The sequence below is a fragment of the Protomyctophum parallelum genome (assembly GCF_964188405.1).
Source record: "Protomyctophum parallelum genome assembly, chromosome: 23".
Taxonomy (NCBI): Eukaryota; Metazoa; Chordata; class Actinopteri; order Myctophiformes; family Myctophidae; genus Protomyctophum; species Protomyctophum parallelum.
This window is the reverse complement of record NC_139715.1, coordinates 27,843,441-27,915,529: the sequence shown is the minus strand read 5'-3', so window position 1 is coordinate 27,915,529 and position 72,089 is coordinate 27,843,441. Positions and strand designations below refer to the sequence as shown.

At 45.2% G+C, this 72,089-nt stretch overlaps 2 protein-coding genes across 2 annotated transcripts in view; one reads left to right on the top strand and one right to left on the bottom strand.

Moving 5' to 3' along the window:
* LOC310853982 (receptor tyrosine-protein kinase erbB-4-like) overlaps positions 1-11,425 on the bottom strand; it is a gene marked incomplete at its 3' end in the record, with an annotated part of 499,617 nt that extends 488,192 nt beyond the window's left edge. Inside the window, exon 1 of the mRNA XM_083758457.1 lies at positions 11,291-11,425. Coding sequence (XP_083614583.1) covers positions 11,291-11,372 — 82 coding nt within the window. The 5' untranslated portion in view covers positions 11,373-11,425. The remainder of the gene's footprint in view (positions 1-11,290) is intronic.
* A 20,880-nt stretch (positions 11,426-32,305) lies between these two features.
* On the top strand, positions 32,306-42,981 carry LOC310854403 (receptor activity-modifying protein 1-like). Its single transcript, XM_083759031.1, has 3 exons — positions 32,306-32,557; positions 36,082-36,220; positions 41,320-42,981. Exons 1-3 carry the CDS (start codon positions 32,503-32,505, stop codon positions 41,573-41,575), a joined length of 450 nt encoding a protein of 149 aa, XP_083615157.1. The 5' UTR covers positions 32,306-32,502; the 3' UTR covers positions 41,576-42,981.
* Positions 42,982-72,089: the final 29,108 nt, after the last annotated feature.

The window sequence follows — 72,089 nt, the reverse complement described above, 5'->3', positions numbered from 1 at the left end:
GGAGAAGTGCACCTGTGAATGTGCACTTATATACTATATATTGTACCGTCCTCCAGTGCTGGAGGAGCATTTCCCCACGCTTACAATATCAACCCATTCTAGGCGGGAACCCCTTTTGGCGTTTTAAGCATTATGTTATGCTTTAGCTGTTGAAAAATAGCAGATCTACAAGCTCATAGCTTGAACCTTTTTTTTTTTGTCATGTCCACAAGTGAACGAACATGGAAGACAGAAGTGGACAAGTGGACAAAACAAGTACATGCAGGGACAGAGAGAGGGTGTCTGGGTGAGACAGAGGGTGCCTGGGTGAGACAGAGGGTGCCTGGGTGAGACAGAGGGTGCCTGGGTGAGACAGAGGGTGTCTGGGTGAGACAGAGGGTGTCTGGGTGAGACAGAGGGTGTCTGGGTGAGACAGAGGGTGTCTGGGTGAGACAGAGGGTGTCTGGGTGAGACAGAGGGTGTCTGGGTGAGACAGAGGGTGCCTGGGTGAGACAGAGGGTGCCTGGGTGAGACAGAGGGTGTCTGGGTGAGACAGAGGGTGTCTGGGTGAGACAGAGGGTGTCTGGGTGAGACAGAGGGTGCCTGGGTGAGACAGAGGGTGTCTGGGTGAGACAGAGGGTGCCTGGGTGAGACAGAGGGTGTCTGGGTGAGACAGAGGGTGCCTGGGTGAGACAGAGGGTGTCTGGGTGAGACAGAGGGTGTCTGGGTGAGACAGGGGTAAAGTTCCTGCATGTCCACCCCACCACCAGCCAAAGAGGCAGACCGTTTCTTTTCCCCGATTCGTCCAGGGTGCATTCATGCTTGGCCGGGTGATCCAACTCAACACACATTTTCATACAACAAATCGGCAAGATATAGCCGATCTACAAGCTCACAATGTGTCATGAATACAACGCATGGTGACCATGTAGATTCCCTTTTTTGGGAATCTACGAGGTCGGAGAGAGTGGATTTGACAAGTAGGACGGATTAACCCATTCTGACCTGAGATCAGATTCATACAAGGTTTCCACTGGACACACACACTGGTCTGATTAACCCATTCTGACCTGAGATCAGATTCATACGAGGTTTCCACTGGACACACACACTGGTCTGATTAACCCATTCTGACCTGAGATCAGAATCTAAAAATGTCAGTCGTTCTTTCGATTTTTCAAAAATAGCAGACCTACAAGCTCATAGCGCGCCACTCGGTGGCGCGCTATGAGCTTCTAGATCTGCTATTTCTCAATAGCTAAAGCATAACATGATGCTAAACACCCTCCCCTACTGCTGGCAGTGACGGGGACTATACACATGCGGCGCAAAATGTGGCTAATTAATTAATAAACAGGACAGAGAAATATAGGCCTCCTCCTGCTAAATTACCATGACCCCCCCCCCCCCCGCCCCCCAAAAAAGAACAAACACATAATGACATGCACACAGTCACACTGCAAGTACTTCATAGTCCTTGAGACCCCCAGGAAGACTAGTTGCTGTCATGTACAGCAAGCTAATGGGGAGCTAATAAATACATCAAATCCTAACGGATATACAGTACAGTACACACACACACACGCACCTTTAGCTACACAAGTACCCCACACGCATGCACGTACTAATTTGTGGCGTAATTAAAACATAGTGGCTATGGTGAATATCTGAAAAGGGATTAGCAGCACAGACAATGGCGCATGTGCGCGTGCACACACGCACACACACACACACACACACACACACACACACACACACACACACACACACACACACACAGCTAATGAAGACCACTTCATCCAGAGTGTAGTTCTGAATATGTAACAATGCTGCAATTCAAACACTGAATGGTTTTTGTGTATCTGTGTGAGTGTGTGTGTGTCTTTGTGCACAGCGCACGTGGGTTGCCCCGAGAGACTAGAGGAGGAGGTTGAGAGAGAGAGATGCGCACGTGCGTGCGTAGCGTATAAGTAACAGGGTTGACAATGGTGAAGATAGCAATCAGTGACTGATGACTATAGGCCTGCCACGATTAATACATGGTAACTGCCCGATTGCAATTTATGTGAGATAATCACAATTATTTTTGCATTTCAATGTTCATTCATATACATTTCATACAAAACTAGAAAAAGTGCCCTTCTGGGCACAGGTCTCCACCAGGTTATCCACAGATCCGTGCAGTTAGAGGTAAAAACACTTTTCGGCCAGTTATAGCGCCACCTTGAGGCTGAGTTGAAATTGTTCATGTGGCATTTTGTCCTCGGCCTAGTGGGAATGTGGGTGCACAATTTCACGGAAATCACGCGATGTGTTCATGATTTGCAGCATTTTGTTTGAAACTGAGCACTCCTGTGAACTTTGGAAGCCAATCTTAACCAATCAGGATGGAGTGTGAGAAATCTGAAAGACCGGTTTGGTTGAATGGCTCTAGAGAGACTGTACCAATTTGCGTGATGTTTGGACAAAATCTGTAGGTGTGCTGTGCAAAAACCTGTTTTGCACAAAGCGGCCTCCTGGTGGCGCTATAACAGGCCGTTGTGGAAAGTTTGGGGCAGAGGTTCATCGTTGGCATCCAGGGAGTGTGTGTGCAAAATTTGGCATCGACCGGGTTAACGGTGGCCGAGATTAGCTGCTCACGGACGGACGGACGGACACACACACACACACGGACGGACGGACGGAGTGCAAAACATACTCTCCCCCCATGCCTTCGGCCTGGTGGAGACAACAAATAAACAATTGCAGAAATAGCGGAACTACAAGCTCACAATGCGACGCGTCAATGTGGTGATGTGTTGCGTGTGAGCTTGTAGAGCTGCTATTATTTCCACCGTTTCTATCTCAAAAGTAGTGATGGGTTACTGGCAAGAAGAACCTCACGATACAATTTGCAGTGGTGGAAAAAGTACTCGCATTACTTAGGTAAAAGTATCAATACTGCAATATAGAAATACTCCGTTACAAGTAAAATTCCGGAATTCAAAATGTACTTGAGTAAAAGCACAAAAGGATTGGTATCAAAATATACTTAAAGTACCAAAAATAGAAAGTACTCATTGCGCAGAATGTCTCATTTAAAGTTTTCAAATATTTAAAATGAAATTTAAAAAAAAAACACACCCATGTGAACTGAGTGGTGCAACTACCCTCTCCCCCCCCCCTCACAGTAATGTGGGTGGGTTAACGTCACGGACATTTGGTGTTCCTTGGAGTGGTTGCACCACTCAAAAATAGCTCTGCTAATGAAAACAGCAGATCTAACTGGAAATACTCAAGGAAAGTAAAAACACCTCAAAACTGTGCTTAAGCTCAGTACTTAGTGTACTTAGTTACTTTCCCCCTCTGACAATTTGACAAAAGGTGAAGATGGCAATCAGTGACTGGTGACTGGAGCAGGAACAGACACATATTATGATGATGCGCTCTCATTTGAAAAAACCAAAATCAAAAGACCAAATCAAAAACCCTATTTGGATTCTAATGACCTCCACTCTACCGGCTGAGACTAGGCAGATGACTACAGCAACTTAGAATCAGATTGAGGGGTTAGCGCGTGCACACGTACGTACACGCGCACACACACACACACACACACACACACACACACACACACACACACACACACACACACACACACACACACACACACACACACACACACACACACACACACACACACACACACACACACACACACACACACACACACACACACACACACACACACACACACACACACACACACACACACACACACACAGTCGTGTATGCTCATCATGTGTGAACAGTACTAGTGGAGCATATTGTCCATGAGGCAAATTGAGTGTCATCGTTAAAACGAGAAAAATGAGCTCCATCCATCCCGTTTCCTAACTGCGCGCGTGCGTGCATGTGAGTGTGAGTGAGAGAGAGAGAGAGAGATCGAGAGACAAGAGTCTGCTAATTGAGGACATACACACAACATATCTGATGCATTCACTCATTCACTGTACTGTATATGTGAGCACAATGTGCGCTTACATAAAATTATGATTTTCCATAATGCATTATTGACAGAACCCCTACTTGCGTTCAAAGAATGACCAGGACTCTTCCAAGAACCAACTGGCAAACAATCACCTTATCTCTGGAATGCTTGGAATTTTATCCCAGTGAAGAAAAGAGAGACACATTATATGACTTTAACAAAAGAACGATAATGCATTATGCAATACATTGTGGGCATCTGGCAGTGTGTGCACTACTGTATTCATGTGTTCATGCACAGTGAACTACTGTATTCATGTGTTCATGCACATTGAACTATACTGTGTTCTTCCACCGCAGTGCCTATCAAACCCTTTTCATTTCAAGGCAACATGATTTTATTCTGCATTTGAGCCATTCGATGACATTTAGCCTCTCGAGAGCCAAAACTAAGGAACAGTGTGTTGTCCTTGATCAAAATAACAATTCTTCCAGATTCTATAATTCAATTGTGTAGACTTCTTGTAAATTAAGTAATGCAGATGGTTTAGCAATAATTTAACTCTTGAGAGCGTATAAATGAAACCAAATGGACCCGTACGTACGGTCCATTTGGTTTCATTTATACACTCAAGGCGTGCCGCGGGTTCGACTCCCGATCCCGACAGCCTTTGCCACGTGTCTTCCCCCCCCATATCTCTCCCCATTTCCTGTCAGTCTACTTTCAACCTATCAATAAAGGCAGATAAAGTTAAAAAAAAAGAATTAGCTGGGGACCACCTGGTCAACCACCCCCTCAAGGACCACTGGTGGTCCCCGGACCACTGGTTGAAAACCACTGGTCCTACAGTACTGCATGTATCACTGTAAATCCCTGGAACATGTGACGCGTTTAAAACCTAAACACCAGTGTGTAATAATAAAATGCCAAATGTTTATTAATGGTCACAAAATACAGTAGAACACGAGTTCACTCAAACACCTCACGAGAACACCTAGTGTTCGAATTCTGAACACCTATAATATGACTGACTTTGATTGCAACAACTAAACACGTTTATGAATTTAAAAAGTGTCACTGGCGATTAAATCTAAACACTGCGACACGTTTAAAAAGTGTTACAAATAAGTGTTTATAACCTAAACGCTTGGGTTTAGTGTATAGCCATGCATGCACTGTCTAAAAAAAAAACGACTCAGATTTTCCTCCCGCGCTACTAGAGCTAGTATGTATGCGTTTCATGGCGCTGCCTGTGGCCCGCGAGTGAGATATGGCAGTTCATGGAGGAAAGGGTGACATCTGTACGACCGGAGGGGTCCCACTGGGGTGGGGCGGGACACTTCGACCCCAAAGAACCACGGCCAAGTGTACTTGTCATTTACCACCAAAGGCATGAGGGGAGTTCATAAGTCTCTCCCTCCGCCAAAGGAGAGGCAGAGAGAGAGAGAGAGAGAGAGAGAGAGATATTCCTCGAGCTGATGGGAGATACTTAACACATTTTGGGCTGGAACCCCTTTTGGTGTTAGCATTATGTTACGCTTTAGCTATTAAAAAAATAGCAGATCTACAAGCTCATAGCGCGCCACCGAGTGGCGCGCTACGAGCTTGTAGGTCTGCTATTTTTGGAAAATCATGAACATGTGGTGCAAAGTTTTGAATATATATACTCTTTCAGAGCGAACGTTTTTAACTCAAATCTTTGCTTCTGGGAGGTGGTCCCTGAAACAACACATTTTCAGATGGGGGTCAGCGGCCAATTTCATATATCTTTGGGGGTCCTTGACATGAAATATTGAGAACCACTGATATAGAAACATGAGGTTTTTCAGAAAATAAATACATTTTTAAAAAGACATCAAGCCGACGTCAAGCCTAAATGGGTTAAGGTGGGCTATTGGAGTTGCCTCCTCCCCCCCCCCCCCCCCTTTCTCTCTCGCTTGCGTGATCTTGGATGGTTTCTCCTCCCATGCTGTGCATTTGTGATTCCGCATGTAAATATTTGGCCAATTTGCGAACCCCCCCCCCCCCCCCCCCCCCCCGGAACAGACAGAGGCTCCTCTGTATGGCCGGCGGGCGGCAGGGCAAACAAAATGTCAAGCCAACAAGGCTCGTGACGCCAACCGGTCAGGTTTGGCCCTGTTGCCTTTTTCAAACTGCCTGGGAAGGAGGAAAGTCTCATGTGGGCCGAAGAGGGCGGCCAGACAAAAAGACAGAAAAGCCTGCCAGAGGACTTGCTCCCCCCCCCCCCCCCCCCCCCACCCCCACCCCCCTGCAAGAACAAAATTTGTTCTTTGTTCGACTGGAAGTCAGCAGGACAAAGATACTCTCGGCGCGAGCGAGCGGAGACTGACTTGCCTTGCCTTGGGGGAACGTTGCCAAAACCACACAGTGAAATCCCTTGGGGGCCCTATAGTACGTACGGGGGTCGGGGGTCCATTTGGGATTTTGAGTCCATTACTTTCCAATCGACGCTGAAGATTTGAAACCTTGCACGCACAAGGAGGCAGAGGCACACTGCTATGTCTGTCTTGGGCCTCTGCGAATCACTCCATCATCCCATGCATCGCGTCGCCATTTTGTTAACCCATTTTGACCCGAGATCAGATTCTAAAAACCGTCTTCTACATCCTGACAGTTTTCTGAAAAAGCTATGTTTCTATGTCAGTCGTTCTTCGGTTTAAAAAGAATTGCAGACCTACAAGCTCATAGCGCGCCACTCGGTGGCGCGCTACGAGCTTGTAGATCTGCTATTTTTCAATAGCTAAAGCATAGCATAATGCTAACACCAAAAGGGGTTAACGCACAAAATGGGTTAGAGCCTTCTGCTCCGCGCGCCGCAAACGATTGTTCCGCTGTCGATGATAGACGAGGCGAGAGGCGCAACCTCACAACACAACAGCTCAATGTCAACCCATGACACCCCCCCCCCCCCCCAACTCAAATTATTATTCTCCCAGGCACTCCCAGTGCCCGCCCCTCCATTTCTTTACGCTTTTGTCTAACTTTTCCTTTGCTATACTTTTCCTTTCCGTCTCTGTCCGTCCGTCCGTCCGTCTAACTGCCACCGCTGTTAGACATGTGGTATACAACGCCCGCAGATGAACAGAATGGGTGTAAAGATGTGTATCAGTTAATCGAGAGCCGATAGTGGCTTATCTCGGGGCGGTGGTGATGTCAGAGAGCGCTATGGTAGGTATAGGCTATGGCAAAGGTGACACTGCGCTTAACTGTGGAATGACACTGAGCTGCAATGCTGACTGGTCGACGCTCCGGACTGATTGAGCCGGAGGGAAGATTGTCATCTGGCGATAGCAACGCTGCCTAATTTAGAAACAAGATTGGATTCTCTGGTGTTCCTGTACAGTGAAATAAAGGGCTCGTAGTCTAGACTGATGTTATCAAAAAGGAGCTTAATTAGTCTCTGTGTAATAAATTCTCATTTTGCGCACAGTTCTACAAAGCTCGAGCCAGATTGCGCACGTGTGTGTGTGTGTGTGTGTGTGTGTGTGTGTGTGTGTGTGTGTGTGCGCCCCTCCCTGCGTGTGAGCCAAGCGGTCTGACGACCGGCGTGTAACTCGATGTTGGCATTAGCCGAGGCCCTCCCAGCCATTCCACAGGAGAGTGCATCATTAAATGTCACCCCCAAACAGTGCGAGTGTGTGACTGTGTGCGTGTGTGTGTGTGTGTGCGACTGTGCGTGCGTGCTGCACACCTGCACACACAAATGTACAGACACGTATACCTACACGCCTGTGCACGCTCGCTCGCTCGCACGCACGCACGCATATTTACAACGCAGCTGGACAGATTAGAATGTTAGAGCTATTTGTCACAGAGAGAGACGGCCAAACAAACAGACAGACAGACAGACGGGCAAACTTGGCTGACAGGCAAGGCAGATGACAGACAGACTGTATAGCAGAGAGACAGCTTAAAGACAGACAGGCAGACCAGACGGACTGTACCAGAGCGTAGGGATGTTCATTGTGACATTTTACTTTGACGATTAATTGTCATACAAATGATTGTGATTAACGATTTAATTGTGTTTTGGGCCAATTAACGTTTGTTTATTTGTGTGGATGGATATAGACAATGTGAAAGTCACAACGTGTTGCAAGCTTGTATAGTTTTAATGATGAGAGATATTGTTTGTTCTGTGATCTACGTAGATGAAATTGAAAACGAAGTTCACTCTTTGTTTTACTGCCCCAAATACGATGACTTAAGGGATATTTTGCTTAATAAGATGTCTTCTATATGTGGGGATTTCCTAGATTTAAATGACAAGTAAGACGCGCAAACGCGGGAAGCGAACGCAGCTCGTGTGTGTGTGGTTGTGTGTGTGTGTGTGTGCTACAGCTGCGCCCTGTGTGTGTGTGTGTGTGTGTGCTACAGCTGCGCCCTCTGGTGGCGGGCGGGTGGTGTAACAGCGTGACACACACACACACACACACACACAGACATTCAGCCCTTGCTGTCATAGTAAGTGGCTCACTGCGTTCGCAACTATGTAAAAATGGAGATATGTTTTGCCAAAGGGACTTTCGTCGTAGCAGATTATATCTGTCAAGCTTGTGGGAAAGAAGACAGAGTACTCTGTATACATCTGAGGTGTAATATAATGAATTATGTAATGTATAAACATGCTGTAAAATGCATACATTATGTAATGTAAAACATGCTGTAATTGCAAATGTGAAACGGCGTGTTATAAACCCATGAGGGTTGGGCACAAGGTGTGCATGACACGAAAATAAATAAACAATCATCAATCATCATCATGTAGACCGGCTATCTCATACATGTTCAAACTGGAAAAGGTTACAAACGATTCTGCAAGGTAATTTGCGATCAGACGTAATAATTGTAGCAGGCCTGAGAGAGAGACAGACAGACAGAGCAGATAGACCGACTGCGACAGACAGACAGACAGACAGACAGAACCACCAGAGACAGAAGCAGTGAGTGGAAGAGCTGCTCTGCAGGGCAGCATTAAATCATTACTGTGTTAAACACTATTCACTAGATCTAGTCGATGTCGGCCTGCTGTCAACATGTCTTTAATGACATCACACAGCTAACCGGAGAGATGGAGAGACAATGACTGATCTCACGCGCGCACACACACACACACACACACACAGTGACACACACAGTGAAACAGACACACACACACACAGTGACACACACACACACAAATACACAGTGACACACACACACACACACACACACAGTGACACACACACACACACACACAGTGACACACACACACACAGTGACACACACAGTGACACAGTGACACACACACACACGCTGCAGCATTCTTTGGATTCCAGAATGGGCAACATAAATTTGCATCACAAATGCAAAGTACAAGGAGTCATTGCCCTGCAAAAACACTGACTGCAGTGTTTACTGTTAGTTAGTTCAATTAGCACTCACATTAGCACTCTCATTTTGCCACGTGAATAAATAAATAAATAACCACACATAAGGAAGACCCACCCCCCCCCCCCCCCCTCACTCTGATCTCTCTCCCCACTCATCCCTGTGGGATTGCATGCAGAGTATTTTTAATCCATGGGGAAACACGGGCTGTCATTCAAGCTACACACCCACTAACTACTATCCTGTCTACTGTTATCCACACGGGCTCGCCACCGCACATCAAGCTACACTCGCATGGCACTGGAAATATCTGTGTGTGTGTGTGTGTGTGTGTGTGTGTGTGTGTGTGAGTGTGTGTGTGTGTGTCTCTCAATGCAATGTCAGTTACAAGTCTGAAAGACTATGACATAACATTCACTAGTAGTGCACACACACACACACACACACACACACACACACACACACACACACCAAATAGAATGCTTAGTGCATGTTGCCAGTGTCTCCATGCATGTTCAAAAGCAAAAGGACGTTCAAAGGATATGTTCAATGCAAACAAAAGTACCAAAGCAAACAGACATATCTATCTCCCCTTCTCAAACTGACACATTGGGGTTCATTGCACCTTGAGCTGCACTATTGATCAGCACAGGTCGGTCCCGACTGTGAACAAAGCTTTGTGGAGGACGCAAAATCTCTCAACTTCAAAGGGAACCAAATTAGTATTATTAACTTGAATAATAGACTAGTGTTGTTGCACGCAACTCCAGGCTGGAGGGAGAAAGTCACAATGTTCAACCAAACACGGTTCATTGAGGCTGCAGCAAATCAAAAGAGAGAGAGAGAGAGAGAGAGAGAGAGAGAGAGAGAGAGAGAGAGAGAGAGAGAGAGAGAGAGAGAGAGAGAGAGAGAGATAGATATTCTGGAAGATGTTGATAATGTTCTGAACAGGAGCAAGCGGTGACATTCCAATCCGATCCAATCTAACGTGTTGCTTTATTTTATGTGATGCGGTCATGAGAACGCACACCAGGGGGGCATTTTGTTAAGCGAGATGCAAACCCTTTTCAACAAGAAAGATGCTCCGTGTGTGTGTGTGTGTGTGGTTACACTGACGGAATGATAACTGTTATTATGGGATCAATGGATCATGCATCCGAACCAAATTCAGTCCAGACAGACAGACAGACTATACTAGCCAATAGCCAATAGGAAATGTTATATGCCCCGATAAAAAGGACATAATCGATCAATCATGCTTTCTTTTAAATGAAACGACAAAACCAACGTATCGCAAGATTGAGTCAGGACAGCGCAGATTTTCAACCAAGACTTCAAACACACACACACACACACACACACACACAGCAACTGTTTTGCAGAAAACATCGAACGGGTCCATTAATATATACATTAATAATCATGGCTACATTAAGAGTGAAGTCGACCATTTGATAAACCTTGCAGTCGTAATATCATTCATGGGTAATGATTATTTTCTGAGTTGAAGACTGAGAGGGGGGGGGGGGGTGCAGTGCACGGACTCACTGCATAGTAACGGGGGACAAACAACCAACAACACTTATTGCCAGTTTATGTTCGGTTCGGTGCAACGGGAGTTTGGCTCTCCTTTTACGCACATTGCAGCCGTGCAGCGCCTGAATCAATGCCACATCCAACTAGTCAGAGAGTGTGCGGAGCCTGTCTACAGTATAGTCTAAACGGAGAGCCTCAAAGCCCCCCTCCTCACCCTCATACGCACACCGTAGATCGGATCATAATCAGAATAAAACCGGCATCAGCCGCGCACCACCACCACCACCCGGGGAGGCTATAGGCTACTTAGCCACCCCGGAACAATTATGATGAACCTTGAGAGCTGCGTTGCGCGTATACTGTACTGTAGTTTATGCATGTGTGTGCGTACTGTGCGCGTGCCACTTCACTCACCTGACTGCGTGGCGGTGGAACGGATCACGGCGACGGTGACGAGAAGCCACCGGAGGAGACCCGCGGAGAGGAGGAACTTCATCTTAATGGGGACCGAAGGACGAAACGCCTCGACAGTTGGTTTTAACTCCAGTTGGAACTCACATGTCCGATTATTAAAAAAATAAAATAAATAGGTATATCCCCCGTTAAAAAATTAACGAAGCGTCCGGTCCGAGGGGGGTGGGGGGGTGGTGGGGGGTCTTGATGAGAAGCCACACACACACATAGACAAACCCCGTGCCACCATGCACCTCTCCGTCCGTCCGTCCGTGCGTGCGCGCGCGCGTCCTCCTCCCTCCACGGATCCTGTCCTAAACAATCCCACGTCGGTCGCGGTGGCTCCGCTTAATTATTTCTTTCTTGCTTGCTTGCTTGGCTCGCTTCCTTTGATGCTACGGCAGAAGTTTAACCAACTCGCCTTGGTTGTTGGTTTGTTGTTCAGCCGCTTAACACGCAGACCAAATGTTTGGAATGGGTTTTTCTTTTCACTCAGCAGCTGATTCCACCAGTCTCATTACCCGAGTCTCTCTCTCTCTCTCTCACACACACACAAACACTACTGCCTGCCATAGCGCCCGGTGGCTGAGAGAGAGAGAGGGGGGGGGGGGGCTGGGGGGGGCTGTGGGGGGGGGGGTCTGGAGGGGGGTAGTGTGGGGGGGGGGGTCTAGACACACCCCCTCGTTACGGCTAACACCTCCCTCTGTGCGTTCGGATTGGTCTCCCAAAAACGCCGAGAGTTTTTTTTTTCCTTCCAAATACGCCCACAATGACTTATCAGTCTCACGTCCCTCTGATTGGCTCCATTATAAGGGCTCTGTGGACCCGCTGTCAATACACCTGTCACCGCCAACTGTTCCAGGCGGGCAGCCCCTGTCTGTCTGTGTGTGTGTGTGTGTGTGTGTGTGTGTGTGTGTGTGTGTGTGTGTGTGTGTGTGTGTGTGTGTGTGTGTGTGTGTGTGTGTGTGTGTGTGTGTGTGTGTGTGTGTGTGTGTGTGTGTGTGTGTGTGTGTGTGTGTGTGTGTGCGCGCGTGCGCGCATGCACGCGCACGCCCAAGCTGAGAGGCAGGCAGGCAGAGTGGTATGGTATGGTTTGGTTTGATGATCACTCACAGCATATTTCCCAGACAAAAGAGAAGCCAGGGAAGTGTCATCTGGGTTCTGGGCTGGGTGGTGGGTAGAAGTAGGACCCCCCATGGCTGGGTGGTGGGTAGAAGTAGGACCCCCCCATGGCTGGGTGGTGGGTAAAGTAGGACCCCCCCATGGCTGGGTGGTGGGTAGAAGTAGGACCCCCCATGGCTGGGTGGTGGGTAGAAGTAGGACCCCCCATGGCTGGGTGGTGGGTAGAAGTAGGACCCCCCCATGGCTGGGTGGTGGGTAGAAGTAGGACCCCCCATGGCTGGGTGGTGGGTAGAAGTAGGACCCCCCATGGCTGGGTGGTGGGTAGAAGTAGGACCCCCCATGGCTGGGTGGTGGGTAGAAGTAGGACCCCCCATGGCTGGGTGGTGGGTAGAAGTAGGACCCCCCATGGCTGGGTGGTGGGTAGAAGTAGGACCTCCCATGGCTGGGTGGTGGGTAGAAGTAGGACCCCCCATGGCTGGGTGGTGGGTAGAAGTAGGACCCCCCATGGCCAGTGGGCTGGGTGGTGGGTAGAAGTAGGACCCCCCATGGCCAGTGGCTATCAGAATCACCTATGGAAGACGAAAAGTCAGCATTATTCTACACTATACTCAAACATGTTCAAGATTGTTTTTCACAAATATTTGCTATAATACTTGAGAATAGATTAAGTTCTATATAAAACAGTGGTTCCCAAACTTTTTCATTGTCAAGGACCCCCAAATTGACACTAATTAACCCCACAGACCGCCCATTTGAAAAGATATGCCAGGGACCCCCCCATAAGAGAAGATTTTCACGGCTCTAGCCGTGATTCTCAATCCGTTTAACTTCAAGGACCCCCAGTTTGACATGCATTAGTCTACGGACCCCCCATATTGTAAAATCAATGTTAATTTAACAATAATAAAAAATAATACAAATAATAAATTAAGGGTTAAATGGACCCTTATGGGTCTAACTCTGAGAGTGCACACTCTCAGTTAGACCCATAAGGGTCCATTTGGTTCCTAACTATATCATTTAGCTGCATGGGTTGCATGCAGGGACCCCCTGGAACTCCCTCGAGGACCCCTGGGAGGGCCCCCGGACCCCACTTTGAGGACCACTGACCCGGGAGGAGCACATCCAACCTGCCGTGTGTTTGTTGTTTGGATCCATTAGTAATCAGGTCCAGGGTTGGGTCAAAACTAAAGGAATATGCTCTGCTATTTATGTTGGCGGCGCAGCAATGCTGCTTGGTTGTTAAGTGGGCGACCTAGGAATCTGGAATATGGGTTATACACGGCTTTGTTCTGCCTGTGTTCTGGAGAAAAGGAGTGCCAGTGGAATGGCTACGATGCAAATGTACAGAATAACAGGGAGAGAAGGCATATAGGCTACAGCATTACCTCCTATTAGGCGTCAGTGGTGGAGCAGTGTTAACTTTGTCGACTAAAACTAAGACGAAAAATGTTCGTCGACTACCTTTTTCCACTGACGAAAACTAAATGGAAACGAAATGAAAACTACGCTATATGATGACTAAAACTAAGACTAAATATACTGACAATTTCGTCAACAAATAAAAACTAGACTAAAATGTTAGGAAGGGACTAGTGGACAAGAGATCCAGTATAAGTCATTTTACTTGGTTGCATGCTGAAAATAGCCGATCTACAAGCTCACAACGCGTCGCGCTGCGACGCATTGTGTAAAAAGTGTAAAAACACTCATTAAGACGGCATCAAGGCCTGACAAAATACATTTTTGTCGACTAAATATCTCAAGATTTTAGTCGACTCACTAAATCTACAGTTGATTTAGTTGACAAAACACGAACACTAAGACATTCCAGGTGACTAAAACTAAAGGAAAACTATTCAAAAGACTATGGATAAAACTAAAATACCATCCTGTTATCTTTGTCGACTAAAACTAAGACGAAAAATTTTCTTTTTCCACTCACGAAAAACGAAATGAAAACTAAGCTATGATGACTAAAATTATAAGACTAAATATACTAGACTAAAATGTTAGGAAGGGACTAGTGGAGAGATCCAGTATAAGTCATTTTACACTTGGTTGCATGCATGCTGAAAATAGCAGATCTACAAGCTCACAACGCGTCGCAGTGTGACACGTTGTGTGCTTGTAGATCGATTTTCAGCAAGTGTAAAAACATGCATGTTTTAAGCCTATCTGTAAAAGTATATCAATACCACAATGTAGAAATATTCCCCTTTCACAAGCTTGTCATGTATAAAATATCTTTAGAAAATAGCAGATCTACAAGCTCACAAACAATAATGCATCACTTGTAGTTTTAGTTGCAGATCGGTTATTTTCAAATAAAGCCACAGCATTGGGTTGAAGACTTGAAGTGGTTTAATAGATGTTTTTTTTATTAGATTTTAATAATTATAGTGGGGTAAAAAAAAAGTAGGCCTAATATAATTTGCCTTTCCTAAAATTGGAAATAATAATACCTCAAAATTGTATACTTCAACTTGAGTGAAAAAGAAAATACCTCAAAACTGTACTTCACCTTGAGTTACTTTACACCTGCTAGTTTGTGGCAAAGAAAGAAAGAAAGAAAACTCTGATCTTTGCAACTGTTCCGCAGCGGCAGCAGCAGTGCTAGCATCATTCAGCCCACACGGGGTCACGCTTTGCGGATCGCATCACATACTGTAGCCAGGAGGCTGTAAAATGTATATGATGCTGTTCATGGACCGGCGCAGACAGTGAAATGTATGGAGCCCGACACGGGCCACACGGCAGTACATTTTCAGGGCCAGTCATTTTTACAAGCAACTACTTGTACTACCAAGGGGCTAATATGGTATTCGCTTCGCATTCGGGTTCTTGGAAACGCCCCCCAGCCACTGCGTTAGTTTTACTGAGGTAGGTTTAGGTATAGTTTACTGAGGTTAGGTTTAGGTATAGTTTTACTGAGGTTAGGTTTAGGTATAGTTTTACTGAGGTTAAGGTTATAGGGTTAGGTTTAGGTATAGTTTACTGAGGTTAGGTTTAGGTAGTTTTACTGAGGTTAGGTTTAGGTAGTTTTACTGAGGTTAGGTTTAGGTATAGTTTTACTGAGGTTAAGGTTATAGGGTTAGGTTTAGGTATAGTTTACTGAGGTTAGGTTTAGGTAGTTTTACTGAGGTTAGGTTTAGGTAGTTTTACTGAGGTTAGGTTTAGGTATAGTTTTACTGAGGTTAAGGTTATAGGGTTAGGTTTAGGTATAGTTTACTGAGGTTAGGTTTAGGTAGTTTTACTGAGGTTAGGTTTAGGTATAGTTTTACTGAGGTTAGGTTTAGGTATAGTTTTACTGAGGTTAAGGTTATAGGGTTAGGTTTAGGTATAGTTTTACTGAGGTTAGGGTTAGGGTTAGGTTTAGGTATAGTTTTACTGAGGTTAAGGTTAGGGTTAGGTTTAGGTGTAGGCTGTCAATCACAGCGACTGGCCAGTCACAGCGCACCATTTACTCAAACCCGAGGCAGAAACCATATTAGCGTGCAGAAAGTGTCCAAAACTGGCCCCCATAAAATCTGAATCCCCCCCCACCCCCCTTTTTTCCCCTCACTGTATATGTATCTTTTCCCTTTTTGCTTCCTTTATGATGAATTCCTGTTCCGTTCATTAACTATATAGAAGTGTCTATTTGTACGTCTCTAAATGTTTTGATTAATTGAACATGGTGGACCCTGTTGTAAACAAGTGTGTAATGCTTAATTGGGTCGTCCACTCACAGTTAACACAGTCTTTGTATTGAGTTTGTGCTTGAAATGTACTGTAATTCTGTAAAACTGTTAATAAATATTTCAATCAATATCAATCAATCAATCAGTCAGTCAGAGAGGCATGGGGGCTGAGATCTCGTATAAGAGGACATACTTTTGGACAAAAATATAGGGAAAACAGCAGATCTACAAGCTCTCAACGCGTCGCACTGCAACGCGTTGAGAGCTTGTAGATCAGCTATTTTCAGGGGGGGGGGGGGCAACCCAGCAATCTTTACCTACTAGAGATACGGTGTATGACATGGATTTCGATAACAAATTAGTTCAACGCAAAAAATGCTGCGTTCAAGTTCAGGATACTTCGGGGAGGGGGGAAAAAAAGCAATTTTCGTGAATGCTGCCTTATTCCGGTATGGCTTGGAAAGGAGTGGCATTGATGTCTATGTGTGCACGTCCCTGCCGCCGTGCACGTGCGTTCGTTCTGCACATCATTGCCTCAGTTTGTTGAATGGTGTGGTGGGGGAAAAAAAGTAGGCTACTCAAATGTTTTACTTTAAGTAAAAGCATCAACACTGCAATGTATAGAAATACTCTGTTATACAAGTAAAGGTCCAGAAGTTCAAAAATGTACTTGAGTAAAAGTACAAAAGTACTGTCTGTCTGGCTTCATGTACTTAAAGTATACCGAAAGTAAAAGTACAGTCATTATGTAGACGGTCCCATTTCAATGCAGGTCGCATTGCGAGCTTGCAGATTGTCTGTTTTCAAATGGCCAAAATGTATGTATTTGTGTGTGTGTGTGTGTGTGTGTGTGTGTGTGTGTGTGTGTGTGTGTATATATATATATATATATATATATATGGCAGGCCTATAGGGCTGAAGTGGTTAAAATGTATGTTTTGTATTAGCTACTAATCAAAATCTACAAAAGAACTATACTATAGTAACTAAAAGTTATCAAATGAATGAAATGACGGAGTAAAAGTACAATATTTGCCTGTAGTGGAGTAAAAGTATAAGTAATATACTGACATGTCATGTGCACCACTGTTGACTGATATGGTGTGAAACCAATAAGAGTTAATTCATTTGGTGTCCTCTGCTACCATCTGCTGGACTAGAGAGAGCATTGCTGGTTATGCTTGTAATAATCTGTGGTATGTTATACACCCAGCCCAGCAGCAGAACATCATCTTAAACTTTACCAGATGCAAAATTAAAGCGATAAAAACAATGCATTAATAACGTAACATAAAATCATTGTAAATGGGCCATAGCCTATAGTTGCCAAGTGCCAACTCAAGCAGTGGCGTGCACAGACATTTAGAGGGGCTCAAGTGGAAAAAATGGCACCTTGTGCAGTGCATTTTGGGGCGGGAACCCATTTTGGTGCTTTAGCTATTGAAAAATAGCAGATCTACAATCTCATAGCGCGCCACCGAGTGGCGCGCTACGAGCTTGTAGGTCTGCTATTTTTCTTTAATCGAAGAACCACTGACATAGAAACATAGCTTTAGATTGTGGGGGCCTAAATAATATAGTAGAAGCGTTTTTTATCAAGTTTTGATCAATGTCACCGCATGGTCCACACACTACAAATTAAGAAAAAATAAGAACACTTTTTTCTTTTCTTTTTTTTTAAGAGCAAAATTGCCAAAAGGGCAGAGGGGGCTCTAGCACCCCCTAGTGTCTATCTGTGCACGCCACTGAACTCAAGGCTATACCTATAGGCCTATAGGCTACTGGTACTGTACTGTAGGCCTACTCAAATATTAGGCTACTCAAGTGAATTTGGCAAATATTCTACTTATTGAGTTAGTATAGTGCTAGGCCTATAGCTACAAACTATAACTAAAGATTTAGAAATGTAGACATGATAAAAAAAATAACTAAAGCCAAAGCTATTCCAGAAATTCACAAAATATAAAAGAACACACAACAGCTCACATGATAATAATGTTCAACTCTAATGCAAATGTGTCATTAATGTCATTAATGACACAATAGCGCCAAGACGTGAGTCTTCTCACCACACACACACACACACACACACACACACACACGCACACACGCACAAAACAGAGTTTTGAGCGGCAGAGTAGCCTAGGCAATTAGCAACAACAACTAACAAGCAAGGCCAGCATTATCATGAATAAACAATTAATATTAAGTATTATTGTCATTGACAATATATATAAGCTACATTTATGTTAATTATTTTATGTTCAGGCTGACTTTTTGCTCGAGCAAATGAAGTGCGTCACGACATGAGCTGAAGGCCCAGCTTGTTCAGTAAGAGTGAAAACAATTAGCCTAATTATATATAACCAAATAAAAACGAATATATTACCGTCTATAGTCTGCCTTCTACACCGTCGTCCAAAGGTTAATGTAAATATACATATTTAAGCCTTAAACCCACCTCTTATTGGCGCTGGAAACCACTGGTCAGTCAGCGGTCAGGTGAACACAGTCTCAGTGACGAACGCATCCAGGTTGAACGCACAGCCATTACTTTTTGAAAGTGGCGCGAATCAGACTAGAGGAGCTATCTGGTCCCATGGGGGGGGGGGGGTCCTATCAGACAGACAGTGGTTATAGTAGACTTTCCCATAGGTGGAGGGGGGCAGTGGCTTTCCCTGTGCAATAATTGTCACGTGTATCGCTCCGCCTATAGCTTAGTCCCTCCGCGGGAGGAAATAGTCCTTTCTTGTTTAGGCTATACATGTGGCTTAGCAGCCTACCTACCACAGTATAAAGTGTCTATTATGTGGAATTTTAACATAACACGTGAGTGCATTGTATATTTCTTTTGTGTGTGTGTGTGTGTGTGTGTGTGTGTGTGTGTGTGTGTGTGTGTGTGTGTGTGTGTGTGTGTGTGTGTGTGATGTATTTATTTATACTGTACATTGCACAAAATAAGTAAATAAATAAATGTAAATCCCAATTAAATACATTAATACATTCAGGATCAGGAATATTAATATAATTAGGCCTATTTAATATTCTAAATAATGAATTAAATAAATACATTTAAATCCCATATATGACTGGAAAATGCTATGGGCCTGCAGTACGTGGTTCCCAAACTTTCAGGGACCCCCAAATTGCCAAATTGAAAAGATATGCCATAAGAGAAGATTTTTAATATGGAATTTAAGTTCCTTTGTAATTTATCCTGATTTATAATGTTGTGTTGATGTATTGTTTTGACTATTTGTGAATTGTAACCTCGGCTACATTGAAAATGAGGGCTTGCCCTTAGCTCCGATTCCATAGCTCTAATGCGTTTCATTTAAATGAAACGCATTAGAGCTATGGAGCAGAGCTAGCTGTACTAACTAACTGTATTTCCGAGTATAAATAAAGGTGATGTATGGCGACCATCGGGACAAACTTATTTAGTCGCCGAGAGGCTAAAGTGGGGGAAATGTTTACCTGGCTGTCAGACCCGCTGCTTGTAAATATAATCACTTCTCCAAAGATCCATGTGTTTCAGCGTTTTGTTCATTTATTAAAGTTTGAAAACAATTCATTTAGCGGCATCAGAATAAAGTGCGACGTGCAGCTTACTTATTATAGGTCGCATAGCGTTGTATTTGCGTTCATAAAAGCGATGCGGTCAACAAAGTTGGACTTAATTCTCCCCGTTCACCCCCTCTCCTTCCTTAGTTCCTTCCATTCATGAAACCCGCCGGTGAACAGCTGACTTTACTACCTGAACCCCAACACCACGTGACCTGATAGTGCAGGGGTTTTCAACAGGTGGTCCGTGGACCACTGGTGGTCCGTGGAGGTATTGCATGTGGTCCCTGACCATGCATTTAGTAATGTAGCAAAGTGAAGATTTTGTATTTTCTTCCACGGAACAGTGCACAGACGTTTAGTGCACTGTTCCGTGGAAGAAAATACAAAATCTTCACTTTGTGTCAATGTTGTCAGTATTACTGAGAAGTCTGAGGTTAAGAGTTTCCACAGAAAAGGTGTACCTGCAGCTTGCCTGATTGAGTCATTATTAGGAAATGTGCCCATATAATCATGTCATCAAGTGCTATATCTTGCACTTATTTGCCATTTTTACTATATATATACTGTATATATAGTACAAGATATCAGTAGCCTACTGTCAGTACTGTATATCAGTTAAGTCCGTGGACCATCATTTGAGAAACAGTAAGACATGGGATGCATTCCATAACAAGTGTTACGAAAGCACTAATATTATCTTAGCCCATATCACATTACAACACAACAGTGGTCCCCAGGTTGATCCTTAGTCAAGGTGGTGGTCCCTGGTTCACAATCAGTTGAAAACCCCTGTGATAGTGAATGACGTGATCATTAAAACCATAGCAACCCGTCGAGCTCGCTGTCTATAGGCTACCTGTCACCAACAGGTGATGATGATGATGATGATGGCTCTAGCAGTGATTTTCAACCCGTTTATTTTTCAAGGACCCCCATGCAGTTTGATATAGCATATTAGTCTACAGACCCCCATTTAATAGCATTTCTATCTCTGGGTGTAACTGCTCCTAAACCATCTTCATCTGGTGCAGAAATAAGACAACGTCCCAACTGATATCGAGAGGGCTTTTTATTTATCCCAAAGCGACAACGTGAAAAACTGCAAAGAAATCACATAATATTTTTTTAACCACAATTAATTATTACCACATGAAATTATGAATGCCCTTGTCAGTCAGTCATGCTGTCTTTTTAAATGACCATGTCCACATGTCACAAACACAAACAAATACACGATACAATGGCAATATAACTTTTACTGTTTTACAGACACCAAACAAAACAACTGAGAACATACCGTATGCGCCTTCTGCACAGACTTTTAGGAGTTCAGTTATTAGTTTTTATTCTTTTTTATATTATTTTCTTTCTTATCTTTTGTGGAGACTCTCTGACATGAAAGAGCTCCTCTCTTCACCTCTGCTCTGTTTGTTCTGCCCAAACCCAACAGGTGATTGAAAATGAGGTGATTAGCTGCTTAGGTGAGCCTAATTCAACCTGCCCATGAACCAGACAAACAGACCACAAATACAGAGCACAGTAGATGGCACTATCTCACCATGCATTTACCATACAAATACCGAAATATACAGTTTGTTTCCCAAAACAATTTACCATATGCATTTTCAGAAAAATAACCTAAATAAAATATTACAGCATACCCATAACTGGGACAGCTACACTGGGCCCGCAATTCATATTGTACAACCAATGCTAATTTAACTCTGAGAGCGTACAAATGGACCGGGTCCATTTGGATCCATTTGTACACTCTCTGAGTTACAGACCCATAAGGGACAATAAGGGTCCATTTGGTTCCAAACTTAGCTGCAGGTCCCCCATAGCTGGAACTCCCTCAAGTACCCCTGGGGGTTCCCCACTTTGGGAAACACTGGCCTATAGGATATATATTTTTTAAAGTAGGCTACTTTGCTACTATACTGTCCACCATGTACTTGACATATATGACTATTATGAGTAGACAACTTACAGTATGTTTGGTACAGTAGTAGGCCAACTACTATATATGTTGATGATGCCAATACATTTGTAGGCTACTTTAACTCAAGTATAGCCTACAATTTTGAATACAGGACTCTTACTTGTAACAGAGTGAGTAGATGAGATGAGATGAGATATACTTTATTGTCCCACAAGGGGAAATTTGTCTTGGGCAAAAGTGCATTAGTACATCAACGCTTTTTAAAACAGACAGACAATACACAAAAGGACAATACACAGTAGCAGCAAAGTATCACACATTGCAATAAGAGAAGGTATAGAATGCTATAATAGTGCTAGAGTATTTCACAGTTTATAGTATCACAGTAAAGTGCAATAAATAACTGATGAAGGTCAAGAAGTATTTCTGTGGTTCTCAAACTGGGTCCTATACACTCAGGGGTCATATTGTTTATGACAAGATCACATGCATATATACTCAACACATCGCAATGTGACACACTGTGAGCTTGTAGATCTATTTTCAAAAATATATATTGAAAAGCAATGCATGTATATGAACAACACAAATTTAGCACTGGGGTTCATGGGCGGCGGTGGCTCAGGGGTAGAGTGGCTCGATGGCAATCGCAAGGTTGCCAGTTTGAACCCGGCCTCCCCCAGAGTTAGTGTGTTGAAGTGTCCTTGAGCAACACTCTGAACCCCTAATTTCTCCTGATGTGCTGGTTGGTGGCTTGCATGGTTTCAACTGCCATCGGTGTGTGAATGTGTGTGTGTGTGTGTGTGTGTGTGTGTGTGTGTGTGTGTGTGTGTGTGTGTGAATGGGTGAATGTAATGCACAATCTATGTAAAGCGCCTTGGATAAAGGCGCTATATAAATGCACCATTTACCATGGTACAACATGTTTTCAGATGGGGGTCCGCACTGCCAAATACATATTTACTTGGGGGATCCTTGACATAAAAAAAAAGTTTGAGAACCATTGTGCGTTTTACTTTGAAAAAGAAATCCAAGTAGAAGAAGTCTACTTGGAGTTTTTCCCGAGTGCACTGCATGAGGCACTCGACACTGTCATGTGAGACAGAAACGGTCTGTCACTCTGACCTCGGGCAGAGTTACTCCATCATACTATGGACAGCTGCACGGCCACAGAAGAACACGTCCCTGTGTGTCTGTCTGTCCGTGCCTGCCTGGGACAATGACACTGTGCCATGTCAACTTGTGGGTCTGGGATTTAGTTTGATGCCTGTTGACAAGGATCGATACTGTATCGGTATCGGGAAAAGGATTGGCCCTTATTTGTCATATTATCGGATCATATCGGTATCGGTGAATATGCCAGTCTAACCACCGAACCGACACAGAGGTAAGGTAAGGGGTTGACACTATGGCAGGTAAATAAAATGTTGGGACATGTGGAGTTTGCTTTGGAGTTGCCCCAAACGGCAAGTGCATATTTGAGTGAGGAGTCTGCTATAAACACAACACGAGATATATATATAAACTGTATTACAGGCTCGTGGCCCACAAGGTAAGACAGTACATCACATATACGAGAATACAAATACAAATGTAATAAAAAATACATTTACCCAGCCCCACATGTTACTACTCTAGGCGAGGCACTCATGCCAGTGTCCTCTGATGGTAGAAGTGCACCTTACAGAACTACGGCCAGGGTCTGTCATCTGTCCAATGAGTCCATTCAGTGAGCGATCCAGCCTGCTCATGAATTTAAATGTCAAGTTCCTCAACAGAGCCATGAATGTAGTGAGTCCCAACGAACAGAAAAGCCCACTGGCTCTAGTGCTCCTGGGTTTTTTTAACATGATACGAAGACAGTCATTATAGGCTACTTGCAGTTTGCGTAAGCTCTCCTTCTTGTACTTTACCCACAGTATCAAGGTTCAAGGTTGTTTATTAGTGTCCCCGAAGGGCAAAAGGTTTTACAGCAGGTCATAAGGCTTGAAACACATATAAATACATCAGTCAGACCAAAGTTATTGCTGCTGGTCACAAGCGTGCGCTGGGCCCGGCCTACTTGCATCTTCAGAAAAGAAAAGAACAGTCGACAGGCAGGAACAACAGGCGGCAACTTCCTTTTCCCTCCAACCGATTTTTCTCAATAAAAGCTACAGGCTCTGAGAGCTTTTATTGAGGGAAAAGGAAGGAACCTTCCTTTTCCCTCAATAAAGCTACCTTTATTTTATTATTTTAGCGTTTTTACAATGCCCTAACCCCTAAAAATGAGTTATTTAGGTAGTACAGCAGCTCACACACATACACACATGCACTACAGCCATACAGCGAGTCATCATATCATGATAAGAGAGATGATTACAAACTACAGTCAGAAGCCAGAAGTTAAGTTATTTTATTTATTTTTATTTATTTTTTGCCAGGGCCTGAACCCCCTCAAGCTCCGCCCATGCCTATAAGATTATGAGGTAAACCTGACAAGTTACTGTATTTAGTATAATAGCATACTGGCCCAATAGAACAAGCTTTTCATCTCCATCATAACTGCTTATTGTGCGCGTGACTAATTTGACTAACCTCCATCTTGCTTTACTGTAGCAGAAAGCATGCGCGGCATTGGACAAGTCATTCTAGATAACTTCTTATCAGGTGAGTGTGACAGTTGCCCATCATTTGCATTTCAAACCATGTCAATGTATCACAATGATCTCAATACTGCAGATATATACTGCATGAGGTACTATAGTGTTGCTTGTCTTGTTCTCCAGTTGAGGTCTTGTAAATCTACAGTGCCATATTATATGTAGCATTGTTGTTTTTGGCAGCAAAGTTTTAGTCATAGTCTCTTCAATAGTTTTAGTTTAATTTGAGTCACATTTTAGTCACCAGGAATGTTTTAGTGTTGGTCTAGTTACTTTTAGTCGACAGTTTTTATATATGCTGAAAATAGACGATGTACAAGCTCACAAGGTGTCGCACTGCGATGCTTTGTGAGCTTGTAGATCTGCTATTTTCAGCATGCAACCAAGTGTAAAACGACTTATAGATCTCTTGTCCACAGTAGTCCCTTCCTGACATTTTAGTCTAGTTTTTAAACTAGAAACTAGATACTATAGTGAAAATATCAGATCTACAAGCTCCCCTAACGAGCCTCGATGTGACGCGTTGTGAACTTGTTGATCAGCTATTTTCACGACTTTCACGATTCTTATTTATGAAATTATGAAATATATATATATTTGTTTTGGTGGTCAACAATGTGGCTACATTTGCAATATCGACACCAACCTTGTCTGATGAAATGCAACATACTGTTTAACCCATTCTGACCGGGCACCCATTTTGGTGTTGGCATCATGTCGTGCTTTAGCTATTGAAAAATAGCAGATCTACAAGCTCATATCGCGCCACCGAGTGGCGCGATACGAGCTTGTAGGTCTGCTATTTTTTGAAAAATCGAAGAACGACTGACATTTTTAGAATCTGATCTCAGGTCAGAATGGGTTAATCAGACCAGTGTGTGTCCAGTGGAAACCTTGTATGAATCTGATCTCAAGTCAGAATGGGTTAAATATACTGTATCAGTGAGAACACTTTGATTGAAGTTTGGTTTCCAGAAGCTTTGAACGCGGTCTTCCGCCCGCCGACAAATACATATTATTTTGAATCGGTCTCAGGTCTTAATGGGTTAAATTAGATGAACTGGTACCAGAAGAAGAGACCATATCACTCCTTCACTGGCCTCTCTACACTGGCTCCCTGTCAAACACAGAATAGAGTTCAAAATTCTTCTTCTTACCTACAAAGCTCTCAATGGTCAGGCACCACAATATCTCAAAGATCTCATTGATCCTTACAAACCAAATAGAACACCAGTGCGTCTACAGTATGCAAAAATGCTTACTGTTCCAAAAATATCAAAAGTTACAATAGGAGGCAGGGCGTTTAGGTCCCAGGCACCTCAGCTGTGGAACCTTCTCCCGGCTTCGGTCCGTGGGGCTGACACGCTCTGCACATTCAAGACTAGGTTGAAAACCTTTCTCTACGACAAAGCCTATAGCTAGAGTTGTCTCCAAGTCTGGCTGGATACCATGGTCGTACATTGTTGTGTGGGTCTGTCTCCCAGCAGTACTTGTAATATACACTATATAGGCTCCAGTAAGGCCTGCCACTAATCCAACATCCGGGGAATCTCTCCCCGGAGTCTCTTTTCGTCCTCCCCGTCGCAGTTCTGTGGACCTCTAATACTAACCCCCAACTGACTGAATGAGCGTGACCGTGGATCAGGCCTCTTCATGGAGCCCACCAGAAGTGTGACCTGGACCCGGCCTCACAGAGCTCGACCAGATGTGGACCAGACCCCTCCACGGAGCCCACCTGTCTATTTCTGTCTATTTCTCTCTGTCTGTCTATCTCTCTCTCTCTCCCCCCCCCCCCCCCCCCCCCCCCCCCCCCCGACACGGTCGAGGCAGATGGCCGCCCACCCCAGAGTCTGGTTCTGCCTGACGTTCTTTTCTCCTCTCCTAAAAGGGGAGTTTTTCGTTGCCACTGTCGCAAATTCGCAATATTGCTTGCTCTGGGTGGATCTTTGTTGGTTGTAAAGTGTCTTGAGACAACTCGTTGTGATTTGACACTATAATAAAATTGAATTGAATTGAATTGAACATATACAGTACTGTACAGTAGGCCTGACTTACAGTAGGTGAGATGCATTTTCCCCACGTCAGCATTAAATGCCAGCACATTGTATTTAATCCCAGCCTTCCCTGTCTGGAACTGAGAACAATACAATCTACCTCCGTTGACTTCATTTTGTGACACGATCTACTTCATTGTAAATGTAAATGAGGGCCAACGGTTCCTCTCCGTTTCACTGGACAGATAAGCACCATCAAAGATCTGTAGAATGTCCATGAAAAACAGGAGAGGGACGTCACGTGACCACTTGTAAAGTAGACAGTAAACGTGGTCATATAGGCAAAGCTGGACATCTGTGTTTGCGATAAAACTCTCCCCCAGCTCTCTTCACGTGCATGCAAATGTGCGATAGCGCGTAGTACCTTGTCTGATGAAACCCTGTATAAGAGAGAGATCACAAGCAGCTGTGTTTCCAGAGGCTCTTCCAGAACCTTGACTTCAGTCACCGAGGAGGACATCATCCCTGACAGATCATCAACACTTTGGAGGACTCGTCCAGCTAATTGTCCACCATGGAGAAGACCAGAGCTATCACCCTTCTGCTTCTATGTCTGGCTCTGACCACTGTGCTCTGTAAGGTAAGACCAGAGCTATCACCCTTCTGCTTCTATGTGTGGCTCTGACCACTGTGCTCTGTAAGGTAAGACCAGAGCTATCACCCTTCTGCTTCTCTGTCTGGCTCTGATCACTGTGCTCTGTAAGGTAAGACCAGAGCTATCACCCTTCTGCTTCTATGTCTGGCTCTGACCACTGTGCTCTGTAAGGTAAGACCAGAGCTATCACCCTTCTGCTTCTATGTCTGTCTGACCACTGTGCTCTGTAAGGTAAGACCAGAGCTATCACCCTTCTGCTTCTATGTCTGGCTCTGACCACTGTGCTCTGTAAGGTAAGACCAGAGCTATCACCCTTCTGTTTCTATGTCTGGCTCTGACCACTGTGCTCTGCAAGGTAAAGACCAGAGCTATCACCCTTCTGCTTCTATGTCTGGCTCTGATCACTGTGCTCTGTAAGGTAAAGACCAGAGCTATCACCCTTCTGCTTCTATGTCTGGCTCTGACCACTGTGCTCTGTAAGGTAAGACCAGAGCTATCACCCTTCTGCTTCTATGTCTGGCTCTGACCACTGTGCTCTGTAAGGTAAGACCAGAGCTATCACCCTTCTGCTTCTATGTCTGGCTCTGACCACTGTGCTCTGTAAGGTAAGACCAGAGCTATCACCCTTCTGCTTCTCTGTCTGGCTCTGATCACTGTGCTCTGTAAGGTAAGACCAGAGCTATCACCCTTCTGTTTCTATGTCTGGCTCTGACCACTGTGCTCTGCAAGGTAAGACCAGAGCTATCACCCTTCTGCTTCTATGTCTGGCTCTGACCACTGTGCTCTGCAAGGTAAGACCAGAGCTATCACCCTTCTGTTTCTATGTCTGGCTCTGACCACTGTGCTCTGCAAGGTAAAGACCAGAGCTATCACCCTTCTGCTTCTATGTCTGGCTCTGACCACTGTGGTCTGCAAGGTAAGACCAGAGCTATCACCCTTCTGCTTCTATGTCTGGCTCTGACCACTGTGCTCTGCAAGGTAAGACCAGAGCTATCACCCTTCTGCTTCTATGTCTGGCTCTCTGACCACTGTGCTCTGTAAGGTAAAGACCAGAGCTATCACCCTTCTGCTTCTATGTCTGGCTCTGACCACTGTGCTCTGTAAGGTAAAGACCAGAGCTATCACCCTTCTGCTTCTATGTCTGGCTCTGACCACTGTGCTCTGTAAGGTAAGACCAGAGCTATCACCCTTCTGCTTCTATGTCTGGCTCTGACCACTGTGGTCTGCAAGGTAAGACCAGAGCTATCACCCTTCTGCTTCTATGTCTGGCTCTGACCACTGTGCTCTGCAAGGTAAGACCAGAGCTATCACCCTTCTGCTTCTATGTCTGGCTCTCTGACCACTGTGCTCTGTAAGGTAAAGACCAGAGCTATCACCCTTCTGCTTCTATGTCTGGCTCTGACCACTGTGCTCTGTAAGGTAAAGACCAGAGCTATCACCCTTCTGCTTCTATGTCTGGCTCTGACCACTGTGCTCTGTAAGGTAAGACCAGAGCTATCACCCTTCTGCTTCTCTGTCTGGCTCTGACCACTGTGCTCTGCTAGGTAAGACCAGAGCTATCACCCTTCTGCTTCTATGTCTGGCTCTGTCTGACCACTGTGCTCTGTAAGGTAAAGACCAGAGCTATCACCCTTCTGCTTCTATGTCTGGCTCTGACCACTGTGGTCTGTAAGGTAAGAGCAGAGCTATCACCCTTCTGTTTCTATGTCTGGATCTGACCACTGTGCTCTGCAAGGCACGCGTTCAAGCTCAAAGGTTCCTCTTCATGGTTATATCTTAAGTGTAATGCTTATAAGTAAAATCAAAAATACATTAGGCTAGCTAGTACTAATAGAATAAAATATAAAAAAATATAAGACTATGTTTTTTTTTTCCTCAATGGAAATATCCTACAAAACGGTGTCCTATTATAATGGACTAGAGACTATACATTATATATATTATGTATACATTATAATGGGGGACTAGAGACTATACTTTATATATATTATACATTATAATGGGGGACTAGAGACTATACTTTCAATGTTATTTTTCCACTAATGACTAAAAATGGGAGTCCTCATATAATCAGTCGTTTCATATTCAGCACAATATGGGTGTGTACATGTAGGCTACACAGCAACAGTGCACTGTAGGCTATAGTATATAGTACAGTATATGTGCACACAACTGTTAGGAGAGAGAAACAGCACCATCTACTGTTGCCCTCCTGAATTTTAACTTGATATTTCATCATTCACTTTTCTAGACTGTATATGAGCCGGAAGGAGCAGAAGACCACGTCAGGGAATCTGCTGAGAAGAGGGGAGGAGGTGCTTCTAAGCCAGCAACCAATCCACTGGCTGCCTTAAAAAACGATATGAGAAAACATTTTCTAGCAATGGCAGCGGGTCAAAAGGAGAGAAGATGACTGCCCAACAATACAATTCCAACAATCATTCCCTGATGAAGGCTTAACCGCCGAAACGTTGGATATTCCTGTCTTACCTGCTGTCCTAATAAATATTGGTACTCTAGCTATTGGTGTGTGCGGCCACCTTCTTGTTCATTCAAGATCTCCTCTACAGTTTTCTCCCGTGTGCCGGCACTGCCACAAGGACTTTGGCGTGCGTAGAGCCTCTTTGTACACTGCCCAACAATACAAACCACCATTACAATGCCAATGATATATGGCATAATACGTTGTTGCCAAGGTTTGGATGAGATATTTTGTCTCAAAATAGTGGCTTCAAATAAAACGTTTTGGAATTTTACAATACAAATCTTTAAAGGCCGTTTTCTCAAAATGAGTTTTCCTCATACCTGGGACAAAGAATCTCCACTTCAGTTGAACTCACATACACCAAACGTTCCAGTCTTATTCATAACTATATTCCGCAGACATTTACAGAGGGATTTGTTGATATATCATTCACAGCCTGATTTACATCACATTTTATACCTAAAAACATGCCGAAGATTGGGTTTTTTATGCCTTTGACACTATTTTCTGATTTGTGGAGTGATAATTAGAGATATCTAAAATCTCAACATGTGTCAACATTAGAAAACTTGTAATACAAATAATAAGTAATCAACTGGAGAAGTTTCATTGTGATAGCTATTATTTAACTTTTTTCCCCTATTCACCTACCATGTCTCACAAAGTAAACAGAAAATAAACTGTTATCATAAATATTATTTGTGGGCCTGCTCTTTCTTTGTTTCTTTTAGGACAGTGGTATTTCTGAAAAATGTGAATATTAAAGATATTTTGCGGTGCAAGTGAAAGAAAGAAATATATATATATATATATATATATATCAAAAAAGAGAAAAACCTTCCAAGGAAGGGACTGCACACTCCAGGGAACAGAGACGGACAACTTACTGCATCAAACTTATTTATTAGCACCAAGTGCTAATAAATAAGCAGACAGGCAGGCAGGCAGGCAGACAGACAGACAGACAGACAGACAGACAGACAGACAGACAGACAGACAGACAGACAGACAGACAGACAGACAGACAGACAGACAGACAGACAGACAGACAGACAGACAGACAGGCACTACATGCAGCCTTCGGCCTGGTGGAGACAATAAAACATACTCTCTCCCCATGCCTTCGGGCTGGTGGAGACAATAAAACATACTCTCTCCCCGTGCCTTCGGCCTGGTGGAGACAATAAAACATACTCTCTCCCCGTGCATTCGGGCTGGTGGAGACAATAAAACATACTCTCTCCCCGTGCCTTCGGGCTGGTGGAGACAATAAAACATACTCTCTCCCCGTGCCTTCGGCCTGGTGGAGACAATAAAACATACTCTCTCCCCATGCCTTCGGCCTGGTGGAGACAATAAAACATACTCTCTCCCCGTGCCTTCGGCCTGGTGGAGACAATAAAACATACTCTCTCCCCGTGCCTTCGGCCTGGTGGAGATAATAAAACATACTCTCTCCCCATGCCTTCGGCCTGGTGGAGACAATAAAACATACTCTCTCCCCATGCCTTCGGCCTGGTGGAGACAATAAAACATACTCTCTCCCCGTGCCTTCGGCCTGGTGGAGACAATAAAACATACTCTCTCCCCATGCCTTCGGCCTGGTGGAGACAATAAAACATACTCTCTCCCCGTGCCTTCGGCCTGGTGGAGACAATAAAACATACTCTCTCCCCATGCCTTCGGCCTGGTGGAGACAACACATGGATTGAAATGAATGCATTCAAAAACATCAAAACAGTGTAAAACGAGACATAATATAGCAAAGGACAGGAAACTGCCCCTTGCTATAAGCCTATAAGTCTACAACATGACGTAACGATATCATTCGCTCCCGAATCCCGACAGGATCATACGGACTTTTGAAACAGAGACCAGGCTTTCCTCCGAGGTGGTGGAAAGCCTGGAGAGGCCAGGTTAGGAGAGAACTCACCCCCATGCAGTGCCCACAGCGTCCCTGGACAATTGGGGCGGCCAATTCTAATATCCTCATGACCCACCAGTGGGCCCTGGCCCTCAGGTTGATCTAAAGGGCCCCCTGGGGGTTCCCGAACTCTACTTTGGAATGGAAACCATTGGTTAAACCGCTTGACTCACTCAACGCTGTCACCAGTCACACTATGTGTGCCACAATATTGGGGTCAAATGACAGGCATATGGTTTGTCTGACCCTGAGCAGCAGGGCTTATAGAGGAAAGGTGAAGGACACTGGGCCCTATAGTGGCTCAGTCTCGTTGGAGTGGAAGCATCAGTGTGGCCAGATTCGGTGAGAGAAACAAGCAACCAGGTCTACTAAAAACAAGCCAAAGAAGCGACTATATGGAATATGGCTAAGTCTGCAAGCTGCAAGCTCACAATGTGTCACAATGCAATGTGTTGTGAGCTTGTAGATCTGTTATTAAAAAACACAATATCTGGTACAATATCCTGGCACAGAATGTTTACAGATGGGGATACGGGAAGGTAGCCTATTCATTTGGGACACAAATAAGCCTATTTTGTCATTATATGTAACTTCCGATGAATTGCGTACAAGCCATATTATATAGGCTTTCTTGGGTTTAAATTAAAATCCTTTTAGCAGACCTTGTATTGAACTGTAGCCTACTTTTCCTGCATGTGTGTTCGTTTTGCAAACTGCTAATAAAGTAGCCCAATCAATCAATCAATCAATCAATCAATCAATCAATCAATCAATCAATCAATCAATCAATCACTCGCAGCCTGCATGAACTAGCCTACCAATATAATATAAACAACTTTACAGGAAAAACAAGCCCAAAGTCGCTTATAATAAACAGACATGGCAACGCTCATGTCTGTGGAAGTGAAGTTCACGGCAGGGCTTTACGCAGCGCTCGGGTGTCACTCTCGGCTTGATCCCCGTCCCAGCAGCCGGCATGCCACTGGACGACATGTTCTACCGCGGGATTTTTATATGATCCGTTCTTTTATTGAGTGATATTATGTGGTCGAGTGGAAGAATGAGTCTGGAATAGTGCATCTCCTCATAGGGACAACCGGAGCACTCATATACACTCATAGCCTACTACGCGTAAAAGTTGTCCAGTTTGTTGACCGTGATGGCTTTGGAGTGCACGTCGCTCGTGAAAGTGGGGCTCGTTTTGTTTGTTGCAGGTAAGCCACAATACGAATCAATTCTTGATTGTATTCAGTCAGTGGTATTAAAATGACCAAATTAGTGCATTGTGTAATGTTGGCTAGAGAGAGGCAGCGGCTACATGTGAAACGAAATGCCCGCTGCCCTGCCCTTTTACAGTAACACAAATCAAACCTGCGACGCTCGCGGGCTTGTGCGCACGAGAGAAACTTACCTACTACTACACACAGTGTAAATAAGCCATCAATCAACATAGGCTACAAACGTTCATAACTTGGTTTCAGATATATACATTATCATGAACAAACGTCCATAATTAAGCAACAAGTTGACGTTTTGGTCTCTATATATCCCCTCTTCATCACCACCTATATTTCATGGCAGGGACCCCCAGAATTATTATAATTTGAGAGAACCATGCACGGCTCTATTATAACATGCAACCAAGTGGGAGAATTAGAATGATGTTCTAAAGTTTTAGTATGATGAGTGAGTTCTGAATGATTGACGATGAGCTGGTATACCAGCCAAAACAAACAGGGGACAGTTCTATACTGCTCTGCCAACCCAATGTGGAATGCCCTGACTCCCATATCCATTCAAACGAATGGATAGGTAGGTAGGTAGGTAGGTAGGTGTAGGTGTAGGTAGGTAGGTGGGTGGGTGGGTAGATATGTAAGTAGGTACTAGGTGTAGGTAGGTAGGTAGGTAGATGGGTGCTAGGTGTAGGTAGATAGGTAGGTAGGTAGGTAGGTAGGTGGGTGGGTGCGTGGGTAGGTAGGTACTAGGTGTAGGTAGGTAGGTAGGTGGGTGGGGGTGGATGGGTAGGTAGGTAGGTAGGTAGGTAGGTAGGTAGGTAGGTGGGTGGGGGTGGAAGGGTAGGTAGGTAGGTACTAGGTGTAGGTAGGTAGGTAGGTAGGTAGGTAGGTGGGTGGGGGTGGATGGGTAGGTAGGTAGGTAGGTAGGTAGGGAGGTACTAGGTGTAGGTAGGTAGGTAGGTAGGTAGGTGGGTGGGGGTGGATGGGTAGGTAGGTAGGTAGGTAGGTAGGTAGGTAGGTAGGTGGGTGGGGGTGGAAGGGTAGGTAGGTAGGTACTAGGTGTAGGTAGGTAGGTAGGTAGGTAGGTGGGTGGGGGTGGATGGGTAGGTAGGTAGGTAGGTAGGTAGGGAGGTACTAGGTGTAGGTAGGTAGGTAGGTAGGTAGGTAGGTGGGTGGGGGTGGATGGGTAGGTAGGTAGGTAGGTAGGTAGGGAGGTACTAGGTGTAGGTAGGTAGGTAGGTAGGTAGGGGTGGATGGGTAGGTAGGTAGGTAGGTAGGTAGGGAGGTACTAGGTGTAGGTAGGTAGGTAGGTAGGTAGGTAGGTAGGGGTGGATGGGTAGGTAGGTAGGTAGGGAGGTACTAGGTGTAGGTAGGTAGGTAGATAGGTAGGTAGGTAGGTGGGTGGGGGTGGATGGGTAGGTAGGTAGGTAGGTAGGTAGGGAGGTACTAGGTGTAGGTAGGTAGGTAGGTAGGTAGGGGTGGATGGGTAGGTAGGTAGGTAGGGAGGTACTAGGTGTAGGTAGGTAGGTAGGTAGGTGGGTGGGGGTGGATGGGTAGGTAGGTAGGTAGGTAGGTAGGTAGGGAGGTACTAGGTGTAGGTAGGTGGGTGGGTGGGTAGGTAAATAGGCCTACTTTATTCAGGCCAGAGGGGAAATTAAGATGTTACAGCAGCTCTGATAGACATCAATAAAAACACATTATGATACAGAAACAAGTGCTGTTTACATTCCTGACTAATAAAGTAGGCTATTCAATCAATCAATCAAAATGAACAAATAAATGAATGCCTTCAATAAAACCTATGTTTATCCCTCGGATATATAGATGAGATCATTGCCAAAGCGTGGTATAGCGTCTCCGTTATCTATATTTTAAAATCCACCATCACTAAATAAATCCATCCCGTCTGAATGAGCTTCCCCAGATATTGCATGATGAGCCATGAGCCACAGCTGTGGATACACATGTATATCCATAAGTGGATCTTGTCATATTCATCATAGAATGGCTTTCATAATCCATAAAGAGATACGGTCGGAACGACATAATTGCATGTCTCTGCATGACTTTCATCTCTGATCCTGAACGCAAGGCACGTACAGTTACAGTATGGCACATGCATGATGAGTTATGGTACATTCATGAGCATGGTTTCATGTGATGTTTAGCATTTGTGATTCTCTTGCTCACACACACACAGTCACACACACACACACACACACACACACACACACACACACACACACACACACAAAGTGGGGGCTGGTCCTGCATGATTGTAGGTCTGCTATTTTTGAAAAATCGAAGAACGACTGACATAGAAACACAGCTTTTTCAGAAAACTGTCAGGATGTAGAAGACATTTTTGGAATCTGATCTCAGGTCAAAATGGCTTAACTATGGTGTTGAATGCCAAGCTGAAACAGCATACTGTACTTACAGTGGATGTAGGCAGGGAAGGCAGATGTAGCATCACAGTAGGCAGGTGTAGGACATCAGCCCAGGCACAAGAAGAGTACCAACCTCCATGCTATCATTCAGCACACAACTATCAATTCCATAAGGCATTTATTTTCTATCTTCTTTCACACATTAATTAGTCTTTATTACTCTTTAACACATTTTGGGCGGGAACCCATTTTGGTGTTTTAAGCATTATGTTATACTTTAGCTATTGAAAAATAGCAGATCTACAAGCTCGAGCTTGAAGATCTGCTACTTTTGAAGAATCGTGAAAATGTAGAGCAAATCTTTGAATATATATTCTTTGAGTGTGAACGTTTTTATTAAACTAAAACCTTTGCTTCTGGGGGGGGGGGTCCCTGGAACAACATATTTTCAGATGGGGGTCGGCGGCCAATTACATATATATTTGGGGGTCCTTGACATGAAAATGTTTGAGAACGACTGACATAGAAACATGGGTTTTTCAGAAATGATTTAGATGACATTTGTAGAATAACAAATAACAACTTCAGGTCATGAGTCATTACCTGACTCACTCCTTGATTCTTCCGCCTCCTTTATGAAATACTCCTTTATGAAATGTTCGATGCAGACGCAAAACGTTGGACAAAAATGTTTAGTCTTGAGATGCTGGGAGAGTGAAAACATACAGTAACAGGGAGTACGTTAGTCACCCTGCAGCATTCCCCAGACAGCGTTTATAGGTATAGGCTACGCTCCTTTATTCCCCTATAGACACCAAAACTCTGCAAATCGCTTGTAGATCTGCTATTTCTGCCAAATGTTTGCCCCCAGAATAGGGACACTATAGGTTCAAGGACGATACTGTGGTGGTCACTAGAGGACTGCAGACCTCTGTGTGTGTGTAGGTGTGTGTCCACCTACACACCGTCAAACACAAAAAGGATGATTTATTGCTTCCTTTTTCTATTCGCTATTGAGGTTTTTCAATAGAGGAGCCGGATGCTTTTAAATTAATGTTGTTAAATGAATGTGTTTCTCTTTCATCTCCTCTCTCTCTCTCTCTCTCTCTGTAGCCCAGGCTCTTCCGTTGGGGTCTGGCTGCCACGTTGGTCTTTATGAGATGATGATCAACGAGCACTGCCTTCCAACGTTCACCACAGACATGGGCACTCTGGACCCAGGCCTGTGGTGCAGCTGGCCGGACACCCTGAAGTGAGTTCTTAGCAAACGTTAATGTCCCATTCTGACCCGAGATCAGATTAAAAAAATGTCTTCTATAAATCCTGACAGTTTTCAGACCTACAAGCTAGTAGCGCGTATGAGCTTGTAGATCTGCTATTTTTCAATAGCTAAAGCATAACATACGGTAATGCTAACACCAAAAGGGGTTCCCGCCCAGAATGGAATATATTAAAAACCACGTATTCTTGTTGACATTCAGAAATATCAAAACAAAAACAAATCTAGTGCTACTCATTACAACTGGTAATACAGTGGAGAGACAAGAAAGAGGATAGGCCTACACAACACAACAAGTCATGAGCCAAACCTGAACCAAACACAGTGACATTATGTGGTACACATTCAATTGGGTTAACCACCATCAGCCTGGCATCATTGGACTATTTTTGAACAAGAGGCGCCTCAGTTGCAGAATAGAACAGGACACGAAACACAAAAGAGGTAAAGGTTAGTCTTTGCTTAGAAAGAATACAGGTTAAAACTAGGGGGGGTCAAGAGCACAGCACAGGTAGCAGGTATACAGGCTGGAATGAAACAGACAGTGGTGGAATAAGTATACTCAGAGTTTTTACTTAGGTAAAAGTATCAACAGAAAGAACACAGTTTGCCGGCCACTGCTACAGAGCTGACAATGAGGTTATATATCTTCCCTTCTTCTCTGGAGTCCTGCCTCAGGGCGGACCAGAGGTAGAAAGCTGTCGTTCCCTGATGTCATCGCTAGTAGGGACACATTCATCAGTAAGCATGAGGAACTGGGGATGGCAATGAAGGACCGGGAAGTCTGGCGTGATATTGTGAAATCCACGATCTCAACCGTGGTCGAAAAATGATGACGATGAAAAGTATCAATACTGCAATATAGAAATAGTAATAGTAAAAGTCCAGAATTCAAAATGTACTTGAATAAAAGTACAAAGGTATGGGCAGTAAAAATGTACTTAAAGTACCAAAAGTAAAAGTACTAATTATGCAGAATGTCGCATACCGGTATATAAGGTATACAGGTCCATTTGGTTCCATTCGGTTCCATATAATTATGGTACAGTCGTTGTCCATATTCTGTTTGCACTGCAATAAAAGACATGAGAGAGTAGATGCTTTTTCATGGGAGTCAAGGAGTGTGTGTGTGTGTGTGTGTGTGTGTGTGTGTGTGTGTGTGTGTGTGCAAGATCGCGCATGTACGCTTTGAAAGTGTGCTTCTGGCCGTTACCATGCATGCGTGTAACCTGACGCTGCCAGATCCAAGAAGCTTGCTACACAAATTTGTTTCACAGCTTATTGGGATCTGGGATCGCGGAAGCAAATTCGATGACGGGGTTGTTCCTTTTTTTCAAGATACTTGGTAGATGATTGGATGGGACCGTCTGTCTATCACCGTGTGGGCGTGCACACACAACCAATCATATTGACGTGTCTATATAGCTTCACATCCTGTTTCACACATATCCCGCCCTTAGCTCACGCTGATTGGTTCGGTACGGAACGGATTGGTGTCAGCTCAACTCCCTGAGAGATCCCAGATGAAGGCTGTGTTGGGGAACATGGTTACCCAATACCGCCCCCATCTGGCAGCGTCAGGTTAGCATGCGTGCGTCGACACCTATGCATGGCATGCATGGACACGACATTTCCACGCCAATGCTGTTGTTTTGTTCCTTTGAACTTTATTTGTGGCAACCGGAAACACTGATGGGATGGTTGGGAGTGTTACAATACTCACATTCTGCTTCTGCGCTTCGCACATGAAAACCATCCTGATCGTTGGAATACTTCTATTAGCATTGGTGGAAGTGCTGTAGTACTGACCTGAGATCAGATTCTAAAAACGTCTTCTACATCCTGACAGTTTTCTGAAAAAGCTATGTTTCTACGTGTCAGTCGTTCTTCGATTTTTCAAAAATAGCAGACCTACAAGCTCGTAGCGCGCCACTCGGTGGCGCGCTATGAGCTTTTAGATCTGCTATTTTTCAATAGCTAAAGCATGACATAATGCTAACACCAAAAGGGGTTCCCGCAAAGTACAATTTTGAGGTATTTGTACATTACTTGAGTATATCATATTCTCACAGCATTTCAGAGGCAAATATTGTACTTTTAACTCCACTACAATTACTTGACAACTTTAGTTAGTATAGTTACTTTGTAGATTTTGATTATTATTATTACAAAATACACATTAACCACTTCAGCCCTTCGGGCCATTTGAAAATAGCCGATCTACTTGTAGAGTAGCCTATATATATATATATATATATATATATATATATATAGGGCCTAAGCGGTTAAGAAACTACCTCACCGTCCTGTATTTTGTTCGTAGAAACCAAACCCTGTTTATGTCTAGTCAAAAACCAAAACAAACACAACGCAACAAAAACGTTATCTTGTCACGGCATCTCGCTCAAACCCACGGTGTGACTGACAGCTGTACAGTATAGGCTTCACGTCGCCCATCCCAAGTATCTGCAGCCTCGTTGGTATGCGTCTCCATTTCTCCAGCCCCCCCCCCCCCCCCTCTTCCTTCCACATAACGGTTATATTTAGCTGTGTTGAGCCCGCCGGTAATTCCATCTGCTTCTTTGACTTTTTTTATTTTTTTATCCCCCTCGACCAACACATGTCCCTGCCTGTGGAAGCTGTCAGAAAGGACACTTAAAGGGCCAACTGTTGGCGATGTCCATGGGAGGAGTATATACTGTAAAGTGGGGTCCCCGGACCCCCAGGGGTCCTTGAGGGAGTTCCAGGGGGTCCCCAGCTAAATGATAGTTTGGAAACAAATGGACCCTTATGGGTCTGTAACTCTTGAGTGTACAAATGGAACCAAATGGACCCGTTTGCACACTCTCAGAGTTACTGTAAATTAACATTGATTTTACGATATAAATTGGGGGTCCCAGAGATAGAAATACCATTAAATGGGGGTCCGTACGTAGACTGATACATGTCAAACTGGGGGTCCTTGAAAGTAAACAAGTTGAGAATCTCTACTAGAGCTGTACAAATCTTCTCTTATGGGGGTCCCTGGCATGTGTTTTCAAATGGGGGTCCGTGGGCTAATTAGTGTCAATTTGGGGGTCCTTGACATGAAAAGGTTTGGGAACCACTGCTGTAGGCTACAACCCTAGACAATTAACTGAAATCATATCAAAACTACAACCCTAGACAATTAACTGAAATCATATCAAAACTACAACCCTAGACAATTAACTGAAATCATATCAAAACTACAACCCTAGACAATTAACTGAAATCATATCAAAACTACAACCCTAGACAATTAAAACGTTCAAAATAAAACAAATAAAACGTTTTGGAATTTTACAATACAAATCTTTAAAGGCCGTTTTCTCAAAATGAGTTTTCCTCATACCTGGGACAAAGAATCTCCACTTCAGTTGAACTCACATACACCAAACGTTCCAGTCTCATTCATAACTATATTCCGCAGACATTTACACATGGATTTGTTGATATATCATTCACAGCCTGATTTACATCACATTTTATACCTAAAAACATGCCGAAAATTGGTTTTCTATGCCTGTTGACACTATTTTCTGATTTGTGATAATTAGAGATATCAAAAATCCCATGTGTAATTTTCTTTGTCTCTAATGTGTCAACAAAATGAAATGATAATTTTGAACCTGGCTTTATCCGATCTTCAGATTTATCATCCCGAAATGTATGCAAATTAGCGCATATAATGCCTAATTTGCATATTTAAACATATAATTTCAGAAAACTTGTAATACAAAAAATCTAATTTTTTATATAAGTAATCAACTGGAGAAGTTTCATTGTGATAGCTATTATTTAACTTTTTTTCCCTATTCACCTGGGGTGTCTCGCCTTAAGGGATTGCTCTCAGTCTGAACTCAGAATGGGTTAAACTGTAGTAGTACTGTACATATGGAATTGCCAGCATGCGTGGAGCAGGTCCATTATTACAAAGGTTACAATTTACAAGAGCAACACATGGTAATACATCAAATACATAGTCATCGAGAATCATAAGTAAGCTAAGAACCTAACACGTCTAAAATTAGAATATCTGTACAATGAAACTATAGGAGTATACTATAGAGAGACAGACCACTGTCGTGGGAGAGAGAGAGCACCTAATTTGGGCAGATAGTGTTGCTTTTTGTGAGTGAGTTACAGATTAGGGGCTGTATTTTGCGTGTCTTAAGTACCAGGTCTTATTCCCTATAACTTGAGTAAACTAAAGACCTGGAGGCGTGATCAATGCTCTTTGGCCACTCAGAATAGCCAAATGGCATTGATCACGCCTCCAGGTCTTTAGTTTACTCAAGTTAGGGAATAAGACCTGGTACTTAAAACCCATTCTGACCGGGCACCCATTTTGGTGTTAGCATCATGTTATGCTTTAGCTATTGAAAAATAGCAGATCTACAAGCTCATAGCGCGCCACCGAGTGGCGCGCTACGAGCTTGTAGGTCTGCTATTTTTGAAAAATCGAAGAACGACTGACATTTTTTTAATCTGATCTCAGGTCAGAATGGGTTAATAATGAAACTGTCAGGATGTAATAGACATTTTTTTAATCTGATCTCAGGTCAGAATGGGTTAAGACACGCAAAATACAGCCCTAGATCTCTAGTGGTTTTAAAATAGCATACGTAGGTCATCTCCAAAGGAGAAAGTGATCTGACCCTCTTGTCTTGTGTGTATTCCTTTGAGTCAGACTGTTAACCACTTAAACATTCTATTCTTAGTGAAACATCGTTGTAACTGTACTTGGACCACAATTTCTCTCCCTACACCAAATGTTTGAGCCAAACAAAGCTGATCTACAAGCTCACACAATGGCACCGCAGCGACTGTGAGAGGCAACTTAACCTTATAATCTCTTCTTCCGTTTTCTTCTCGAGTGAGAAAAGCATGGACAGAGTGGCGCTGGCTATCAGCAACAACGTTTGCTGCCAAAAACAACAGAGTGACAAAACAGATTCAGGCTGGAACCCAGGCTAACTATACAGTATGAAAATGATAATAATGACGGTAATTATCCTGCTTTTTGTCCATTGCCCCCCCCCCCCCTGTAGGCCCTACGAGGAACTGACCAACTGCACGTACGTGGTGGCCCTGGGGATGGACTGCTTCTGGCCCAATCGCGTCATCGACCGCTTCTTCATGGACGTCCACCGGCTCTACTTCCACGACTGCGCGCGGACCGGCCGGCTGCTCCAGGACCCCGCCGTCGCCATCCTCGGGCCCTTCATCGCCGTGCCGGTGCTGGTCACGCTGCTCGTCACCGCCCTGGTGGTGTGGAGGAGCAAACGCACCGAGGGAGTGCTATGATAGCGCTGGTTCTCAACCTGTTGTATCAACAACCCATTCTGACCCGAGATCAGATTCTAAAAAAAATGTCTTCTACATCCTGACAGTTTTCTGAAAAAGCTATGTTTCTATGTCAGTCGTTCTTCGATTTTTCAAAACATAGCAGACCTACAAGCTCGTAGCGCGCCACTCGGTGGCGCGCTATGAGCTTGTAGATCTGTTATTTTTCAATAGCTAAAAGCATATCATAATGCCAACACCAAAAGAGGTTCCCGCCCCAAAATGGGTTAATGTTTGTTTTGTGCAGGTGGAACCAATTTGGACCTGTAAAGTACGGTAGGTAAGAGTCTATTACCTCTTACTATTACTCTCAGAGTTACACAGACTTGTAAGGGTCCATTTGGTTCCTAAATATGACTTATTCAAGCCTCCTTCCGACGTCCTATACAAAAAATAATAATAATACAAATTGACGTAATTCCGACTGGTCTCAGCCCAGATGTCCAGACTCTCCGAACTATAGTTCGGAAAGCCTGTCCGGACCGGAGGATTTTCCAACGTTGGAAGGGGTATGCCTTTAGCTAGGCCCTCAAGGACCGTTGGGGGTACCCGGGCGGACCCCACTTTGACAACCTATAGTGTAATGGTTCATTTAGTTCCATTTGTACACTCATTTTAGATCCATTTGGTTCCTATAACTATCAATAATATAGCTGGGGGCCTCCTGTAAAACCCCCTCACCAGGACCCCCCTTTGAGAAGCATTGTTCTATGGGACAGACAGACAAGGCTTGGACATAATATGAACTCCTGAGAGCATGTTTTTTAACCCATTCTGACCTGAGATCAGATTCATACGAGGTTTCCACTGGACACACACTGGGTCTGATTAACCCATTCTGACCTGAGATCAGATTCTAAAAAATGTCAGTCGTTCGGTCGTTCGATTTTTCAAAAATAGCAGACCTACAAGCTCGTATCGCGCCACTCGGTGGCGCGATATGAGCTTGTAGATCTGCTATTTTTCAATAGCTAAAGCATAACATGATGCTGACACGAAAATGGGTGCCCGTTCAGAATGGGTTAAATGCCAGAGCAGATGAGTGGATTATTTTAGTATACTGTTTATATAATAATATACGTTTTTACTTTTTTGTATTAAATTGTGCCAAAAACAAATGATAGTACTGTACACACATAGTGGTTCCCAACCTGACATACATCTGACAAAAGCAGAAGTTTCTTAGATAATATTTTAATTCAACAATGTAATTACTGTATTTCACGAGTCACAAACACAATTGTAGACTACTTTTGGGAGTTAGCTGTGATAAAGTTGGACTAATATCACATTATTGGCGATGAGAACACGCAGCGAGGCCTCGCGCCTTTTGATCATTGACGTCCCCCAAGGGGGGGGGGGGGGGGGGGGTACAGTACGTACAGTAGAGTGAATGAGTGAGACTGTGTATAGGCTACACGATGTTGTGTAACAGCATGACATAAATATTTACACAGAAAACCTACTCATTGTTCTTGAATTTATTTTCCATCATTCACCACCTCTTTATAGAACGCCACATTTCTACATTTAAACCTCAAAGAGAGAGAGAGAGAGAGTTTAACACAAAGAAGCAATTTCCAGCTTCTCGTGTGCTACAGTGCCCTCCGGTGTTCGGTCTACATATGGATTTGTCAAAGACTTCATTCAAACATGCAGAGAAACGTCAAGCTAAAGGTTTAATGTTCACAGTGAAGGAAGAGGAGCACAGTCGAGAGAGAGACATACGAAACACATGTAGTTATCATGCCCTGGTAGTTAGGACTTATCTGCCCTGGTAGTTAGGACTTATCTGCCCTGGTAGTTAGGACTTATCTGCCCTGGTAGTTAGGACTTATCTGCCCTGGTAGTTAGGACTTATTTGCCTCGGGTAGTTAGAAGTTATCTGCTACTGGTAGTTAGGAGGGACTTAACTGCCCTGGTAGTTAGGATTTATCTGCCCTGGTAGTTAGGACTTATCTGCCCTGGTAGTTAGGACTTATCTGCCCTGGTAGTTAGGACTTATCTGCCCTGGTAGTTAGGACTTATATGCCCTGGTAGTTAGGACTTATCTGCCCTGGTAGTTAGGACTTATCTGCCCTGGTAGTTAGGACTTATCTGCCCTGGTAGTTAGGATTTATATGCCCTGGTAGTTAGAAGTTATCTGCCTCTGGTTAGGAAAACAGTGTTGGAAAGAAACTTAGTACATTTACTTAAGTACTATACTTATACTATACAATTTTGAAGTACATATATGTACTTCACTTGAGTATATACAATTTTCAGTACTTTTACATCTACTCCACTACATTTCAGAGGCAAATGTTGTACTTTTACTTTACTTTAACCACTTCAGACTTATGTACATTTCGGCCATTTGAAAATAGCCGATCTACAAGTATAGTAAGCTATTTTCAAAAGATTTTTATACAAGTCTACATACTCACAACGCGGCACAAAGCGACGTGTTGTGAGCTTGCAGAGCTGCTATTTTCACTAGCTTGGGTCCCGGGCGTCCACCCTGAAACTGGGATGTCGGTCGGGGTTCCATCCCCGGCCGGGTCATACCAAAGACTGTAAAAATGGGACCCAATGCCTCCCTGCTTGGCACTCAGCATCAAAGGGTTGGATTGGGGGGGTCAAAACAACTAATCAAATGATTCCCGAGCGCGGCACGGCTGCAGCTCACCTCTCCTTGGCTGCAGCTCACCGCTCCTTGGCTGCAGCTCACCGCTCCTTGGCTGCAGCTCACCGCTCCTTGGCTGCAGCTCACCGCTCCTTGGCTGCAGCTCACCGCTCCTTGGCTGCAGCTCACCGCTCCTTGGCTGCAGCTCACCGCTCCTTGGCTGCAGCTCACCGCTCCTTGGCTGCAGCTCACCGCTCCTAGAGATGGGTCAAATGCGGTAGAACAAATTTCACTGCTGTAACGTGTGTGACAAATCGTACAACTTTTATCTTTTAATCTCCGTTTTGGGTCACAGGCTAAAAGTTTGGGAACCACTGAGCTAGCTATAGTCCGTACTCTCACATCACATTGTTGTATATACAGAATAGCAGAGTACCCAGGACGGTCTTTTTTCATTACTGTTTATAATAATATTGTATATAGCAGAGTACCAAGGACGGTCATTTTTCATTACTTTCTATAATAGTATTGCTGGCAGATTTATGTCTCAAAGTCCTCAAACACACACAAATAAAATAAAATAAATGGAACAACAACAGGTTTACAGTAAGTCCTGGCATTTTAGTCGGTGTGTAGTACGTATTATTGCTGACATGAAACGATAATACATTATAATGGATTTACATCAAAAGCACACATTTGCCCAGTTTGCAAAATATGACTTCAAGTCGTGGTAGTCAGCAGAAACACTCACTCACCACCACTCCTTGTCAGGGTAGGGCCAGGCATCAAACATGTCTGTATAGAGCGGCCTGGCATGGAGTCCTATTGTCGCACTGCGATAGACAGCAAGGGCAGCATAGGACTAGATGAAATACAAGAATATAGATAAACATACAGTGTTCAGTATCACTATTGTCTAATCAATATAATAGTGCTACGGAATAAGAAAATCCTACATCCTATACACATTTTCAGAATTCAAATTAAAAAAGGAATCTAAAAATAAACACACTGAGTCTAAGGGCTGCATTTTGCGTGTCTTAAGTACCAGGTCTTATTCCCTAACTTGAGTAAACTAAAGACCTGGAGGCGTGGTCAATGCCATTTGGCTATTCTGAGTGGCCAAAGAGCATTGATCACGCCTCCAGGTCTTTAGTTTACTCAAGTTAGGAAATAAGACCTGGTACTTAACCCATTCTGACCGGGCACCCATTTTGGTGTCAGCATCATGTTATGCTTTAGCTATTTAAAAATAGCCGAGTGGCGCGCTACGAGCTTGTAGGTCTGCTATTTTTGAAAAATCGAAGAGCGACTGACATTTTTAGAATCTGATCTCAGGTCAGAATGGGTTCATCAGACCAGTGTGTGTCCGGCGGAAACCTCGTATGAATCTGATCTCAGTCAGAATGGGTTAAGACACGCAAAATACAGCCCACTGAGTCTAAGGCTCTAAGCTAATAAAACACAATAAAAGAAACATAAATCACAAAAGAAAAATACAAGACACAAAAGAGTCGACACAGTCAGTCAGTGCGTTTAGGCAGAGACGACAACACGCAAGCAAATTATGAAAGCGAGACACGAGGCGAGACATAGTGTAAATGTATAGGGCACCATTCTGATCTGGGAGGGTACAGTATATAAAGCTCATTCCATCATTTGGGGGCTTCTACTGAAATGGTGCTATAGTCTGCCTCTCGGTTTGTAAACCCGTCTTTTCTTTGGGACGGCAAACTGCAGCTGCTCAGCGGACCACAGTGACCTTAATAAATATAGCACTATAAAAACTAGGACTGTGAAAGGTCAGAGAGGCACTGAGGCAACAGACCATTCGCTGATTTAAAGACCAACGAATGAAAGCTTAAAATCAATTCTGAAGACAACAGCTGGGAGCATACAGTGCTGAGTCCAACATCGGTGTGGTATGATGACCACGCTTGTGGGTTCTATTTCTAATCACCATAATATGTGATGACAACGACATATTATAGCATGCAGCCACTAAACCCCAGCATCTGTATTCTGGGGAAAAGCCAAACATCCACTAATACAGAGCCCTGAGTGACTCCGGTCAACCTTAAATGGAGTTGGAACAACAAAGGTTCGGGAGGTTTGGCCAAGCAGAAGACAACCCACCTGCCTGCCATCTCCTCCCTTGCCAACCAATACTCCACCCTTGCCAACCATACTACCACTCACCCACTTCCAACTAGCTGGCCACTCCTACGTCGCCCATTACCGTGGGTACTTAAACTCAACTGACAAAAAATGCCCTGTGCCAGTTTCTTGTAAACACGCACACCCTAACGTTACCAGAGACAATCTTAGCATTTTTCCTCTGCCACCAAGCCAGCCTAACAAGCAACTACTATCATGTCTGACCGAGGACTCGCGGTGCCCGATCTTAACATGTTGCTCTTCGCACACGCCGAGGAGAACGAAGACATGTTCGGTACTCACCAGGACGATCCGAATGCCGTGCCCGACACGCCACCGAGCCAGCACGGCTCCAGGTCAGCAGCCGTGGCACCTCCTCGTCCCGCCGCGTCCGATCTCAACCGGACACCCCGGGAGTTTCGCGGGGATTCATCTCCCTCCCCAGCTCTCCAGCAACATCGCCGCGGCGCCTCCTCGCGCGGTACGAATGACTCGGCGCCGACGTTAATGTCGGATTGGACCGTCGTCGGACTCCAGCGTGCACTCACCGCCAAAGGGATACCATTCACCAGAACCGCCAGAAAACAAAGCCTCTTCAACCTCCTCACCACCACCCGCACCGGCCAACGCAGCAACAGCAACAGCACCACAACATCACCACCAGCCGTCGCAGGTCCGTCGCGCCGACACGACGTCACGCGCCCAGGACAAGACCAACAGGCGCCTGCTCGGCCGAGAGGCGGCGTTGTTGCGCGGCAGGCAGCTCCGCCACGTCGCGGGACAAGGAAGGCCGCCACACAACATCCCGCAGCCACCGTAACCTTCCAGAGGCAGCCGTTTTCACCAGACATTCACCCTCTCCACCCCCCCCCCCCCCCTGAAGGAGCTCCAGCCACCTCAGCTCTCTCCACCCCCCACACGGCCAGCGTTTTCCATCTACCTCACACCTCCCCATCACTATATCCTCCTGGTTCTTTCCCCCATGCCCAACCCGTTCCCCCCCCCCATTTCCAGCAGGCAGCAGCACCCCACCTCCACCCCCCCTTTCAGTACAATTATCAAGCCCCATCCCCCCTAGGTTTCCCCCCAGCCATCCCAGGTTTTCCCCCAGCAGCACCTAGCGCCCCACACACCAATGTGTCTTCTCTCCCCCCCCACCCAGCGTTCCCCACCGCCCCCCCCCCCTCCTTCTCCCTCTTCACAGCAACGCCAGCACCCATCCCGCCATCCGCCATCGCTCTCAACGCCCCCATGGTCCCCTCACACCTCCGTTCACAGATCTTACAAGGTACGGACATCGACCTCTCATCCCTCATACGCCCCTCCGCCAGCACAGCCCAACACCGGTCAGTAGATCTCGGAGGAATCGCCATCACCCTCCGAGATCTCTCCCCATCCACTTCCGCCGTCCTCACACCCACAGAGTTCGTACTAGCATTCTCAATATACAGAGACATTCTATGCACCTCATTCCCCTCCCGCCGCCAAGAACTGGACGATCATCTGTACATCTGCATGGACCTTTGCACACGGTTCGGAGGCAGCTTGTTTTATGAGTATCACCGTCAATTCTCCGCCAGGGCCGCCTCCAGACTACAACACTTCAATACCACCACCTACTGGGGCTCCCTCGAGCTGGAGCTCTACTGCAGGATTTTTGCCGGTAAAACCTCTGAATCATGCAGTCTCTGCAACTGCCCCACTCATCCCACCACCCACTGCACCTTCAGAGCTCCAGAGCCCCGCCCCCACGCCGCACACCAAACCAGCTACGTCCCCCCCCCCCTACTGAGCGTCACCACCTCCAGCAAGGTCTTCCCCACCTCCTCCAAGGCCAAAGACAGGCGCGGCCGCCCGCTCGTCTTTGTCGGCACCAAAGTACTTTGCAACAACTTTAATGAAAGAGGCTGCGACCTGTCCACATGCCGCAACCTCCACATTTGCACCTTCTGCGGCGGCCCCCACTCCCGTCCCAACTGCACCGATAAACAGGCCAAACGCCCATCCAGCAGTTGACTGTCCAAGCACCTCAGCACCCCCATCATCATCCCGGAACTAGCCAAAGAACTCACCAACCACCCCAACCCCACCTTCATCCGTTTCTTCCTAGACGGCCTCAACTATGGTTTCTCCCCCGGACTCATCACCCTACCCTCCTCCAACCACACCTGCGACAACCTCCTGTCCGCCACCACCGACCCGGGGACCGTTCTTTCCCTCCTCCAAAAGGAGGTCAAGAACGGCTTCATGATCGGCCCCTTCCCCTCCCCCCCCTTCCCCACATTCCGTATCAGCCCCATCGGGGTAGCCACCCGCAAATACTCTGGCAAGAAACGCCTCATCATCGACCTCTCATCACCCCACGGCACCCACATCCCCAGCATCAACAGCCTCATCCCCAGCGACGAATTTTCCCTACAATACGCCACAGTAGAACACGCCATCAATCTCATCCGTCTCGCCGGCCGCAACGCCTGGCTGTCCAAAGCCGACATCACCGCCGCCTTCAAGGTCCTGCCACTCCACCCAGACTCCTGGCCTCTGTTCGGCGTCCGCTGGGACAACAAATACTATTTCGCCGTCCGCCTGACTTTCGGTTGCAAGAGCAGCCCAAAACTATTCGACAACCTCTCCGAACTCCTCTGCTGGATACTCATCAACAACTACAAACTCCCATACCTGGTCCACCTCCTCGATGACTTCCTCACAGTCGACCCCCCCTCAGCACCACCAGCAAGAAGCCTCACCACCCTCAAGTCCGTCTTCCATCGCCTCGGAATCCCCCTCGCAGCAGAAAAAACCGAAGGCCCACTCACCTCCATAGAATTCCTCGGCATCACCCTCAACTCCGTCACTTTCCAAGCCTCACTCCCCCCAGACAAGCTCAACCGCATCCTACTCCTCATCGCCGAACACCTCGCCGCCCCGCAGTGCACCAAGCAGCAGCTCCTCTCACTCCTCGGCCACTTCAACTACGCCATCCGCATCATCCCCCAAGGCCGTTCCTTCATCTCCCACCTCCTCCTACTGGCATCCACAGTCCCCTCGCTCCACCACCAAGTCATCTTCTCTCCTGAGTGCCTCTCCGAGCTGAGGATGTGGCACCAGCTCCTGACCCACTGGAATGGCATCTCATTCTTCTATCAGGACTTCGTGACTTCACCAGAAGACCTACAGCTTTTCACCGACGCAGCACCTTCCATCGGATACGGAGGGTACTTCGGTGGTCGGTGGTTCGCCGCAGAGTGGCCCCAGGCGTTGCTGGCCCAGTCAGCCAGCAACGTCCACTCATCCGCGCTCTACGAGCTGTACCCAGTTGTCGTGGCGGCTTCCCTCTGGGGGTCAGAGTGGGCCAGCAGATCAATTCTGATCCACTCCGACAACCTCTCCACTGTGCACATCATTAACAAAGGCAGATCATCTTCACTCCCCATCATGGCCCTCCTCCGCAGACTCACCTGGATTACAGTCACAAACAATTTCATCCTCCACGCAGCACACATCCCCGGCCATAAAAATGCAATCGCTGACTCCCTTTCCCGTTTTGCATTTCAGAAATTCAGGAGCTTGGCGCCAGAAGCCGACCCAACACCAACCCCAGTTCCACCCTTTTCGGAGATGACCTTCCCCTGAACCACCCACTCCACCACCTCCTCACCCAGTCCCGGCACATGGTCCTGCAAGGCATCGCCCCATCCACCCTCTCCTCCTATTGGACAGCCTGGAAGAACTTCCGATCCTTCCACACCCTCTTCCGTGTCCACTTCCCATCCTCGGACCTCATCACCCTCTCCTCCTACATCAGCCACCTCCATTCATCAGCCACGAGGTCAGCAACCATCCGAGTCTACCTGTGCGGCATCAACTTCTTCACCAAACTCATCACCGGCTCCCCTCATCCATCCATCCAACACCCCCAGATCACCCTGCTACTCAAAAGTTTCCAGAGGATCGAGCCAAAACTCCCCCCCCAACGCCAACCCCTCACAGCCGAAATCCTAACAAGCTGCATCCACGTCCTCCGCACCGGCTACTCAGACCCCCACACCGACGCCACGCTCGAGGCCATGTTTCTTCTAGCCTTTTTTGGGTTCCTGAGAAGCTCCGAGTTCACCTCCTCCAACTCCAGGTTCGACCCGGCTCTCCACCCCAGGCTGGTCGATCTAACCACCCACAGCGCTTCCTCCCTCATCTTCACCATCAAGCACAGCAAAACGGACCAGTTCGGTAAAACCACTCCCATCTTCCTCTACAAACTCAACACCTTCCTCAGCCCATACGAGCCCCTCTTAAACCACACTCTTCACCGACGCGCCCAGCACGCAACACCATCAGATCCCCTCTTCGTCACAAGCAGAGGTTCAGTCGCTACCCGAACCTGGTTCCACTCCCACCTCCGCCTGGTCCTCACCAAAGCGGGTTTCTCTCCAGAACACTTCTCCGGCCACTCCTTCAGAATCGGAGCAGCATCCACGGCTTCGAGCAAGGGAGTTCCAGACCACGTCATACAAATCCTCGGCCGGTGGTCGTCGCAAGCCTACCACGGCTATATCCGCACCAACGTCCAGGACCTGCACAACGCCCAGCGATCCATGGTCTCGTAATCTAAGCGGTAAGATACTTTTGGGGTTCTACTATACCACTCAGGCTCTCGCCTCGACCCCTAAGCCAAGTATCTGGGTCCGCCCCCTCGAACCTGACCACACTGCTTCAGTACCATATATATTCATTTAAGCCTTGGTCGTTTATGTCGTGCGTAATCTGTGCTTCGCACTCTGCACACCCATGGACGACCTTGCTGCTTCCCTATGTATTCCATGCCTGGTCGTTTATACTGCGCGTCCCATGCTCGCATGTGGAGCGCACTCATAGACGATCATGCTGCTTCACTGCGTATTCCAAGCCTTGGCCGTCCATGTTGTGCGTAATCTGTGCTTCGCACTCTATGCACCCATGGACGACCATGCTGCCTCACTATGTATTCCATGCCTGGTCGTTTATACTGCGCGTCCCATGCTTCGCATGTCAGAGCGCACTCATAGACGATCATGCTGGCCCACCATGTTGTATGCCATGGATGTTTATGTTGTGCGTCTCATGCTGCGCATGATGCGCTCCCATAGACAACCATACCCCGTATTCTTACTTCATGCAATGGCATTGTGACAGCAATGACCATCCTCCACCCTCGTTCAATAAACCATCTTAAAGGGTTCCCTTGTCTGATGTTTGGTCTTTCCTAGTGAAATGGAGTTGGAACAACAAAGGTTCGGGAGGTTTGGCCAAGCAGAAGACAACCCACCTGCCTGCCATCTCCTCCCTTGCCAACCAATACTCCACCCTTGCCAACCATACTACCACTCACCCACTTCCAACTAGCTGGCCACTCCTACGTCGCCCATTACCGTGGGTACTTAAACTCAACTGACAAAAAATGCCCTGTGCCAGTTTCTTGTAACCCACCCTCCCTCCCTTCTCTATACTCTGCAGGTTCCAGAAGGGGGTTCTACTATACCACTCAGGCTCTCGCCTCGACCCCTAAGCCAAGTATCTGGGTCCGCCCCCTCGAACCTGACCACACTGCTTCAGTACCATATATATTCATTTAAGCCTTGGTCGTTTATGTCGTGCGTAATCTGTGCTTCGCACTCTGCACACCCATGGACGACCTTGCTGCTTCCCTATGTATTCCATGCCTGGTCGTTTATACTGCGCGTCCCATGCTCGCATGTGGAGCGCACTCATAGACGATCATGCTGCTTCACTGCGTATTCCAAGCCTTGGCCGTCCATGTTGTGCGTAATCTGTGCTTCGCACTCTATGCACCCATGGACGACCATGCTGCCTCACTATGTATTCCATGCCTGGTCGTTTATACTGCGCGTCCCATGCTTCGCATGTCAGAGCGCACTCATAGACGATCATGCTGGCCCACCATGTTGTATGCCATGGATGTTTATGTTGTGCGTCTCATGCTGCGCATGATGCGCTCCCATAGACAACCATACCCCGTATTCTTACTTCATGCAATGGCATTGTGACAGCAATGACCATCCTCCACCCTCGTTCAATAAACCATCTTAAAGGGTTCCCTTGTCTGATGTTTGGTCTTTCCTAGTGAATGTTAATTTAACTCAGACGGTGTACAGATCTCCAGATCTGTACACTCACTCAACACTGAGGCCTTTACTGTGCAGGGCACCTGCCAGTGTTGCCGGGTGTTTTGCGAGAGAAATAAGCAACCAGGTCTCGGAAAACAAGCCCCAAAAGAAGCCACTTTAAACATACATACCGTATACACCGCCTATTGGAAAATAGCCAATCTACAAGCTCAGGCCCAGCGCCAGGATGAAATGACAGAGGGGGCAATGGGGGGCGAGTATTGGACATGAAGACAATGCGCCACATTTGCATATCTATAGAGGGCGGAGGCGCACGATTTTGTTGGCTTGAATGCCTGGAAATGTACCATTGTTTTGTCTGTAACTATTTGATCTAAGGTGGCAAAGAGGTTGATTTAGGGGGGCAAATACCCCCTTTGCCCCCCCCGCCGTGGCGCCGGGCCTGTACAAGCTCACAACGTGAGCTTGTAGATTGGCTATTTTCCAAATATCTTGAAAAAGAAAAGTAGAATATTTGGAAGGTTTTTGAAACAACACAAATATGGCACGGGGCCTCCTGCCACAAAACATTTCCAGCTGGGGGTTAATAGGGACAAATAAATAATTCTTAATACATTTTCTGGGTCCATGATTTGGGTTCACATTTTAAAACCACTGGTTTAAATAATAATTTCAGTATTTTGAAGCAATCCCAAAATAAGCAACTACACTTTAACAAGCCCAAAACCCTGTATCAGTGGTGGTACATTTTTGAGGTAGTTGCACTTTACTTGAGTATAGTTACAAATTTCCAATACTTTTACTCCTACTCCACTACATATGAGACAAATATTGTACATTTATGTGAAAACTTTACTTGTTAGTTACTCTTATTATTTTTATTATTACAGAAAACATACATTAAACACTACATTTTCGGCCATTTATTAGTAGCAATATTGCTACTTTTACTTAAAAGTAAAACATTGGAGTACTTTTTCCACCACTGGTAAGCGACAGCATGCTCATTGCCTTCAAAGCAACACTCACACATGATCCTCCTGTCCTGTGTGTGCTATATAGAGTATGCGGGAACGCCTACTGAGTGGCAAAAACTACTTTCTGGCCTTGACAGCCCATTCATCCAAACAGAAAAGTCCTGTCTGATTGCATTAAACAATGTTAAACTCACCAACATTACAGCTGTACGAAAAGCTTGAATTATCCTCTATCTGCAAAGTTTTTGATTCATAAAAATCCAGAATAGAAACCGTTATGAGCTACTTTCTGTCAAGAAATGCCCTGCATTTGATTATTTTCCAGAGTTTGGAAGTGCTTGTTTTCAATAACACAACATTTTGCTGCCTCCTGCATTATGTGACTTTTAGAAACAGGTGGTACGGCAGGACGGTTGAGTGATTTCCAACGAGTGCTTCCAAACTCCAACACTCCATGCTGCTCAATGCTTTGCCACTCAGTCTAGATGAGGGGGGCGTGTTCTGATGGGAAAATCATGCACTCTCTCTAGATGTCTATCTGGTAGTCCGCGGCCTGTAATCTTAGCCTTTAACGCAACGAGCCAGACTCAGTTTGTATAATCTTAGAATTATAGATACTATCATACTATAGGACAGTGCCCGTTGGGCACCGGCCTGCTCGTGAATGATTGGAATTGCATGGCACACCCAGTTATGGTGATCAGGTGTGATCAATAATTTCATTCATTTGAAGTCGGTGATGGGGCGAACGCCTTTCGAGTTACGTGGATTGCAGACGTATCCTACTGTACATACACATGTACAGAGACTTGGTGCATTCATTAGATAGATGGTCAGCTGTTCATTAACTTTCTGTTTTAAATAGGCCGGTCACATTACATAAGAAGACCAAATTGCACCTCATAAAGAACGAGAGAGAGTGGAAAAAAGAGGGGTAAATAAACGTGATACAGCCTTACACAAAAATGGATATAGTAATGAGCATTGGATCTTTTCTAGTTTAGCACACAGTTACCCACTTCCTTGATTGGACAGCAGATGGCGCTAAATGCACATCTATAACGCTTTGACGCCAACAACATGCAGTATATTGTGCAACATACAGTCAGACCCTGTTGTGAAGTGACTACTATAGCCTATACTATCTTTACTGCGGAAAAAAAGACACATTTAACACAATGTATTAATGCTGCAATCCAGGACAAAATGTTTAGTGAATAAAAATGTTAATTTACATAATCTGTAGAGCATGTTGTTAATACAAAAGCACATTTTGCAGGGTATAGTTGGAGGTGGTCTTCATACTTTACATAGATTGAGAGATTCTGTTTGTGGTGTCAGTCAGGTAGGACGACACTACTGGTTGACAAGAAGCCGGCTGCCCTGCCTGAAGCTCATAAGCATCATATCTCCCCTGGACAAATTCCCCCCTTATGCTTGAGCGGGCCCATGTTTGGTCTCCCACCTGGCAGATGCACACACACAGGTGTCGAATCCCAGGTGTTTATAGTTGCAGATTGCAATTAGTTTCTCTCTGTCAGAAGAGGATGTGAAACACATAAGCCAAATTCCAATACCCCAAATCTCGGCCACTCGCTCACTCACACTCGCTCACTCCAGCATGGAGGTGTTACGGTGAAATTGGTGACCTGCTGAAATATGTGACGTGTTGACGTCACATGACATCAGTGTCCGAATGTAAATCGTTGCAGTTTGTTTATTAGCAGAGTTCAATATAGCGGTATTCAGGCCACGTATTTAAAGACCTCCATGTAAGTTGTGTGAAGTCCACAAGATGGTCACATATTTTGACAGGTCACCAATTTCACCATCATTTGCCATGCCGGAGTGACCGAGTGTGAGCGAGCGAGTGGCCGAGATTTTGGGTATTGGAATTTGGCTATACAGATTGTGGCTTTATTCTTAATTAGTTACCTTCATCCAATCAGCCAAAAGCCAAAGGCCAAAGGCTAAACCATCAGGTGGGATCGAGGGGAGTTTCATATAAAAGCCGGCAGGCTCGGTTGATCTCAGTCGTGCGAAACTATTCTCTATTATGTACCAGAGTACATAATATATATACAGCAGTAAATGCCAACCTGTGGGCGGGGCCACAGGGTTGTGCACTTGATTGGCCAGTCGCTGTGATTGACAGCCTAACCCTAACCTCAGTAAAAACTATACCTAAACCTAACCCTAATCTAGTCCGCTATGTCAAATTCACCTAAACCTAACCCTAATCTAGTCCGCTATGTCAAATTCGGTAAGAAAACGACTGTGTGTGGTGAGTTTAGTGATTGATTGCAGTGCAACAGCAGCTAGTGCGCATCATTGATACGTCAAACTGGTGGGTTTTTTTTTTTTCGTTCCCCCAACCCGCATCACAGACCAATCAGAAGCCCCGGGTCGATTTCACCCTTTTTACATGGAGATAGGACCCTGTCCAGACTGAGTGGCAAAGTGACAAAACAAAAAAGATCCCTGAAGGATTCCATTGCATGGCTGGCTGGCAGGCAGGCAGGCAGGCAGACAGACAGGCAGGCAGGCAGGCAGGCAGGCAGGCAGGCAGGCAGGCAGGCAGGCAGGCAGGCAGGCAGGCAGGCAGGGCTTGAAACCAGAGCCCCGGCTCCACAAGCTGCGACGTTGTTGTGAGCTGGTGGATCTGCCATTTGCACCATTTTTTTTAATTCCGGTTTTATTTGGACATACAAGGTTTCCACCCGATAGCAGCAAAACGCCACCACACTCTCACCCACCGAGGCCTGGAACGCTGTCTTCTCCACCCAATCAACATGCATCGATCCATCCCCCGTCCACACAATCAATATCCGTCGTCAGATATTGTTTGTTATAGGGATTGTGTTAGTTGGGGCCCAGAGGGGGGGGGGGGGGGCACTGGACAGCTGTGCAACCCCCAACCCTACTGCATGCCCTGCCACGTTCCTCCACCCCCCACGCCTCCCCCCCCCCCCCCCCAGTATAGACACCCTGCCCCCTCATCCGCCCGCAGCAGACCGTCATCAGACCAGTCAGCAACATGCAATTCCAACCACTACAGCAGGATGTGAATGTCTGTGTGTTCACGTACGTGTGTGTGTGTGTGTGTGTGTGTATTACTTTACTGTATTTGAGAGGGCCTTCTGTACCCACAAGTATAACATGGTGAGTAGTTGAGGACAATCTCCCTGGTCCTCATACACACATATTTCTTGGAGGAGTTGGGTTTACAATTCAGGTTGAGATTCAGGTTATATAGGATGACATTTCTAGGGGTTGGGTTCAAGGTTTAGGGCCAGAGTTATGCCTGAATTACACCGCCGTCGCCGCGTATACGTCGAGGATAGCCGAACGCAGTGCCGTGCATCGCGTTGTGAGCTTGTAGATCTGCTATTTTCAGCTTTTAGCGTGGCAGTCATAACATCGCCGTTCTATTGTCGACGTCCTCACAAATATAGTAATAACAACGTCTCACTGTGTGTGTGTGTGTGTGTGTGTTGTTTGAGCATGATGTGTGTGCGCGTGTTTGTCCTTGTGCAGCCAGGGCTGCATTCTGTGTGTGTGACTGTGTGTGTGTGCGTGTGCGTGTGTGTGTGTGTGTGTGTGTGTGTGTGTGTGTGTGTGTGTGTGTGTGTGTGTGTGTGTGTGTGTGTGTGTGTGTGTGTGTGTGTGTGTGTGTGTTTTGTGTGTGTGTGTGTGTGTGTGTGTGTGTGTGTGTTTTGTGTGTGTGTATCTCGGGCATGAACAATATAAGCTTTGGGGGGAAAATGTTGTCACACAAGTACACGTGTTTACCCAGACACAACCAATTTTTCATGCCGCGTCTTATGACAGTGTTTTCACGAGCACACACACACACACACACGCACACGCACACGCAGGCACGCACAATAACACTACCGGAGAAAAGTGCTGGAGAACATGAAGTCAATGGAGTCAGACGAACAGCCTCGTGTATTGCCTTAATATCTGCAGGCGTTGTTGTTCGCCGCAATAAAAAAAGAACTATGGATGCATTTCTGTCAACAGTGAAGAGCAGCAGCGTCACAAGTACAAGGACTTGATGGTTCTCCACGTAGAGGCTAGAGCGCTACTTCTTCTCTCTAATCCCATTAGGCGGCTAGACTGAACGCCTGCAGGCGATGCATGCAGGGGAGCTGCGGCCCGTAGCACATGCCCTAGCCTCCATAGACATATATAAAGGCTCTTTGTTTGCACTGACTGAGCAAAGTAGGAAACTGCTTGTAATTGTAATTGTGCTGGTAATTGTGCTGGTAATTGTGGCTCAGGGGTAGAGTGCCTGGATGGTAACCGTAAGGTTGCCAGTTCGAACCCGGGCTCCCCCAGAGTTACTGTCGAAGTGTCCTTGAGCAAGACACTGAACCCCTAATTGCTCCCGATGTGCTAATTGGTGCCTTGCATGGTTTCCGCTGCCATCGGTGTATGAATGTGTGTGTGAATGGGTGAATGTAATGCACAATCTCTGTAAAGCGCCTTGGATAAAGGCGCTATATAAATGCACCATTTACCATTTAATTGCTTTAGCACTGTTTGGGCTGTATTTTGCGTGTCTAAAGTACCAGGTCTTATTCCCTAACTTGAGTAAACTAAAGACCTGGAGGCGTGAACAATGCTCTTTGGCTATTCTGAGTGGCCAAAGAGCATTGATCACGCCTCCAGGTCTTTAGTTTGCTCAAGTTAGGGAATAAGACCTGGTACTTAAGACACGCAAAATACACCCCTTTGAGTTTAGGCCATTGATTATTATTTTTTACTTGGTGGTCCTAATGTATGTTTCACAGGCATCCCTTCTCTACACATCAGTGTTGATGACCAAATGTGCAGAAATGTTGCCTTTGTGATCTGTACCTTCATATTGTGGTTCTAGCAGAGTTCTACTTATAGGCTTGTCTACTCTCGACATTGTGGTTCTAACAGAGTTCTACTTATAGGCTTGTCTACTCTCGCCATTGTGGAACACATCAACAGTGTGGTTACCTTAGCACTTTTAATGGATTCCCAAGATGGAATACCATCAAGTTGAATTGACTGAGCTGTTCTTATACTCTGCCATGTTCACATATACAATTTCCATAGTCCTGTTCTTACCCCAAATTGTTGTCCTGATAACGGTTGATTTCGCCTATTTAATACAGTGATAACGGGTGACAGCAGAGTTAAATCAGGGACGTGCATAGCCGCAATTTGCAACTCTAGATTTCTTTATAATGGGATGAATCTAGAGTTGCAATACCCTCCATTGACTCCCCATTCATCCAATTTGGTTTGCGATCTGCTTGTCTTAAACGATGTTAAACTCACCAACATTGCAGCTGTAGTCCAAGCTTGAATTATCCTCTTTCAATCTGCCGAGCTTGTTTTTCATAAAAAAATCATAAAAAATAAGTGTTGCAGTTTGGAAGCACTCGTTTCTGTTAACGGGTCGCGCTGCTGCCTCCTGCATTATGTGCAAATTCGAAACCGATACAGTGACATACGACGAGTGCTTCCAAACTCCAGCACTTAGAAAAATAATCACCTGCACAGAATTGCGGCTAGGACGTGCACACATAGTCTCCTTATTTCCTGACATAGTTAGTCCTTGGAACGCAGCATTTTGCGATGAACAGATTTGTTTAGAATTCCATGTCGTTACACCACATCTCCAGTAGATAAAGAGTGCTGGGTTGCGACCCGAAAATAGCTGATCTACAAGCTCACAACGCGTCGCGTTGAGAGCTTGTAGATCTGAGGGTCAATTTCGACCATTAACAACAACTCCAATCCAGTCACGTCTGCAGCCTCCTCAAAGACTAGTTTGCACTCTAAGAATTGAATTGAGTATGTTTTTTTTAACCACAACTTCTGTAAGTATAATAGGGTTTAATTGATTTATGACCTGAACATTAATTTTTGTTTTTTTGTTTTCTTTCACAAAATGTGGGACGTAAAGGTAATTAATTATGCTTTCACACGCATGCTATCCTCTTTGTGGACCGATTCAATATTGTTATTGTTACAGTTGGAATAAAACCAAACCCTTTGTGGGTTGATTTCTACACTCCCAGAGTTAAATCCACTCGATCAACTAAATAAAGGATAAGTACTAACAACACACATAATGTGCATAACATTATTAATTCTACCAGGCTCCAGTATAACATAATGAGCACCTGATGCCTTTCCTCCCCCACCAATTGGACTTCGATTTGGGTGAAAGCTAACGATCCTTTATTGATCTCACCTGCTAATTCCCCTTCAGGTCATGAAAGCCAGGATGTAAATGAAGGCCATAACAATATGTTAAACACAAATTCTTTACGCCCGAAGACAAATCAACAAAGCCTAATATTGAGTCTTTTGTAGGTTTTCCCTTCACTTTGTTTTGCTATGATTGAAAGAGCATTTCAAAATGCACGGCCCTACAGTGCTTTCTTGAACAACATTTAAACATTAACAGACTAAAATGACTAAATTCAACACCATTACACACACTCTCTCTCTGCTAGATACACCTTCCTCTCCTTCTGCAAGAGAAAATGGCCATATGTATGTTTGTGTGCGTGCGTGCGCTGTGCGCACGCTGTGAAGATAAAATGGCCGCACGCGCGTGCTGCACATTTAAAAAACTTGATTGTCTCCAAAATTGGAGTTACAAGGTCTGTCTGACAGACGTTAGATCAAGTCCCCGCTCGGCGTCATGGAGGAGGACATGAGAGGAAGACCTCTACCGTGTCCTCTCTGGTGCCGTGGTGTTTTATAGCGGTGCTACATATTGTGCCAAACAGCCGCTATACGCTAGTCCTTTCACAACGATATGAACCCCCTAAATCTCCGCCCGATAAAACTTCACTCAAGGTATAAAGTCTCTCTTCTGTCCTCTCCCAGCCGGTTGTAAAGCACAGAGATCTGAGACGCTATATATATATATATATATATATATATAAGCCTGGATTTACAAGTTGTCGTATTATGGTGCCGCGCCGCGCTGCGCCGCGCACCGTAAACATAGTCGATCTACAAGTTCAGACCGCACTGCGGCGTGACGTGTTTTTGAGCTTGTATATCGACTATTTCCGGCACACGCAGTACCTTAGTAAGACATACTATAATTTAACCTTGTTTTATTTTATTATTATTTCAACCCCCAGTTCCTTTTTCTTTAACACATTCTGGGCGGGAACCCATTTTGGTGTTAGCATCATGTTATGCTTTAGCTATTGAAAAATAGCAGATCTACAAGCTCATAGCGCGCCACCGAGTGGCGCGCTACGAGCTTGTAGGTCTGCTATTTTTGAGAAATCGAAGAGCGACTGACATAGAAGACATTTTTTTTAATCTGATCTCAGGTCAGAATGAAAACTGTCAGGAAGACTCAGGATGTAGAAGACATTTTTAGAATCTGATCTCAGGTCAGAATGAGTTAATAGCCAGGACTATTCCTCTGCCTCTCTCTCACACACGTGAGGCGGTGAAGACTCACAGGGCCTAATCCTGAGCTCTGAGGAGAAGAGGTAGATATTGGCTTTGATGAAAGAAATGGATTAAACAGATTACATTAAAGGCCAGTCTAATTGAACCCATCTATCCTGATTCTGCAGCATGGAGATAAATGATGAGAGGGCCAGATACCATGTCTGGGCTCTGTCTGTGTGCGTGCGTGCGTGCGTGCATGAGGGCGTGCGCGTGCATGTGTGCGTGCGTGCGTGCGTGTGTGTGTGTGTGCTTCATGTAGGTTCATGAGTGTCTGCATACACATGCACATAAAATTAATTTCTCCTGCAATGAGAAAAAAAATTACTCCTTAACAAACCAAATTCAGAAGAATAAACTGGTGTAAATGTAAAACAAAACAGAGAGCAACAGAGAAAATATAAATAAATTGAAATCACAGCCAAAACGTGCAGGTAAAGAGGGTTCGTCGTATAGGGCTTCACTAACCGCAAATATATGGAAATCTTAATCTTGTAGGTTAATATAATAGTCCCTGCCCAAGGAGCACACATGGCCACAGCTGACAAGCGTCCATGTTCAAGACAGACTATCTTCTTTCACAATCTTTGAACGCAACAGAGACATTCACAACAGCAAGATATCATCTGCTCTTCATACCGGAAGGATATTATATTAGACCAACCACAACACATTGCGTTTACGGAAATGTGTTTTTAAAATGATCTTTTAACCCATTCTGAACGGGAACCCCTTTTGGTGTTTTTAACCTTATGTTATACTTTAGCTATTGAAAAATAGCAGATCTACAAGCTGCATTGCTCATAGCGCGCCACTGAGTGGCGCGCTACGAGCTTGTAGGTCTGCTATTTTTGAAAAATCGTGAAAAGGTGGTGCAAATTTGGAATATAAAAAATTCAGAACATTTTTTAACTCAAATCTTTGCTTCTGAGGTGTCCAATGGAACAACATATTTTCAGATGGGGGGGCGAAGGCAAATTACATGTAGTTTCTGGGGTCCTTGACATGAAATATTGAGCACCACTGTGTCATAGCTGGCTCTTGCTACGACAAACATTAGGAGCAGGAGACAGTCGCAAGATGAACAATATATGTGTTTATTAAATAATAGGCCTATAGAAAGAAACTAAAGACTGCAGTACTGGACATAAGGAATGCTGTGGGGTGTGTAGTCAGTGAGTCAGTGATGTAAGTGTGGTGTATGGATGTGTGATACATGGTGTGATACATGGTGTGGATGGAAAGAACAATCAAACATAAATGAACGGAGACATGGAGGCTAAAGCAGGGAGTGGCAGCAGGTCTGCCTCCACTGGATCTCTCTTCTCAACTGGGAGGAGTGTTGTATTTATAGCCTCTGGGAGACACCGGGCCCAGGGGCTCTCCCATCAGCCATCAGGCCAATGCCCTACCCAGGCTCTGGGAGACACCGGGCCCAGGGGCTCTCCCATCAGCCATCAGGCCAATGCCCTACCCAGGCTCACCTACAGGATGACACCGGGCCCAGGGGCTCTCCCATCAGCCATCAGGCCAATGCCCTACCCAGGCTCTGGGAGACACCGGGCCCAGGGGCTCTCCCATCAGCCATCAGGCCAATGCCCTACCCAGGCTCTGGGAGACACCGGGCCCAGGGGCTCTCCCATCAGCCATCAGGCCAATGCCCTACCCAGGCTCTGGGAGACACCGGGCCCAGGTGCTCTCCCATCAGCCATCAGGCCAATGCCCTACCCAGGCTCACCTACAGGATGACAGTTAGGCAGGCACATCCACTACTCACTACTCATTATGTGTGTGGGGCATCACACCTGATACAGAAACATTCAGAAAACTGTCAGGATTTAGAAGATATATATTTTTTAAATTTCGTTGTGTTTATTTACGGACTGCACTGCAGCATTTACTTTGTTTTCTACTCATTTTCAGAGCTTCTGAAGTAGCCTATACACAGTGACAGTGTCTGTGTGTGTGTGTGTGTGTGTGTGTGTGTGTGTGTGTGTGTGTGTGTGTGTGTGTGTGTGTGTGTGTGTGTGTGTGTGTGTGTGTGTGTGTGTCTGTGTGTGTGTGTGTGTGTGTGTGTGTGTGTGTGTGTGTGTGTGTGTGTGTGTGTGTGTGTGTGTGTGTCTGTGTGTGTGTGTGTGTGTGTGTGTGTGTGTGTGTGTGTGTGTGTGTGTGTGTGTGTGTGTAAAATTGCATTCCCGTTCTGCTCCCATAAAAATATGCTACAAATAACTTCATCTCGTGGTGTTCTAGTCGACTCTGTCCCTCTCCCTCTGCTATTCATCTCAGTACTGTATATGCTATACCGTATATATCATTCACATGCACTTCTATTATACACATAGAGGCGGTATTGGCATTTTAATGAATACGATGTCATTTATTTGAACCAATATGTATTTGTGGAGTTGACCTGACGTCGAAAACAGTTTTCTGAAAAACCTTATGTTTCTGTATCAGTGGTGATCCATATCATATGTCATGTTCCAGGGACCCTCCCAGAAGCAAACAATTGAGTTAAAAATGTTTGCTGTGGAAGAATATATAGTCAAAGATTTGCACCACATCTTCAAGATTTAAAATAAAAATAGCAGATCTACAAGTTCATAGCGCGGCACATCTCCTTAACTCTTCCATTGAGGCATTTAGACCCTGGTGTTCTAGTACATTGGTGTAAAGTAACTAAGTACATTTACTTAGGTACTGTACTTAAGTATCGTTTTGAAGTCATTGTACTTTACATGAGTATTTCCAATTCCCCATACTTAAAATTCTACTAGACTCTGAGGCAAGCTACTAGATTACGAGAATAACATACAAAATGACCACTTCAGCGCTATACATACATTTTTACTGGCCATTTGAAAATAGCTGATCTACAAGCTCACAATGTATCGCGACGCAACGCAGTGTGAGCTTGTAGATCTGCTATTTTCAATGGATTTTTACACATTTGAAAACTTGACAATGAGTATTTTCTACTTTTGGTACTTTATTTTGATACCAATACTTTTGTACTTTCACTCAAGTAGCCTACATTTTGTCGTTCTACAGTATACATTGCAGTAGGCCTACCGATCCTTTTACTTAATCCATTTTGGGCGGGAACCCCTTTTGGTGTTAGCATTATGTTATGCTTTAGCTATTGAAAAATAGCAGATCTACAAGCTCATAGCGCGCCACTCGGTGGCGCGCTACGAGCTTGTAGGTCTGCTAATTTTTTAAACATCGAAGAACGACTGACATAGAAACAACTGCCTGAAGCTCATAAAAAGCCAGATATCTCCCTGCAGGGCCCAGCAGGGATTCCCTCTTGCTGAGTCGTAGAGGTTAGGTTCCCCCCCCCAGCCCCAGTCCGTGTTCTGCAGGGTTTGAATCCTGGGTGTTACCGTTAGCAATAACCTCTCTCCTCCCCGCCTATGGGAATATAAAGGACATATAGAAACGCATCAAATCTCAGCTTTGACGCCTCGGAGTGCTGCCTGAACCCTGCATTCCAATATATATAATATACCCCCAAAAGATCAAAGGGGATAAAACGGCAGCCGTCTCTCTCTCTCCGCCGATTCCGCGCGTCAGCAGCGTTCTGCTCTTAGAGTATATATATTTATAGAGAAGGCACCCAGAGGAAATCTTGAGGCGAAATGGACATAGTGGCCGAATGAAGGTATTGCAGCCTGGCCCCAAACACATGAACGCGCTGGTCCGTTGACTATCATTGTACACGTTCACGACGGACGACGCTCGTGCGCGTTCAACGGCAGCGCGTTCATGTGTTTGGGGCCACTCACCATTGCAATCCGTCCCAGAATGCACTCTGTTCCTACCAGGAAGGAGGAGTGAATCCGCCTCATGCGCTTTTGAGCAACTCAATGCAAGTGGATGGGAGGAGAACTCGGGTGTCTTCTCTATAGATATATATACTCTATGGTTCTGCTCCATCGACCTCGTTCACAACAAGGAGAGACGAGCACAGCGAGCGGTATAGCTTTTGTTTCTTCTTCGGTTATTGTTTTTATTTTATCTGAAGTTTATCCTGACGTCTAAAAAAAGAAAATAATAATAATAATCACGATTTTTCAAAAATAGCAGACCTTCAAGCTCGTAGCGCGCGACTCATGAGCTTGTAGATCTGCTATTTTTCAATAGCTAAAGCATAACATGATGGTTAGTTAAAACACCAAAATGGCTGATATATCGTCTGGCAATATGCAGCTATTGTATGTGTGTCAATCTTTTTGGTGAAAATGTTCAAAACCGTTTAAAAAAGTGAGCGGTGCTATTGTACCGTGTGGGGGGGGGGGGGTCCCCGCAACATCCAGACGCTGCGTATATTGGAGCGGAGGCACTGCTCAAAATAGCAGATCTACAAGCTCACAACACCAGTGGCGTCACTACGCAGCAACAGGCCCTGACGCAGGATGGTCCAGAGTGCCCCCCCCCCACACACCAAGCCGCTATATAGAAACAAATGAACTATGTTTAAAACAACGGTTTTGTATCAGACCAAACACTACTCTAAAATGAATAGATTCAAGCTGTGGCAATTAAGTGGCATTATATATCAAATTCTGTCTCTTTTCTGTTTAGCCAATTATGAAAAGAAACTAAGAAAACAGCCAAAACAATGCGCTATCAATCTATAAGGCCATGTTGCGCATGCAGCACGGAAAACTAAAAAGCGGCAAGCTAGAAATGCTTAAGGAAAACAACAAAATAATCAAGTACTGTAAAACACTGGCATTTTATTTTAAACTATTCATTTTGTTTCTCAAAGCTGTTTTGACCACAATAAATGAGCTTATGGGCAGAATTGATAGTTAGTTGCGTAGCAGCGGCAGCGCGCTGTATGCGCCCATGCACAATTCATTATGCTCAAGTCCTCCATGTAAAATGCAGCAACATTCCATTTCCACTGACACGAAACAAGACAGGAACGCCCAAAAACGTCACATCCGTTTTTTTACCCTGGGCAGAATTTTCTATGGCTGCCAATGCAACTTTTTCCAATCCTTAATCACATACGGACAAACATCTATGCCGATAATATCTAACTTGCGGAGTTAACGTGCCTTGTACACGGGCAACAGATCTTTCAACGTATGGCATTGCAAATACGTTTGATAATCGCTACTCTGCGCAATATTGTTTTGGAAATGCCGCAAATTGCATTGCAGTGAACGAGAGCAAATCACAACTTACCCTGGGGGTGGTGACTCCGCCCTGAATACGCGTTTTCGTGTCAGTGTGAAATCTCCATATCTCCATATGAAAAGCTTCGTTTGAAGACCACCCACAGGCAGCAGGCCACTTGAATTAGCACCTTGGACAGTGGGTTGAGAGGAGAAAAATAGAGAGAAAAAAAAGGTGAAAATTAGACAGCAATTATGTAATTAAATAAAGAGGCTCTGCCTCTGCGCTCTGCTTACCTTATAGGTGAACCTTCCGGGATTTTCTCTCTGCAAAATCATCTATCAGGTCCTTCACATCCAGCTGGCGTGCACGGGTATTCTCGATGGACAGAGTGGCAAGTCCACTGAGCCGACCCTGTCCCATTGTACTCCTCAGATAACTTTTGATCAGCTTTAATTTTGAGAATGAACGTTCGGCTGATGCCACTGTGACTGGAATGGTTAGGAAAAGCAGCAATACAGTGCAGACTTCGCCAAAACTAGCACTAATGCTGCTGTTCTCCACAATAAGCAGTTTTGTGAGCTCTCGGATGGTCTTCACGTTAACTAATGCCGTCTCTCAGGCACTCACGGAATGATACAAGTTGAATGGGGAATTCACAGGTTAAGTCGTGATTGTATTTTTCTACAATGGTTTGCGAGGTAAAATCAACCTCAGTTAACAATATATTGTTAAGGGGCCCGGCCCGCGTTGTCTGCGTCACGGTAGTGATGCCCCTGCACAACACATCGCATTGCGAGTCTTGCGACGCATTGTGAGCTTGTAGAGCGAATGTTTTAATAGGGCTTTAAGATCCCTGCACACGGCTGCGTCCACTAAACATTCAAGTACTTTTTCCGGCACTGGTCGTGCTCCATTATCTGAAGGGTGATTTTGTGTGTGTGTGTGTGTGTGTGTGTGTGTGTGTGTGTGTGTGTGTGTGTGTGTGTGTGTGTGTGTGTGTGTGTGTGTGTGTGTGCGTGTGCATGTCATTCATTTAGGTGTTCTCTCATGTCCGCTCCAACCAGGATTATCGACGCTACATATTATCCGCCGTGTGAGCGAGTGAGCGAGATGTGGTGACCTTTCCATCCAGCCTCGTTATCTCTGCGACCTCGTTAGGGAGCCCGGGCTGTTTAATTAGCGGTATAGGGCAGTTGGAACGGCCAATAAGGGAAGGATGCTCTGGCCCCTCCGCGGTTATGAAACGGATCCATGCTCCTCAGGGAGCTCTGCAGGCTGGCCGGGTATATATTCACATATTCACTGTTGTTGGGCAGAAATCTCCCATTCTGACCTGAGATCAGATTCATACGAGGTTTCCGCCGGACACACACTGGTCTGATGAACCCATTCTGACCTGAGATCAGATTCTAAAAATGTCAGTCGCTCTTCGATTTTTCAAAAATAGCAGACCTACAAGCTCGTATCGCGCCACTCGGTGGCGCGATATGAGCTTGTAGATCTGCTATTTTTAAATAGCTAAAGCATAACATGATGCTGACACCAAAATGGGTGCCCGGTCAGAATGGGTTAAAAACAAAAAAAAAGTAAATTAAAAGTATCAACATTTGCAGAACTGCAGGCTCAAAATGTCCCCACCGCATTTTTTTTTGTCTACACACCCTCCACCAACCTATAGTCCCCATATATGGGGGACAAGGGGAGAGCAACGGACTTGAACTGAGTGTCCAAGTTGCTCCTTTACACCTTACAGGGGGGAGTTTCCCTGGTTGGACGTAGCGCGTGGAAGGAACACGTTATTCCAACCAGTTCCTTTCCCCTCCATCAGGCGCCCCGGCTGGCCAGGGGGAGGCAGTTTAGAGACCAGGAGTACAGTAAAATTCTGTACAAACAATTCTGATTCTGCGCTTTTGCTGCAGATTCGGCGCTTAGCTGCCTTTAACTACTCCTTTAACTACTCCTTTAACTACTCCTTTAACTACTCCCGCCCCACTCTGCGAACCCATGGTGAAAAAAAAGAAGGGAAAAAACAGCGCCCTCCTTTCCTTTGAATTTGAATATTGACAGAGGAGCCCTGACCCAAACAACCGAACCAAATCCTTTTTCAGGTGGTGGAGAGAGTGAGATATGCCAATGCAGAAATTATAAGGTTATACCAGTCTAACTAATGTGACATGTTTCTTTGTTTATAGTTTCTCATAGGTTGCGTCCAATTGTCTTGCTTCAATTAGTTTTATGTGATTCCATGACTGCCGTTTTACCGTAAAACTGATTGCAATCGGTTTAGACTCCCTAATGCCTCCCTAAAGCCCACCCCCCCACACACACACATTTATCGAAAAACCAACACACTGCATCATTTATGAAATAACAGCTCTTACAAGTTTCATAAAAACACAGATCGTTTATACATAATGTATTTGCATAACGTAAATCACACAGACATGAAATACCTTCTCACCGTGTACAGTGCAAAAGAGACCGGTGAGGCCTTCAACAACCACTGACTTACCTTAAATAGTTGTGTGAGAGTCGAGGTTGCAGGTTCCATGTTAACTTGTGGGCAGTGCCGGGTGCTCGGGTGCTGCTTTCCTGCTGTGCAGTTTGTTGTTTGAGAGCGGTTGGCTTATTGGCTCGCTGAAAGAAAACCATACAAGAAAAAGCAATCGCTTGGTGAACAAAAGTGCATGGGGTCACGACGCAAAGAAAGGAATCCTATTGATTGATGCCAAGGTCAAAGTTGGCCAATATGTTGAAGTCCAGGCTTCGGTCAGACACGCTGAAAGCCACGAAAATGTGCCTCAAATCTGCGGTTTTCATTAGCTTGTATTCCCCATCGATGATGTCACTGGAAGACGGTTTCTGAACTGCCCACAGCCCTCCTATGAGACAGTAGAAAAGAAATCACACTTTCTTCATGATTATTAGTGAGGACCTATTATATGAAAATAGGTTGAAAAGTGGTGAAGTGGTCCTTTAAGGCTCTCTGCTCCATGTGGTCAGACATGGACAATAGCCCTTCTCACTCTGACCTGAATGGCATGTTCAAACCTAATCACTGTAACTATTATATATCGCTATTATTGTGAGATTTCTCCTCTTTGATTTATGTATTGTGAATCTGATAACCATAATGGGTACTTTTTGTTGTAAGTAGGATAGGCATTTATAAGCTTTCAGCTTCCCCATTCTGACCTGAGATCAGATTCTAAAAATGTCTTCTACATCCTGACAGTTTTCTGAAAAAGCTATGTTTCTATGTCAGTGGTTCTTCGATTTTTCAAAAATAGCAGACCTACAAGCTCGTAGCGAGCCACTCGGTGGCGCGCTATGAGCTTGCAGATCTGCTTTTTTCAATAGCTAAAGCATAACATAATGCTAACAACAAAAGGGGTTCCCTTTGATCACCTTCAGCGGTGGCTCAGGGGCAGAGTGGCCGGATGGTAACCACAAGGTTGCCAGTTCGAACCCGGGCTCCCCCAGAGCTAGAATCAAAGTGTCCTTGAGCAAGACTCTGAACCCCCAATTGCTCCTGATGTGCTGGTTGGTGCCTTGCATGGTTTCTGTTGCCATCGGTGTGTGGATGTGTGTGTGTGTGTGTGTGTGTGTGTGTGTGTGTGTGTGTCTGAATGGGTGAATGTAATGCACAATCTATGTAAAGCGTCTTGGATAAAGGCCTGCAGGAACTATGGATGTACGCAGATATAAGAAACACATTGTCCACAGGTTCAGTGTCATTTTGTTTGTATTTACTTTCCTTTAAAGTGCAGTGGTGGTACATTACAAACAGCTCCTTCTGGCATTTGTCTCTTCTGTGTTGTCTATCTGGTAAAACTGGTTTGTCCACCAGGTGCATGCCGCTCCCCAATCACCCAGGCCTACATAATGCTCTCCATCAATCAATTGGACCTGGGGAGGCGTGCCCTTGGTGTCCAAACAGTGATTAAAATACATAACCCATCAAACCAAAGTCCAATAATGCCAAATAATAACTACAACAATTATGATAATAATAACAATAATAAATACACATACAAAACAGTGAGGATGGCTTCTACATGCAGTAACCATACATTCTGGTTAGGACATAACTGGTTGGACGCCGCAGACGATTAGCCAAGTTTGATTGAATAATGCAGGTTACCAAAGACGTTAAGACAAGGTAAGGATAAACTACATTTATTTGAAAACTTTAGTTACATTTGGATTATTATTATTACAAAACGTGCATTAACCACTTCAGCTCCATCATTTTGAGCTTGTAGATCGGCTATTTTCGAAGGATGTTCATACCATTGACAACTTGGAATGGGGTAATAGAGTAGCCTACTTTTACTTTTGGTACTGGTAAGCATTACTTTTACTCAAGTAAATGTTTAATTCCGGACTTTTACTTCTAATTGAGTATTTCTATATTGCAGTAGTTATTCTTTTACTTATAACCCATTTTGACTGAGATCAGAATAAAGAAATGTCTTCTACATCCTGACAGTTTTCTGAAAAAGCTACCGGTATGTTTCTATGTCAGTCGTTCTTTGCTATTTAAAAAAAAAATAGCAGACCTACAAGCTTGTGGATCTGCTATTTTTCAATAGCTAAATTATAACATGATGCTAACACCAAAAAGGTTCCAGCCCAGAATGGGTTAACCCATTCTGAACGGGAACCCATTTTGGTGTCAGCATCATGTTATGCTTTAGCTATTGAAAAATAGCAGATCTACAAGCTCATATCGCGCCACCGAGTGGCGCGATACGAGCTTGTAGGTCTGCTATTTTTGAATAATCGAAGAACGACTGACATTTTTAGAATCTGATCTCAGGTCAGAATGGGTTCATCAGACCAGTGTGTGTCCAGTGGAAACCTCATATGAATCTGATCTCAGGTCAGAATGGGTTCATCAGACCAGTGTGTGTCCAGTGGAAACCTCATATGAATCTGATCTCAGGTCAGAATGGGTTCATCAGACCAGTGTGTGTCCAGTGGAAACCTCATATGAATCTGATATCAGGTCAGAATGGGTTAAGTAGTAAAACAATTGATTACTTTTTCTCCCTCTGTTCTCACACCCCCCTCACCCCCCCCCCCCCCCCCAGCTACTCCCCCCCCCCCCCCCCCCCCTCTCTCTCTCTACCCTGAGGGGGGGCTTGTCGTGCCCGGGGGCGATATGGCGGAACAACCCCTGAAGCTCCTCAACTCAGCTGAATCACAGGCCGACCGCCGACCAGCCCGGAGGCCATTTTTTACCCCTCCTCCTATATAACTGCTATAGTGTGTAGAGATATTGTCTTAACACAAACATTAAATGTTTTTGACAATGCATGGATAATTTACGTCATACGTGTCTGAGCAAAATCGGTTCTCGGGTATGTCAGTCTGTCAATGGAAACACTTGGCCAATAAGGGATTCTTGGTGACGTAACTAAGGTATATGTCACCCACACACACACACACACACACCCTGCGGATATACCTTTCAGTGGGTCGGCTATACATGCTGGTTTTATTTATATATGTTTTTTTATGATGCAGGCTGGGGACAAGCGAGCATGCGCGCGTACACGCACGCATGCATGACACAAACATTTATTTTCAGGTAAACATATTTTGGAACTATACTCTCACACTGCACAACGGCACTGCACATATCCGGTTATGCACACGCACGCACGCACGCACACACAGACGCATCTCCATCTGTACCTGGGCTTTGCTCGCTGAACTTTAGAAGCCGCTGCTACACAACGGGCGAACCTGGTGAGATCCAAGTGAGAGCAAGTAGCATAAAAACTGAAAAATAAGAAAAAGAAAACAGCTGAAAGCTCAGGTCTATGTTGATCTGTTTTTACTGCAGCGCGGGGGGGTGAGGGGGCACTGGGAGAGATGGGAGGGAGGGAGAGAGAGAGAGAGAGAGAGAGAGGTTGATGCATAATGCATGACCCCTTGCAGCAATGGTGTCTTTTCAAACTCTCTCTCTCTCTCAACAGGCCAGCAGGTGTAGGAGTCGT

Coding starts and splice junctions, on each gene's coding strand:
- LOC310854403 (XM_083759031.1), top strand. CDS start 32,503: ATGGCTTTGGAGTGCACGTCGCTCGTGAAAGTGGGGCTCGTTTTGTTT. Junction 32,558..36,081: donor GCTCGTTTTGTTTGTTGCAG/GTAAGCCACAAT, acceptor CTCTCTCTGTAG/CCCAGGCTCTTCCGTTGGGG. Junction 36,221..41,319: donor AGCTGGCCGGACACCCTGAA/GTGAGTTCTTAG, acceptor CCCCCCCTGTAG/GCCCTACGAGGAACTGACCA.